The sequence below is a fragment of the Phaseolus vulgaris genome, chromosome 2 (assembly GCF_000499845.2).
Source record: "Phaseolus vulgaris cultivar G19833 chromosome 2, P. vulgaris v2.0, whole genome shotgun sequence".
NCBI lineage: Eukaryota > Viridiplantae > Streptophyta > Magnoliopsida > Fabales > Fabaceae > Phaseolus > Phaseolus vulgaris.
In genome coordinates this window covers 46,031,978-46,098,299 of record NC_023758.2, presented here as the reverse complement: position 1 = coordinate 46,098,299, position 66,322 = coordinate 46,031,978, and the positions used below count along the sequence as shown (strand labels likewise).

Below are 66,322 nucleotides of genomic sequence, written 5' to 3'. Positions count from 1 at the left end.
GGAACTTTCTTTTTTCTTTTTCTTCTTTTACACCAATATCTAAACTCGGTTGTTAACTGATTTTAGTGGCTTTTCCTTTAATAATGGAATCACCAACACCGCACTTAAAAACCACACGAAATGATAGTTGTTTTTTCAACCTACCTCACCCAACAATTTATCATTAGTGCTACTAACTCATGCTTTAATTGATTTGTATCTTTAATGACCCCTCTTCCTCCTATAATACATGTTTCATGGCACCAAACCAAACCCTAAACCCTTTCACATTTCCCTCACTCGAAGGACCACAAAAGAAACCTATTCCAAACAACTAGCTGTCGTACATCATTATAAGCCCACTACAAAACTAGGTTCATGACTCTATACATAGGCCCATTACAAGAGAAATATTACATACCTTTATTTAACACGCTTCCTACTATTTGTTAAAATTTATAGAAATTCATAAATTTTAGTCGACTCATTAACTTATTAATGATTTTTTAATTTTTAATAAATTTGACAACAATAGATGTGTGTTACAAAATTAAGTTGGAAAACACATCGAGTGAGTTTGTTTGAAGTTATTTATTTAATGAAATAAAAATAAAAAATATTTGTCTAATATGTGGTTTTTAAAACTAGTAGTTCTCCATCCATTTTAATAAGTAAATACTATCTACTTTTTAAATAAGTAATTATATAGAACAAATTTATTACAAGTTTAAAATAAACTACATCATTCTTGTGATCAAAAGTTGAAAATACTTAAAGTTAAGAATGACAAATAAATTTTGTATGGATATTGTTTGAATAAGTTTTAATTTTGAGAAAGAATCCTACCTTTATCATTTATGGGTACGAGTAATATCTAATTTTTTAAATTGAGTACAAGAACATGTATATTTATTACCTCTTAACTTCATCTATTTTGATTTTTAACTTTTTTTCATCAGAATTTTATATTTGTTTTTTCTCTCATCAAAGTCTTAATTATATATATATATATATATATATATATATATATATATATATATATTCTCAAATGATATATTGAATTTTCAAGTATCATAAACTCCAAATTCATTTAATCAAATAGTTTATAAGACACATATTTAATTATTTATACTCTATTTATATATTTTTATTTATTATTTACACAATAATGTTTGAGTCAATTTCCAGTGTTCAATTACATAAAATAAAATCTTAAATTAGTGGGTATATACATAACTTAGCTTATTTATTCACTTTCACTCTTAATTTAGTTTCATTTAAATAAGTTTTGTTTCATTACAACATTTTGTATTCTCTCTCAACTTCATTTAATATCTACCAAGTTTAATTGATTTCCAAGTATTTTTTCTCCCATCACAAACTTTACTACACATTTTCTTCTATATATGATTTTTATGTGTCTTGCATTTCAAAAATACAATTCTCAATTTCATCAAATCAAATATTTTTAGGAAACACATTTGATTTTTTTAATATCAATATTTTCTTTGTTTATTTTTATTATGTAAGAATGTATGACTCTTAATTTTTACTTAATTTTTAAAAGAATAAAATTGAATTATTGATGATTCTATACTACTCATATTGGAACTGTTTCGATCTTCTAATATAATTATTGTTTCTTCCATTCAACCTGTGTTTGTATTTTGCAAAGTTTGATAATTTTAATTTTTTTCCTAATCCTTTTTATAAGTCTAATCTTATCACCGCAATTTTATAAAGATATTTCATTTACTTTATAATAATTTATTATCATGAATTATTTTTATCAGCTTCAATTATAGATTATGGATTTAAGTTCAAAAGATGAAAGATACATCTAAATTATAATTATTATTAGTTTAATTTTTTTCTATGTGCAATTATGTTAAGATGATTTACTATAATATTTTAGTATAAAGAAGAGTAAGGAAATATATATAAATAAAAGTACAAAAACATTTGAAGAAGGTGAGACAAAACTTCATACTCAATATAAAGTTACTAATAATTAATTAATGAGAATGTTATTAGTCTCCCCTATTTTAGTGGTATACTTTCTATATTAATGTTTATGGACCACTTTGTTGGAGATCATGCTCCTCTTCTTCAGCACCACTCATTTATAGATCTTAATCAATAATTCACTCTTGTTTTATTTAGTTTAAGAAAATTGTGAGAGGATATATGATTTTTTATTTAATTTTAGATTTTGTGGTAGGGGGGAGCACACTGGTAGAAATTCAGACAGTTATTTTCATTTAACAATATAGTATAATCTATTAATTTATTAACTATACACTTTAATATAAAATTAAGATATTATTATAAATTTTATTAATTATACTGCAATATAAAATTAATATATTATTATTAATTATTATCACATTGAACTATATTATTTAAGATGTCATTTATTAAATAATAACGATATACGTTATTAATTGTTTTCATATTTAAAATATAATATAATAAATTATTAATTATATACTTTAACATAAATTAAATTTTATTAATAAATGTATTGCTATATTTAGGTGTATTTTTTTAAAAAATCATTAATTGAGATAAGAACATATACCTTTATGATATTACTGATTGACATGAGCTTAAATAATGTTAACAAATATATTTATTCTAAAATAATATATTAATCTAATATACACTATTAATCTAATAATGTAATAATATTGACTAGTATATATATTTATTTAACAATATATTAATAACATATAGTTAGCACTATGATTACTTTAATATTAAATAAGTTATTGATATTATAAAATTTAAATTAATAATAGAAGTATTCATTATTGATTCCACTTTCTCATGTATTCGTGTTCGATATTCTCTCCTATCCATTCAGGACTTTCTCTTATAAACCCTCGTATCAAATTAATTATATTGAACTTTAAAAAATTCAAATCATTTTAAGAATTAAATGTAATTTTTTAAAATAAATAAAATATGCAGTATTAAAGGTAATATTTTATTGCCATACTTAATTATTTGTTTTTTATAGAAAATTCTTTTACGCATAAATTATTGCCAAACAAACATACATATAGACATATTACCTACTAGTTTGGACAGGTGTGTTGGATGGATAGTATAACCCAATCATATACACTATAAGAAAATCATAGAATAGAAATCAATTTTAGAGATAAAAAAAATAGTTACTATAATGACTAAATTAGATATCTTTTATAGACTAAAAAAATTTTAGTTTCCAAATTAGTTTTTATAACAACTAGTTATTTTTTTTTTTAAATTGATTTTTAGTCAATGATTTTCTTACCGTGATAGGTGTCTTCATATCAATGAGAGCAGTAATTGAGGTTTTAAGATAATATAGTATTAAATATAACAAAACTATCATACTTTTTAAATAATCCATCAAGAATAAAACATGATCTTCATTGGAAAAACTATTTTAATAGTAGCAAGAGTATCAACATACTTTTTGATGTCTAACAAATACTAATAATGATTTTGTCTCTCTTTGGTGAGCGCAATTGAATCTTGAGTTTTGATTCTTGATCTATTTTAATATACACAATATAATAAGTATAGTCTAAATATGAGTTAAAAGTACTCATTGTATTGTTGTGTCTATTTGTCAATTGTTTTCTTTCCCTTATATAGGATAGTGTTCTCCCCCTTCTCCTTATATTTGATCTTATTATTGGCTTAATTTAGTAATAAATGTTGTCTCCTCCTATTTAAGTTTGATTATCCATGATCCCTGGATTGATTTGCACTGATACAACATTAATGTCCTTAAATATGAATAACATTAGACGACTTGTTCATATGCAATATTGGGCTTGACCCATGATGCTACAATATATCTCTACAAAATTGAAGGTTTGAAGTCATATCTCTACAAAATTGAAATTGGTGTATGGTTGTGAAGATCATAGAAATAGTAAGCACAAGCAAAATTCATATTAGTTGTATAAAGGGATAAATGAGTAAACATCCTAAAGCCAACCCTCTTTCTTCTTATTTCTTGAGAAAACTAAGGGGTGTTCATTCTCCCTTCTCTTTCTTACATTTTCCTTGCAAAAACATAGATCCAAACATGAACAATGTCATACCTTTCTCCACCTTCATTTTTTCGTCTAGACTACATATGAGGAAGTTAAAACATATATAGGTATGACCTAACAAGTGGGTGCGTATATAATTGTAATGGATTTGATTGTGTACATAACCACAAACATTAAACATAATCTTCTACTATCAATACTGGTCATAATTAAATGCCCAACTTCATAAAAAAACATAACATTCTCCTTCTTCAATCGTGTAAGGATCAAGACGAGATAAGATTGAAGTAACAAAACTATCATACTCTTCATATGATCTATCAAGAATAGTTTCAACATGATCTTCATTTGAAAAGGCTACTCCAATAACAACAAGAGTATCAACACACTTTTTGATCTCTTCAGATTCTATCTTTCTTTGGTGAGCACAGTTTAATCATGACTTTCTTGATTCTTGCTCTATTTTGAGACGCATAATACACCCTTAACTTTGGACCATATTGGGAAGGAAGAATTGATATCAATAATCTTTGTAAGAATGAGAGTAGACATTGAAGCAATGTGTCATGCAATAAGAAGTTGATCTTATTGCTCGTACTGAAGAAATTTCGAATTCACAATGATTTTCACATCTCCTGTATACGTGTATTTGAGAAGAGGATCGTGATTGTACAAGAATTATGTGAACTTGAGACTATTGACAATAATAAAAACTTGTTTTCATATACGAGAAAATTATCATTGTGCAACTCTATATATATAAGAGGGTTAAAAGTATAAAAAAAAAGAAAAAAAGTTCAAAGCACATAAAAAGAATAAATCAGAGGAAAACCATGACCAAATCTTAATAAACTCTATATACTAATTTACAAAACAAAAAGAATAGAAAAAAAATTATATTATCATAATTCTCAAAACATAGAAAAAAAAAAACTAATATATAAGCATACAAATACTATATTGATATAACAATAATTATTTATTACTAACAGTTACACTATATTCATAGGAGTTGATCTCATCTATTGACAGTAATTTATGTGTAAATTTAGAATCTTTGCAATGAACATAATTAACTTCTAACTAAGATTGAAATTGCATTACACTGTCTTAACACAACCATAACAAAAATATATCAAAACTTTTTTATTTTTGAATATTTTAAAATAATATTTAATTTAATCAATATAATAATTAATTATTTTTGTTTTTAAAATTAATTTTTATTTAATAATTTTTTTAGTGTTATATACATGTGTTTATATATAAGGAATAAAAAAAGATGGCTTTTAATAAAACTAAACGTAAGAATTTTTATAAAACTTGAAGTGAATAAATGAATTTGAGTACATTAAAAGTTAATTTATTTTACAATTTCTTCCTATAATATTTCTTAAAAGGTTTATTGAAACAAAAACTTGTAACCGTTGTTAGAGAGCCATCTGACATGAAAATCCAGATAGAAGTTGGAACTAATTATAACTTTTGCATCTTCGAGCATTGTTAATTAAAACAGAAAATGTAGTATACACACCAGATTTATCATGGCATAATAAGATCGAGTAATGAAGGAAATTAAATAAAGACGAGTGCAGAAAGGGTATCGATGATGAAGCTTTAAAACAAGTTGCAGTGATTAAAGAGCATGCATGATGCATCTGGTCTTAAAAAACCCTAGCTAGTGCCTCCTACACTGTTGTAAAGATATCATTTTAATGGCGAAAAAGAAGGGGCACCGTTGAACCAATCATAAAACAGATATATCATAAAGCAACCAATTCTTATTGGCACCAGAAGTTGTACATCTTCCATGAAGTGAACAAGGGACCACACAACCCTTCCAAATTATCTTTGATATTTTTCCACCTCTTCTTCTTCTTAGCATCCAACCCAAAATCATTTATTGTCCTTTTACAATATTCCTTTATTTTCGTCAATAAACTACAAATATCCAAAAATTCATTTATTTTCCATCAACAAAAACACCTTCATAAAAACAACTAAAAAACTACATTCACAACATTAATCAAGCATATACATAATCTTGAATCAACCAGTTGAAGATTCAAATTCCAAAATAGAGGAGGCATGCTCGTGATCAATGCCTGTTCAAAGTTTACATTATCTAACTACAAGTGTAGTGTAGCTGAAATTCTATATATATATAATTAACTATGTACTATATATATATAAAAGCTAGTTAATTAACTAAAGATGAACACTAATCCTTCTACTTTAAACTAATTTCACAAATACTACTAGCATATACTTAGTTACGTGAGATCTAAATCCACGTCCTCCATGATTGAATTGAGAGTATATAATTTGATTAATGATGATATCATACCAAATCATGGAGCAATTGTGTCCCCATGAGATTCCTATACGGCATGTTTTGTCCTTCGCCGTCCAAAAGAGAGTACTGAACTGTTTGACACTCTTCTATCTGGTCCCGTGCGTAGAACATCGAGCTCTGAGTCGCTGGCGGGAACGCTAAACTCACCACACTTTCACCCTGCTGCTGTAACCCTAGCGTCAACGACACGCCCCCACCAACCACGCCGGAGGAGTGCTGCGCGTACGACGAAAAGTCAAGCTCCACCGACCCGAACGCCTCCGCGGGATGGCTGCTGTCGTTCAATTGGTTGTCGTTTTGGAGGCCTTTGCCGCTTTTCGTGTCGTTTTTGTGGTCCGTGCTGGTGACCATGGACGACACGCTCTCCGAGTCAATTCGGAGGAGCCGAGCCTGCGTCGGCTTCTGATCCTCGCGTGGCGCGTTTTGATCCCCCTCGGGATTGGCGCCTCCTCCCTCCGACGATGCTACGTCGTTTTGGTGTTCCTTCTCTTCTTCCAAGTACATCTCCTCCACCATGGGCTTCCACAGCCTCACCCTGGCGTTAATAAACCAATTCGAAACCTGCTCCCAAATTCCACGCGTGTCGGTGTCACCAAACCATATTAATTAATTGATCTATTCATTTTCAACTTTCAACTTGCGTGCATGTAACAGCAACGATTAATTTAGTTACGTTAACGTTAATATTCAAATGCAAATGAATGAAGATATATGTACACGTGCCTGACTTCTGGAGAGACCAGTTTGGCGGGCTAGGATGTGTTTATCGACATCACTTGGGTACCTGCAAAGGTTTTTCACCCAAACCATTAATTAACACTACATGTGACCTTCGATGGCACGTAGGAGTTACTAATTGATTAATGATTAGAGATAACTGTGGTGGGGCAAACCGGGCCCTACGTAGTGGTTGAGAGAAAGAGGCAATTCGAAACATTGTGATTATAATTTAATGTACAAAACAAAAATAAAAATCGTTCAAAATAAACTGACAAAATACCACAACATGGAATCTCAATGGTGATGCACAGAAGCTACCAAATTTAATTTCAATTCACGTGGTTTTTTACTCGGGCACGAATCATTCATTCAGATTCTACACTGTGCCACCATCAACTGCCAATGGCTGTTCTCGTCTATTGATTTGGAGAGAACATTGATTCCTTTGCAAAATCTATTCTGTAGCTTACTTTTTATACTCAGTTTCCTCATATATGCACAGCAATGAAGTGAATAAAATAAGAAGAGGATAATAGTAGAGTATAGAGGAATTACGGATGAAGAAAGTGCTCGAAAAGCCAAGCCCGAAGAACTGAAACGGATCGTTCGGGAAGGCCACGTTGGGGTCTCCAGGGATGAGTTTCCATCATGCTAATTTGTTGAAAGGCCCTTTGTTGTCTGAGTGATCGGTCAATTATTTTAAGCCTTGGTGTTTCGCCCCTTGTTGTGCCTGGTGCAACGGGATCCTTCTCTCCCATAGCTTTTCTGGTGGCTTGAATTTGGTCCATGATTCCATCTTTCAGACACCTAAAATGTCTAGACATGGCTCTCAAAGCCAAAGCCGAGTAAACTGTGGCTGCCCCGTTACCCGCCACTGCTTCAAAGGAGGAGACCACACCCTTCATTTGGTTACAGTAATGTTTGTATCTTCTATCAACCTTCACAACAAAAAGCGTGAGCAAGTGAAAGAAAAGTAATATATAAATTTCACTTTGAAAGTTACAGCCACCTCGGAATTGAATGAATCTTTGCAAGATTTTCATTAAAGTAACACAAACAAAATGAAAGCGAAGTTGCTAAGAAAAGGTAAAAGGCAAAACATTAGGGGGTTTGGTTGTGAGGATAAATAAAAAGGCTGAATTGTCACGAGTTTGCATTGACGAAAAGGCCCGCACCAGCTGCTTAATTAGTTCACGAATCAAAGTGGAAAGACCCCAATCCCATCAACCACACCAACGAAAAGTTAAGAACATGGATTGTGACGGGTAATTGAATTGAAGTAAATGCATGGTTTTTACTCACTTTTTCCATGTTATGTGGAACAATTACTCAAAAGATATTTCCTTGCCAAGTACAAACTCATCTCTTAAATGAAGCCAAACAAAAATAAGAATATTTGAAACATATGTACCTCTTCCAGCATCGAGAGCAGCCTTGTCTTTCTCTTCTGCAGTTCCACGAACTCTAGAGAGCTAAGAGAATGGTTCTTTGAGGAACCGCCACCGTTGTTACCCTCTTCCCACTTGTTCTTTTGAGAGTGCTTCTGCTTTTGCACATCATTTTCCTTTGTTCCGAGACTACAAAACTCGTTCAGAAGGAGCTGTGCAGGCACCAAGAACTTGGAGTTCTTGATTAGAAAATGCCCCTGATAAATATTTGCAGCTTTGTTAGGACTCATATACCCGTCTTGCAACATTTGTTGTTGCTGTTGAGCATTGATTGATTTTCCAAAATACCCCTCTCTTGAAACAAAATCAGAAAGATGCTGATGATGGTTTGTTTGTCGTAGCTCAAAAGATTGCAACCCAATACTCGAAGGGTTGGTTGAACTAAGCGAGAGTGAAAGGCCTTGACTAGGCCTTTCGTTGCCTTCACAAGGGAACACGCACCTTAAGGAAGAATCATCAAGCATTAACCTGTTCTCTTGCCACGGGGCAGAATCATGGGCACCACCGACTATTAAATTTTCGCTGCTTGTTTCAGAAATCCCTGATGTGAAGTCTTGCTTATTACTATACTCATGCTGGTTATAAAAATTGCAAGAAGAGTCGTTCATAGTTTTGGAAGAGGAAGGACCCGCGTGTTGACTTGATTTGCCGAAGAAACTTTTCCACATGACCCCGTTGCTTTCACTGTGTGGATGGAGGTTCTTGGAAAACCCTATCATCTCCATGCCAGTGGTGAGGTTGAACATCTCTGGGTCGGTCACAAAGCCTTGGATGTGGTTCATCAGATGGGGTTGGAGAGTTGGGCTGTTTGATGACACATCTGAGTAGAACAACCCAGTTGATGAACCCATGTCCTTGGATTTGTCTTCACACAATTGCCGAGCCATGAAATTAAACTCAAATACTGTTTTCACTTCTTCTTATAATCTATGTCCCCAGCAACACCTTCCGTTTATAAGGGATGTGATTATCCTACAATAAAACAAAGAAATAGAACCCCTCCAATATAGTTAGAAAGCAAAAAAATGAAATTTTATGTGTGTATGTGTATGGCTCATGACTTGTGAGTATATATATTTTGCTTGTTTGAAAGTGAAACAATTGAAAAAGTGGAAGATCTTACCTTAATGGAAGATAAGTGAAATAGGAGGATTAGGGTAGGTGGTTATTGGATGAGAGTGGTGGTGAAGGTGGTGGTGATGTTGATGGTGAAGCTGTGGATGAGAATTGATGAAGAGGGTAAATTAGAGGGGAAGTGGAAGGTGTTTTTCCTCAGTGTTGTGCTTTAACAAGGCAACATGAGGGTACCATGAAAACCAACCTAGGAAGAAAGATGAGATATACTTCCTCAGAAATAGAAGATCAGATAGGGGTGATGATGACCTCCTTGCTATGATCATCATTGATATGCCTGCTGCTGCTCCAGTGCTCCCCCCTCTCCCTCTCTCTCTCTCTCTCTATACCTATGAAGAGAAGTGGGTCAATGCAGAAAGATATATTAATACACAGCCCAAACAGTCTTCATTTAAATGCAAAAAATATCAAGGAAATTTCCTCAATTATTTCTTCCTAATTATAAAAAAAAAATCCACAATCACTTAAATTAGTCATATTAAAAATTCATCTTAAATTGAATACAATATTTTAATCTTCTATAAATATTAATAAATGAAAGCTTTTCATTTCATAATTACTTATGCATTGCTATAATACTTAATGACTTATATAATTTAGTTGTATAAATTAATATATCTCACTTTATATAACAATAATGTATATAGGCTAAATTCTAGAATAATTCAGTTTGAATGAAAAAGAAATTAACCTCAAAGTACACGTAACATGGACCAGCAGCAACAACATAATAAAGTAAGATCGTCCTTTGCCACATATATGAAACTAACTGTGTACAAGCCGCCGCATGAGTTGTTCTTTCATTTGCTAACACATGATTTTTCACAATAATATACAATACACATATTTTTTTACAAAACTCCTAATTTTACTGAAAATCTTTTTTTAATTTGTCCTTTTATGTTTTTTTATTCTTAAAAATTGTAAAAGATAATAATTAATTATATATATAAATAAGTGCGCCCGCGCTGCAATACCAAATTAACAATAATGATTTGTTATTGTAGGCTCCGTCGAATTGTGGAAAGCAATTATTTTTAAAACATTTATAAAGGAGAAAAATAAAATAACTTTTTCTGTAAGTGGAAACTATTTTCTTATCTTAACTTTGTTCTGTAAATAAACTTAATTTGCAATGTTTAAATTTGAAAGTGTATTATTTAAAAAATGGGAAAAGGAAAAGGGAAATCTTTGTAGGGAACGAATCCCTAGATTGAAGTCATTCCTAAGTAAAGTGTTATACAGGCTTTTTCAGATGGGTTTCAGTGAGAAGGGTAGGGTTGTGTTGGATGAGTTTGGTGGGTCCTTATATGTTGTTGTTGTCTTCCTAAACAAAAGCTACCTTACTTATTCTCTTCTGTTATATGTCAACACAGATAAATAGCTTCAAGCTCCTCTGCTGTACTATCCATAACTCTATACCTCATACACATCAACTATCAAATATTTTATCATTCATCTTTTTACTTTCTTCCCAACACAAAAATACACTTTATTATTCACAATTTTAACTCACCATTCCATGATAATACAAATGGTCAGATTCAATACAGAAACTGTATATGTATGTATGTGCTTGGATTTTAGTACAGTATGTTTCTCTAAACGGAAAATGGTTGCTCATCACTGCTGTTTAATTACACTCATCAGGAAAACAAGAGAGACAAATAAATATATAATAACATAAATTATATATCTGTTAAGTACTACAACAATCATTTTATTAACTATATTGAACATATATTTTATATTTTTGGATATGTCTAAAATCAATTTATAAAATAGTTTTAAGTAATAATTTAGATTTTTAAATTAATAGGGCATTCTAACCTGTTGGAAAGATGTTTCAGTCTAGTCTATTTCATTTAAACAAGGTGTATATTATTTGTTTAAGCAAGAAGAAGATAAAAAATCTGAAAATATGTAATATTGGAGATCTCGAGGTCAATCTACAAAATATATAATTGAGGATAATTCTAATCTTTGAAATCAGAATTGAATTTAAACTCAGTTTTTAATAATAAGTTTTTTAAACACAATTTATTTAATTATATAATTTAACATTTTTACATAATTCTTTTAAGTACAATTTATTTAATTATAGTTTAACCCTTTACATGGTTGTATTGGAAATGTTTTATTAATAAATGCCAGCCATTTAGAATATGGGTTTCAACATTAGTTATAGGGTGTAATTGATATAAAATGGGACATTTTTTTAAAATATTATTTTCTTTAATTTTTTCACACAAAAAATAATCATATTATAAATTTTGGTAGGTGAGTAAACAACAATAATAACAATAACTTAATTTCTCAAATTTATAAAAAAAACAAATAAAAATATTCAAATCTCAAAACTTAAAATATAATATGCAAATCCACCTGAAAGTCGTTCAGGGAGGGGTGTTGGTCATGGAAAGGAAGGAAAAACTTTTAAATTAAGATTTAATTGATAACACAAAATGCTTTTAAAACTTAGAATTTAGAAGAAAAAAACACTCAAATACAAAATGTTAGGTTAATTTTAATTAGACATCATTAAACTCTTAAAACTATACAATTGATTATTTGCAAAGGAGTTGAGTTTCCAATCAATTGACTTAGGTTTAATCACTTTAGATACTAAAATTTCAATAATGAAGTGAATCGACATGTAATTTGAATATAACTTATAAATTTGACTTGTACGAGGTTTCATGACTTGTACAAACTAAAATATGCATATCTATCAACTCTTCAACAATTTGTATAGAATTTTATTTTTTTATTTTAATTGAAGCAAATACATATAACTTATTCCCATAAACATGTAAATTTGATACACTTGCTAAAATACTTAATAATGTTTGAAAAAACATAAATCTTATGCTAGATTTGATCTTAAGGGTGAGATGAGATTAAGGACGAAAATGGTAAAGCATTATATGCTTATAAAAGCTTACTTAAGTAGTACTTTCTTAATGTTAAATAAAAATATCTCGTATTAAGTGATGTTTTATTTTAAATAAGTAAAAATACAAATTGAGATCAAACAATTATTTATTATATAATAGGAAAAAGAAAGTTTGTGCCAATATAAGTAGTGTGAAAAAATATATAAAACTTTCAAGTGAAACTCGAAAAACAATTTTTAAAAGCCTTTATCACATATTTAATTCACTTTCAAAATATTGCTTCCCTAAAAATTGTTAGATCAATAATCACTCATTATATTAAAAATTAAATATAAAATCTAACTCAATCTCAAAAAACTAATTTTTTTACCCTCATTTATATATTACATAATTTATAAAATATTTTATTTTTAGTCGATAAAAATCTTCAACACATTATAAGTTCGGATGTTTTTAAATCCATTCATACAACTTTTTTTAGTTTTAATCTAATTTTTTGTTTAGTTATATTATTTTGTATTTTTTATGCTTGTATGACCACTTTTTATTTTTATCTTTTAAATTTATAGAATATGATATAAACACTTAACTTTAATTATTAGGGAATTATTAGACATCTTTAATTCTTTAATTTACAAAGTTTATTTTGGAATTTGAGAAAAAATAGTATTACAATAAATTAATTTATGAACATTTACTTGAAAAAATAAATTTAAATAATTGAGTGGATTAATAATATACATTGAGTATTAAATGAATTAATAATTTATATATTACATGAGAGGTGATTTAATAAGTTTCAACTCTAATTTCACATTCATATTTACCTACACACTTTACATGTTTATTGTTTAATAAAATCACAAACAAGTTATATTATTTTCCCTTTAATTTTATTTTACTTGAATTATAAAAAAAAACTATTTTTTCACTACTTGAATTAATATGTAAAAATGTATATATAGTACGTTGATTTATTTTAGGATTGATACTTGAATCTATGTCTATTTTAGTACTTATTAACATGGCACGCTTTGTTGTTAAAATCTTTAATTGTTAGTGGCTTTTCACAGTTGATGTTGGAAATGAAGAAGGGAATCAAACGACGAAAGAAACAGATAAAGAGATATGTAAGTTTGTTTTCTCGAGAAGGACTTTAATGTCAATTCAATTTTATTTTTTTTAAAAAAACTACTTATGTTTATATATATAAAAAAACAGTAATACTTATAATATAAGATAAAAAAAATATTATCAGTAGCATTAGGACAAAGTCCATATAGGAAAATCCATTTAATTTTATACTTATTATTTTAAGAAAATATCCATGTTCAAATTTTTATTCTTGCACTTTTACACGTTAAATATTTAATAATATTCTCTTCGATTAATTTAAATATAATCTCTCATTGTACCTTTCCTTAACAGATTAAGAAAAATACATGAATATTAAATTAAAAGCAAAATGCATAATTTAAACGAAGAACATGTTCAAAACAATAGTAATCTTTATTTATAAAAAATACAAATAAAATTGCGAATAAAGTTTAATAATATATAGCATCGATACCAATATGAGGAAGTTTTGATTGATAATTATTGATATTAAAGAGAAAGTCGTTTGAAAAATAAATAGTGAAAAGAGAATTTAGAAGCATAGGTAATAAAGGCAGTAATGTTGGGAGGTGCATTGTTTGGATGATAAGTTAAGATGAGGTGATGGTATCTTTGGGCATCTAAATCTTAAATTAATTGATGAATTAAAGTAGTCCACCCATTGTTCTCTCTCCATTTTGCATGGGAGGGACCGCATCCTTTATCTTTATTATTCTTCATCCAAACATGCCCCTCCACGCGCATCTACTTTCGCACCCAGTACTCCACATAATTCTCAATTAATGCTACCTAAGTACAATTATTAATCAATCATCATCATCATTATTCACATTTAAAAACCCCTTTTTTTCTTAATTCCATCAAAGTTTACTCAACATTATCACTGCTACTAATTCCCTTCTTCCAATTCAAGCCAATTCCAACAAATAATTATGTAGAGCACACTTAAGATGGTGTCTTACTTATTATAAGAATCATACATGAAGACACTCTTTCTACATTCAATACTTTCATTTTTTGCTTATTTCTAAGCTATCCTTATGTTCAACTCTAATTTTGCATTTCGTCATTTTCAATAAAAAAATTTTAGAACTCAACCAACGTTTTAATTTAAGTTTATTGAGATAAACAATTTTATTGAACATTCCAAAAGAGATCCAACCATTGAAATTAAATAACAACGTTAATATTTTAATTTCAAATCCGTTCAAATAATAATTTTATTATTATAAAACATATCGATAAGTTAAATATATATATATTTAAAGTGTTATTAGTCTTGATTTTTAAATAATATAAAAATATTACATGTATTGAAAAAAAAATCTTATTTTACATCAAATCAATTTTATAATTTTTTGTCACTGTAATAAAAAAATAAAAAATAAAAATTTCGTCACAAAACAAAATCTCTTGGTTGATTTCCTTTTCAACAACGTTTATAAATATAATCAGGTATAATCAAGCTCATCTTCCTGAAATTGCATTAAAAAATAAGATAAATAGTTATTTATTGTTTTGACCTTCAATGTAAAATTAAAATTAATGGTAAAATATTTATTATAATTAAATATTTTTATGTGTATTTTTATACAAAATTAATTTTTATTTATAGTGCAGATTTTAGTTCTCTTACTTTCTTACAAGTAAGAAAATTATTGAATTAACTTATTATATGAACTAAGAAGTTAAAATATTTTATGTGACTCATTTTTAACATGGATATTATAATATAATTTATATTGAAAATTTATTTGTTAAGTAAAAAAATTATTAAAAGTTTATTCGAATATTCAAGAATAATTTTTTTATTATAAGTAAATAAAAAAATTTAAAGTTTAAAATATTTAAAAAATAATAATTTAATATTATAGTACATACGAAAGACATATTTAACTTAAATCATCATTATAATTTAATAAGGCAACAATATATATTTGTATGAAAATTTATAAAATAAACTTAATTTAATCTTGTTTAGATAAATAAAGAGAGACGTTGAGTAAAATAATTTACTCTTCAAAAATTGTAACATTGATTTTTATTTTTAAAAAATTAGTGAAAACCATTTCTATGTATTTAAAAATACCAACTTTATTTTTGTAGACCTTACTGAAGTAAAATATAATATTAAATCTAAATAATACTTTTCTTGACTAGAAGAAAAATCATTTTCCTCTCTGAAAGAACAAAATATTAGTTTTTATGTTCTAAAAGAAATCAAATTTAAAGTTAAACTTAGTTTTTCATGAATTAAAGAGATTTGGATGGAAGAAATATACAATTTGGAGCATGGTGATAAAATGGATCAAACACTATTTTTTAAAGTTAATTAATGCGTAAAAATTTGTTTGTGTACGTGCTTTAATAATATAAGGGTATGAATTAATTTAAAAGTGATATTTAAATTTTGTTTATGCTTAATCTTTAATTGAGTTAATTGTGCGTTTAATGTATATAAGGTATGTAGTTAAAGGGTGAAAATAAATTTGATAGTGAGTTAGACGTAGTTGAAGGGTGAAAATAAATTTGGGCTAAAACAGATGATTAAAAGAATAAATAATTTATCATCCTAATTTTTTATATAACTACATTATAATTCTAAATATTATAATTTTAATATTGTTTATACATTTAATTATAATTTATGTTTTATAAATAAGTAAGATGAGAGAGATGAAAAGAGACGCGCAAAAGAAGAGAGTGAGTGATAAAAAGGGTGGTTGGTTGGTGTTTGTGGTCCTTTTGTTTTGTGTTTTGTGTCTTGAACGTTGGGTTGGGGCAGCTTTCTCCGCCGCTTGCCAAATTTCTCTTCTTCCAACCCAACCATGACATCACACACTCACTTCTCTCTGCACACTGCACACTGCGCATGCTTTCTTCCACTCCATCAAATATTAATTCTTTCTTTTTTTCTAATCATACTACTAATTAAGGACTTAATAAATACTTTTATCAAAATTTATCAGTAACAATAAATATATATCTGCTTTTACTATATTTACTCTTCAATTTCTTTATTATTATAAAATAAAAAAAATAATTTAGGAATATTTTAATCGTAACATTTATCAGGTATTTATTATACCACTTGCTTATTTATAGATGATATAATAATTCTTTGTGAACATCTCTTATCATGGGTCCTTTCCGCAATGTTAATATTATTTATTTCTGAAGTTTCCATCATATATGTTTGTGGTCTTAATACATATGAAAGAATATAGTTAGTTAATGTTAACAAATTGGTGGAGGGAGTTGCATAATTCTTCCACACACAACTGTCTCTGGATTTTAGTGCTTCTCTTTTAAACCTACAAACCTACTAAAAATAATATATATGAATAATATCTTATTTTTTAAAATTGGTATGGAGATACCAATCTAATATTTAGTTTAAATTATTTTTAATATTCTCTTTTTTTTTTATCTTATTTCATTTAAATAATTATTTTTTTACTAAGCAATATTTTTTTCTTCATCAAATTCACTTAGACTATGAAAATGCTTTCTCTCTCAACACAATCTTAATTAGATATTTTCTTTTTTATTTATGTAATTTCTTTTAAATAATGTATGGAAACATAAATTTCGATATTATTAAATTAATTTTTTTATAGGACACATGTTTAATTATTTTTACTCACTTTAAATATTTTATTTATTATTTATTTTTTGACAAATTTTGATATAAATTCTTAGTTTTTAGATAAATTTAAAAAGCTTAACTTTTTTTTTCTCCTTTTTTCTTCGTTTATTTGAAAAAAAAATCTTCTTTCAGTATATAATTTTTCATTCTCACATTCATAAAATTTAAATTATTTACCATTGTTTAAATTTGTTCACAATTACATAACATTATGCAATTGTTATTTAACATTCTATTTTGATTTATACAATTATATTTTAATTAAAAAAATATGTGTTTTTTTCATATTTAATCCTTAATGGCATCATATATTTTTAGTATAATTTTTATTTTTGTAAAAAAATTATTTAATTAAAAGTGAGTTAAGATAATGTTTTCTTTTTCTCAACAATAAATAAGTTAAATTAAAGAGAAACACTTGTCTCATTCTTATACGTAAAAATTAATAAATTAAGAGTGAGTTAAAATAATATAAAGTGTGGATATGAGTGTACTTACTACTTGATGAGGATAAGAAGGATGAGAATCAAAATTTATATAAATTTTGACTTTAAGAACAAGAATTAGTATATTCAAATTTACAATCGTCCCATTATCTTCTAATCTAATAACTTACGGAAAATCAATTGTCTCCAACCTTTCAATCAGAGTATCTCAAAAGTATGAGTAAATAGGTATAAAATATTGATATATTAGTCCTCAACAGTCTTAACTATAACTGTACTTGAAAAAAAATATGCCATCTCTCTTTTTAAACACAAACCATTTGTCATATTTTTTTTACCCAAAAAAATTCTAAATCTAATTGGTTGTTGATTAATACACAATATATAGTTTTCCATAGTTCTATAACCATCCTTGCTAGATCGGTGTTACAGGAATCATTGGGCTTTTAGAGATACACAACGTCTCAATTTTGAGTCATATTAAGAAAATGAGATTTAAATATTAAAACATAAATAATGATGCTTGAATGAGTATAATCACCAATTTATAGACACTAAAACCATCTCAAAACTTAGGAAGGTACAAATACAAATATATTTAACTAATGTTTAAAAATAATGTTAAAACTAGACTAAACAAACCATGATATAGGACTACGTGATAATACATTTTGGTTTTTTCGATAAAACATAAAAGATAAAATCAAAGTGATATCGTATTAAGAGGTGGGTTTAACTCAAACTTATTCTCACAAAATCGATATGTACATCTCATGCGTGGAATTAGATCTTTATGGGTGGTCTGATAACGACTCGATAGCGAATAACACGATAAATTTATTAAACCTCACTAGCATAAAGCCTAATATCATATTAAAAAGTGAGTGTAAGTTTAATTCATCCTCAATTTATAAGGTAGGAAGTTTGAAGATCGTTTCAATTGGGAGGTTGGAAATGGGAGAGATATTTTGTTTTGGACAGACAGTTGGGTAGTCTCAGGAGTCTTGAAAAGTAGATTTTTTAGGTTATTTTATTTGTTTGTTCTTAAGGACACAAATCTATGTGATTGTTGAATATGGGTTAATGGAGTCTGGGAGTGGAACTTAAGGTGGAGAAGGGGTCTTTTTGCTTGGAAGGAGGGTCGAGTAAGCCAGCTCTTAAAGATGATTTCCAATAAGAGGTCCGAGTTGGAGACACGGACATATGAGTTTGGAAGGATAGTGAGATAACAACGTTTTTAGTTAAGTCTGCTTATGGGTTATTAAGGGGAGAGGGAGGCGAGGAAGATTCGAGAATGTAAAATTTTTTTCTAAAGGATTAAGGCGTTTCCTTTAGATCATGTCACAGTTTGGAGGGTAATTGAAAACAATGTTGCTTCTAAGGTAAATCTGGAGAGACGAGGAATATGGGTCGAGAACAATCTTTGCTGCTTGTGCAGAGTGTCAGAGGAGTCAACAAATAATTTGTTTTTCGGTTGCAGATTTGCTAAGCTAATTTGAAATCTATGTTACGGCTAGTTAGGAGTGAGTTTGATTGATCTTATTGTTCCTGGGTCACATTTCGAACATTTCAAAAGTTTGGATGTGTCTACTTCAATTAATCTTATTATGGGTAATGTTTGGATCGCGTTGGTTAGCGAGCTTTGGAGACACAAGAATAATTGTTTATTTAAAGGTAGAGTGGTTGATCATATTGAAGTTTTTTCCCTGGCATAGGTTAAGGTTTGGTCTTGGATCTCTTCAAAGATATCGTCAATGAGTTTTTCATTCTCTGACTGGTGCCTAGAATGTATCCATTCGATTTAATGTCACTATAAGGGTTGATCATTGATCTTTCTGTTTTTTCTTTAATTGATAGTGTTGGGGTAGGCAGTAGGAGGTTTTATTTTGATTTTTGATGTGGTTGTGGTTGTGGAAGGTACTCTTTAACCTCTCTTATTCTGTATGAGGGTTAGACCACTCTTTAAGTTGACCTATTTAATTTAATTGTTTCTTGCTAATAAAAAAAGGTGAGAATTTCTCACTCATATATTGTAAATTAGTTTTATATGTGGAGTCAATGTGAGATCTCCAATATATTCTCTTCACTCCAAGTTATGTACATCTTGTACAGGAGACTATATATTAATAATGGATGATATGATAAATTTATCAAACCTCGTTAGGACAAACTCTAATACCATATCAAGAAATGAGTTTAAGTGTAATTCTTTCTTACAAAATTGATTTGTAAAGTAATGATTGCACCCACTTGTATACTACAATTTAGTTTTATAGTCAAATCTCGGTTGATGTCTCAATGTGAAATTTTTAGCAATTACGAATTTAAAAATATTTAACTATTTTTATTTGCATGCTTTAATTTTCTTTTTATTTTAAAAAGCACGCAACTTAACTTTTTGTACTTTTTTTTCCAGTCTATCTGTCTTATTCACATAACTACTATACGTTCAAGAGATTTATATGTGATTAATGGTTCTGTCTTCCGTTCAAGAGACACAAAAGAGAAGAAATATTTACCCTCTTTTAACAAGAAATATTCCCATACACAATATTCTGTTAGCTAGTACAATCTTTTGAGAGTATTGGTAAAATGAATCAATAAATAAATAACTCTCATTGAGGATTAATTATATTAAGAGTGAATCAATAACACTTTTGCTTACTTTTTTTGAAAGTATATTTTCAAATACATACAGGCTCCAAGGATGTCTTATGTAAAAATGTATATTTTGAATTTTTGATCAGAAAATGTAGATGTTAAAAGAAGAGATTGATTAGTTATAATTTAATCACATGTTTAATTTGTGAAGAGATATTTATAAAAAAAGAATAGGAGAGTGTTTAGAGTGGCTACTAAATGGGGAAGGTTGAGTTAGGGAGGTAGCAGTGTAGATGGAGAAGAGAGAAGAGTGTAATAAAGGGATGAAGAAGATGTGTGTGGCTATGGGAGAAAGAAGGGTCAATTGGGCAGTCCACAAATGGCGGGGGATTGTGTGAGTGAAACTGTGTTGAACTGAGAGTCATGATTTGTGGACATTTTGTAACAGGGTTTGAAACTTGTAACTAGATGCCTCAGAAGCAGGCTATAACCATTATAGGGTGGTCCATCTTCATATTCCTCTTTTGAGTCGTACATACAGGTATATTTGTGGTTCCTACTTAGGACCATCCTAATCCTACACACCACCTAGGGTTACTGCTTTTGCTCTGCTAGGGCACCTAGGCATGCAAGCCCTAAACACAAAAATCATGCAGCTTTTATTACATACACCATATCAACTGTGTCTCAGATTGAGACATGGTAGACAAAAAAAAACACCAACATCCCCAAACTATGCTCCTAGCTTCCATCATTAACCTAGACAATGAGATTAATTACATTCTATGGTCCCCATAATCAAATCATCAAGAACCTCCAACTTTTCCCACTCTAACCCATGTTTAACACCATCAATTTACTATTCATTCATTAGTCCAACCATGGTTTGACCTCATTTATTACCACTTCCTAATATCTCATTTTATAAGAACACAAATATTACTAATACTTTTCTTCCATTAGTCACTAGATTTGAGGAAAAATGTATTAAAAAAAATAGGTTGTTTTGATTAAGATAAATAGAATATAAGAAGAAAAGTGAGGTTATTTGGATTAAGATAAATTAGAATGAAAAATAAAAAGAAGTAAAGGAAAAATTTATGAAAATTTGTATGTGATATAATCACTAATAGAAAATCATTAAATAGAAACCAATTTTAGAGACTAAAACTAATTAGTTATTATATTGACTAAATTAAATATTATTTTAAAGATTAAAAAAATTATTGGTTTCTAAATTAGTTTCTATTATTGATAAATTTTTATAAATTGGTATCTAGTTAACTATTAATTTCTTAACTACCAATTATTTCGATTCTAAATTTGGTAACAAAATCTTGGTAATGAATGTGATTGAAAATTTAATTTTTTTAATTAATAAAAAAGTAAAATTACAATTTCACCTTTGTGTTAAAAAATAAAAAATAAAATTTAATTATTTATAATTTTAGTAGTTCATAATTAAAATATTATTAATACAAAATATTATTAAATATATTTATAACATAAATTTATATAATATTTAATATTTTTATTTTTATTTTCTAAATATTATTTATTTTTATTATATTATTTTATTTTATTTTATTTTATCATACTGTATTAATTGATTATATATAATATCATCCATTATATAAAAAAATTATAATTACTTTTTTATAATTTTGATTATACTTTTTTATGTTTGAGTTGTGATTTGATAATTTTAATTAAAGTTTGTTGTCATACGCATGTAAAGGGATAACATAATCGTATTTTGTCAAACGTGATTTTTGTAGTTATTTTTTATAACTTATTGAGAGTGTGAACAGTAACATGTCAAGCAATCACTTGTTTTCATTTTTCACTAAATTAGTGGATCCAAACATGTTTCCATTTTGTTTTTCTGTCGTCAACAACATTGCATCAGTTGAACCAAATAGAATATAAGAGAAGAGAATTGAGAGAAAAGAAAAAATTTATTATAAAAATAATCTATTAAAATAATTACCAATACAATTAGTGAATAACATATTCAAGTTTTTACTAAAGAGAGCTTATAGCTAGAACATGATACTAGATTATAATAGAAACTAATCCTAACCACTTCAGTTACACAACCTAACAATTGACTAATTGGACTCAGGTATAATTTTCACATTTTTTCAACTATTTTATGATTTTTTGAAAGACATATTTAGATAATTTTTTTATAAAATAAAAAATAAGCTTGTTCATTCATTAGTTTTATATGTAAATTAGAACTATTTTAAAATATTTTTTTTCTGTTATGAGTACTTTGAATTTCCTGCATATATGTTCCCAACTCCATATAAATTTCCTCTTAATTATTTTGATTTCATTCTACAATTTTGATGGCATGTTCAATAGAGAAAAATAGAATAAAAAAAGGTTGTAATAACAGATTTTATCAATATGATTCTGGCAACAAATAAATAATTTCCATTCCAGAAACTTGCTTTTCCTACCGACAAAACTAAATATGTCAATGGGATAGATTTTAATGCAATTAATCATAAAATGATAATCTTTCTATAATGTGTTCATCTACTCCAATTAATGCATTTTGTTAAAGTGATTTTGTGTCCTTCATATTTTTATACAGGAAAAAATAATATCATTCATAATTTTGATACGTCTCTTTTTCTTCCTATATATGTCATTTCCTCTGTCTTATTATAACTGTCGGTTCAAGAATAATAAACAATTATACCAGTTTTATAGAAATTAATTTTATTGTCATGAATTTATTTTTTTATTTCCTCTATTATCCATTATTATATTAAAGGGGAAAAAAAATACTATATTGAAAACTAAGACTTGTTTTAGTACATATATTTCTTAAATATACAACTAACTAGAGATGGAACGAAAATTTTAAGAGAGTTAAAAACTTGAAATAAAATTTTAAAAAGTAAAATATAATTTTATACATATACATATATAGTTAAAAAAAATTAGAAAAAAAAATTAGGAAACTCAACCTTTAAAAGATTCGCATGACAATGATTATGACATAAAATAAGTAGTCTAGAATAATTTTGAAATTTTATTATTTTTTTATAAGGGATAGAAGCCTTTCTAGGCTCCACCTATATTATTCTTTCTTGAAAAAACAATATTCAATCAAGCTCACTTTGTGAGGTATAGAATCACAAGCAAAATGTTTGGAGAAATCGTGGGATAAATCAAAATATAAATGACCTCTGAAACAAATATAAAAATACTTAATAAAAAAAACATTAATCAAACACTCCAAATTTAAAATGTTCCCTAAAAAAGTTATTAAGAAACAACTAAATTTAAAAATAAAAAATAATTAATTACTATATATGTATCAACTAAATTAAAAATTATTTTAAAAATTAAAAAATTATTAATATTTAAAATAATTTTTATTATTAATAAAAAATTTAAATTAATTTTTAAATTAAATCAAAGTTTTATATACTAATATTTTAGAATCTAAATTAATCTCTAAAAGATTAATAAAGATTAATTTAAAATATAAATAATTAATAGATAAAATTTTAGTATCGAATGATTAGATATCAATTTAAAAATTATTTTAAATTTTTATTATTGATAAAAATTACTTTAAATATTAATAATTTTTTTAATTTATAAAGTAAATTTTAATTTATTTAATATAATAACTAATTATAAAATAATCTATAAGTAATGTGAAACTTTCAATATATGATAATTATTTAATTAGTTAATATAATTCTTAATTCATAGCATATTTATTTTGGTGTTGGATCTTTATAAGAGATCATCTATAATATTTAAGATACATCTATCATATTATCATTCGGTTACGATTTACTAGCAGATTTTATATTATTGTGTAAAATTAATTTACATCTTATTATTATTTAATGTATTTTTAGCAGTTTGAATTCAAGAAGATTAGTAAATAAGTAATAAATGAATAATTTTTTTTTGACAATCCAACAGTGAAAAAAACATCACGTTACAACTGTTTTTAACTAATAAAAAAAGTGCATTGAAAAAATGTTTTAATTGCAGAGGTTTCGTCACACTTTTAGAAGCTTTATTAATGTGTATTTAGAAATACTTCGTTTAAGTTGCAGATGAGTTTCCAAGTTGAACCCACTTCCTTTGGACTTGTCCCTGGAATATTGCTTTAAAAAGTTTTTGCAGAAGACAAGTTTAATGAAAGCTACCCTTTATTTTTATTCCAATCAAATCGTTTTCTTCTTATTTTTTCTGCATTAAATTGCAACATGAAAGCTATTTTTTCTAGTTGGACGGTTGCTTCAGAAAACATCATATTTTTCATATTATCATATTAGTTTGTCGGGTAATAAAGTAAATAAGTTTGAAGAAAGAGATGGAAAAGCAAGTAATAATAAGAAGTAAAACAAAACAACCGTCAGTGTTCGATTTTTATTGTGTTCTCGCACGTTAATTAATCAAACACAGTCAATTTTCTGTATTTTAAGTGTGTCATTTAATTAACTTGTTTTAAATAAGATTTAATCAAAATTGATGTAATCAAATGTTTAAAAATAAAATAATCATTGAAGTCCAAAAAAGAAAGTATCTAGCTGGTGTCTAATGATAATGACAGAGGAGCAAGATAGGAAGGGGTAATTCTTCTGTAGACTCATTCAATTCTCATGTAGTTGCACATGTAATCAATGCTATTTATCATTAAAAACAAATATTTCAACAATAAAAGAAAAAAAAAATAGCATCACATAGTGCAACCCTTTTCAACAAATTGAAATTCTTGCAAATTAAAAAATACTTCAATAATCAACCAACAGAAAGAAACAACACTACGTGGGTGATGTATTTTCTTTTTAAAAGTTTTCACTCTAAAATTGTGATATGTAAGTTTTTTTTGTTTTTTTAATTTAATATGTAATTTTTTTTTTTAATTTGATGTATAAATTAGAAATATATTATTTTATTAAATGTAGGATGATAAACGATATGCATTTATATTATTTTTATTTAAATTCTATTATCTTTTTAGGCTTTCACGTATAGTATTAAAATTTATGCATTGGTATTTTGCATTTATGATTCATCCATGTGTGTGCTATTTTAACCTGTTTCTAACTTATTTATCAATATAAATTTGTTTTGGAGTTGAAGGAACAGTTGTTTGATTTTTAATATTTTAGTTGGGCCTATACTTTAAGTTTTGGACTTTAATAGAAAGCACTGAACCCAAATCACTTCTCTTTGTTTGGTTTATTGAATAAGACAAGTAAAGTAGACCAGTAATCACGCTTCATTTTGAAAAGGATTAGTGTGAGGAACCGTGTTAACACTTATAACATATATATAAACAGAATACTAAAAATATCTAACACTATAAAATATGGTAGATCACATTTTTTTAGATAAATATGATAAAGGTTAATAAATTTACATGGTCATTTCTAAATAAATGATATGGACAAAAGTAGGCTTACGAAGCATTATGTTGACCAACTAAAAAAGACAGTTTCTATGTCTGATTTATCAATTAATAAAACTTAGGAGATTGTTGTTGGTAATAAACTATTATAAAACTCAATAAATTTACTTGACAGTTTGCAATTAAATAGTGATTTGAAAATATTTTATGTTATTATCAGATGCAGACTTTTTCTTCAATGGGAAATTTGAATGTAGAGACAAATGACAATTTATAGTCATGATGAATTAAATATGCCAAGAACAGACTAAACACAACACTTATCAGGTCAGGCATACTGATGTTAAGTTTTTTTTTTTCATTTACTTAACGTGAAATATAACATTGTCGTTATTCTGGTTTTTTTTTTCCACCTTGCTTACAGTAGTTTGAAGAATTAAAAAAAAATCATGTTTCAGATCAAGCTTTTTTCTTGAAGTACAGCTATAATATTGTCCCTTTTCCCTTTTCTTTCATTGTTGGCAGAACGAATCAGACAGTGGCATCTTTCATTCTTAGCAAATAGCAACTAATTGGAGGGTCAACCTATTTGTTCAATTATCATGTCTCCATCGAGCATACATGTTTTTTGGTCGTTTGACCAGTATCATGGAAACTCCAACTTTGCAAAAGCTCTTTCTTTTCACTTCTCCATGATTGATTGGAAAGGGTGATTCTTTCCTTTTTGGTGAAAAGCATGGATGATTATATTGCCTGTACCATGGCTAATTTCTATAGCCATTTCACAAAAGTTTCATAAATAAGCTAACACACTAAATATCCCCACATACCAAATGTCCCACAAGCCAAGTTCCTTATTCAAGCAAGATACAAAAACCCAAGAACGGTTAAGCTTTCGAATCTCTCTAAACTTTTGTTGAAAAGCAAGAAATAGAAATAGAAAAAGAATCCACAATCCTCAGTAAAGAAACAAATTATATTCCCAGAGTTTAACCTCCATCGAAGTTATTCCCATATATAATACAACCGATTGAATATATTCAATGCTCAATACCATTCAATAATCAACTTAACCTAATTTGCAAGAAAGATGTTCAAGTATATATCTCTGTCCTCGTCATCATCATCATCTTTCTTGTATTCAAAGCTATTTGATGCTCTACCACAAAAGAAATTATCCTCGTGTTGAACCTTCCATGAACCCAACCTGCCACGAGTTGCTGAACTCGATAAATTTGGCTCATCTTAGGAACTTGGAAAATTGAAGGCCAACCATTCTTTCACAGCATTCAACTACCTTGAACTCTTGCCAGGGAGCTTGCATTGAACGATCAGAAACTTATAATTCGTCAATCAAACTACAGAGAGATAAATAACACGAAGATTGGATTATTTTCCAGGAAAATATAATTTATTTATGTTCGGGAGCAATTACGAGATATTTCCTGAAGAAAACGTGCATTTTCTAAGGAATAAATTTACGTAAAATTGCTCTGACAAATATAAGTTGAATAATTTAGGAATATGTCAATCAAAAGCACAAATATGACCGTGGATATAAAGACCAACGAATCAGACAACTGACTGACTAAGACGAAGTTTACCTGCATAAGAGAATAATGCAGCATATATAACAAATAAGATATCTTCATAGCCAAAAGGGATGATGATAGTATTGGCCAGCATGTTCATACACTTCACACTCAAGAAATAAACAAAAGAATCCCACGCTTATAAGAATATTTAAGCAGACTGACTTCAAAGAGCAAAAATCAAGCATCTAAACTTATTACTGTGCGGCCACCACAAGATAGATAGTGTATCAAAATATTCACTGACAAGTTAACACTTAAACAGCATCCAGGCATCAGAAAATAGAAATGAAACCCTTGCCACCACCCGTTATTTTTAGAAGAAAATCTAATGTTTAGTCAACCAGATGAATTTTATTTTATACTTCACTTGGACAAGTCAATTTTTATCAGAAAAAAGTATTTTGGAACCTAAAAAATTAAAAATTACAAACAAAGCTAGGCATGTCTTTGCCACTACACTACATGTGTACGAGGAAGTTGGAGCTGTGTCATTGATAAAATAACAGACTGATTTTGTCTTAGGTACACTACATAACCACTTTTGTCAGTCCTTCTTTGGGCATGTCATCCATTCTATAGACAAGAGCAAAATTACTGATGACCTAAGTGTAAATCATACAACAGATATGAAGTGATAAAAGGAAAGAGGTTGCAAGTACCCACTCAAATTACACGACCAATTTCACCCTTTGATTATTTCCAACAAATTAGGAGGTGAAGATAAACAGTGCTAACTTGTAGCCAGAGCATGAATATCAAGTCTAACTACATATTTCACACCATTGAATTTGCAGGTCGTAGATGAATCAAATAGACATGATCACAAAAAGCACAAAAGGTGACGTACCCAATAATTTACTGCCAATTCTCCCATAGTGGAACAATCTGTCTTCAAGGGTTCTCAACTGATGTAGTTGTAATTCGTAATTGTCTTGTCCGTTCTTGCTCTCCATTCCGCTTCCAGAAAGCCCTTCTCCACCAAACTTCAAACCCTCTTTGAATATTTGGGCAATCTTCACCGGAATTCAAGAAACGATCAAACCAAGCAAGCAAAATATCCTGTTGCCAGGAGAGTGGCAGAGTAAGAATCGTGTTACTAAGACCATCCTCAATTAGGTGCCTATCAAGCCCCTTGGATGCCCTCCTCATCCAACCAAAGTCATCATAAAAGGGCACCAGCCATGTTTTTAGAAGCAAACACCGAACATCTTTAGAAGCCAACAACTGTCCTTTCCCAATCCCAACAAACAACCTTGCTGTAACTCTGCTAATCTCAAACCTGTGAACTGCTGGCACTTTAGAATGAGCTTCAGCTAAATCTGCTTGAGAGGCCCATGTCTTCAGGAAATCTTCAGCAATTTGTCTGTCAACTAAAATATCCAAAATCCAATGCAAATTATCTGCTTGTCTTGCAATTTGACTCACATCCTGCAAGTTCGAACCCGCAGCCTGCAAAAAATGGTGACGAAGTAACTGCAGACAATCATCACATGCTAAGTACAACGACTCCTTTCGAAGATCATTCTGAGAAGAATTTTCATGAAGCATCTTCGACACTAACCCTTTCATCTCACGCCTGGCCTTCTCATCCTTGCCTTCAAGAACCACACGAATAAGCTTAAGAAGAACCTCCTCATTATCACTCCCCTCTTCATTTCCATTGGCAGCAGCATCGGTTGAAACCCTCTTCAAAACCTCCCCTGCGCCAACCGCTTCAAGACGAAGCTCAGAAAGGAGAGACGCCACCTTCTCTTCCTCATCCTCCGCCCAAGGCGCCGCTTCCAAGTACTCCAAACAAGACAAAACCCCAGCATCAAACCCAATGGCGGCTGAAACCTAAGAAAAAACCACACAAAAAACAACCGGTTCAGTCCCACAAAACCCTAAACCAGGCAAATTCTAAACACGCACAAAACAAAACGGCAAGGGACGAGAAAAGGAATGCACTGGCGTAATAAATAGCCAAACCCATAACCTAATAACAGAATTTTCATCCTCTAACTGTTCACATCCGAAATTCAAATTTTTCCTATTGCCTAAACCTAACCCCACACCTTCATTTAATTATCATTCCCTATCCATTCAATAAAACAGACCAACCACCAAACTATTCCATCCCAAAAAAATAATCCATATTGTTTAGAAATTGAGATTAAAAGTAGTTCAGACAGAACTCTTGCCCAAAAGCAGACACACTTTAAGAACAAATTTCAGATGGCGTTATCCTAACAATGCAGCCAAATTCATGTCTGAATAAAATAACAAAACCCCCCAAAAACGGCCTTACCTTCAAGATACCGAGAACTCTGGAGACATCCTCCCTCATTAGCTTCTTCCTAAGATCCTTGCAATACATCAACCTCAAGGTCTCAATGTAAACCTCCACATCGTCGCAATCGGCGATTTCAACTTCGTAGGGAACCGGCGAGCGCTGCTGCTGCTGCTTGGTCCAGCGATCGGAGAGCTTCACCGAGAAGAACCTACTATGCGCGACGAGGATTTGGCGATGCACGTTCATGGAGACACTGATTCCGTCTTTGGAGCTGAGCGTGAGCTTAATGTCGCTGGAAACGCCATCGTTGAACTGGTTCCCGGGGCTCCGTGACCCTAACAGGTCCGAAATCCGCTGCATCATGAGGGCGTGGCGATCGAGAATTTGGGGTTTGTGGAGCGAGGACGCAGCAGCGGCGGCGGTGACGGCAGTGGGAGGGATGTGGGTGGTGGGCCTGTGGTGGACATCGGGCTCGCTGGCCATCATTTCGAAGAGCGTTGGGCTGGATCGGGTCTTGTCGGGCGGGGGGGACATTGGGTTCAAAAGGCCCGCGGTGAGGGCGGAGTTAAACTTGGAGAAGCTGGAAGGGAAGTCATGGGGCTGGGGCTGGGCCTGGGCCTGGGACGGATGGTGGCCGTTAGCGGTAGGGGAGGAGTGGGCGAAGTCCATTATCGGGGAGAAGCGGCCCGGGGAGAAGCGGATCCTGTGGGTGGAGGGAGATTCGGGCAATGCAGGTTGTTGAGGGGATTGAGGTGTTGGACGATGAGGGGGTGTTTGGGTGTGGTTTGGAGAAGGAGAAGGAGAAGCCGCAGCGGAGATTGTAGTTTCTCGATATTTGCGTCGTTTGGGCTTGGTGGGCTGGTTTTGAAGTTTGAGGAAAGTTGTTGTAGTTGTCGCTGCCATATTATTGTATTCTTGTTGTGCTAATCACTAATCACAAATCACAGTGCTACTGCTACTCCTATTCCTATTCCTAATACAATTCTGTGTTCCTCTTGTCCTTTTGCGCATCGCAGCAAGAGCAACACAGAGAGAGGGGCGTAGTGTTTAATAAATGGCGGTCGATACGAGACGTGTAAGGTCCGAGTGGGATAAATAAGACACACTAACAGCCACACAGACCCATTAATACCTGAAAGAGATATCACCATCTTCTTTTTTTTATTTTTCTATTTTTCTTTTCCAACTGTAATTCAACATTTTCTTTTTCTTTTTCTTTTCCTTTTCCTTCCCTTCTCTAACATTCACACATGCCCAACACACTTTCAAATATCAACCAACACAACATCTCTCTCTCTCTATATATATATTTCTGTTTTAAACACTCTAATTTCATTAATCTCATCAAAATTAATATTTAACTTTTATTATTTTTTACTTTTTGCCAGATACACACCACTTCGCTTCCATCATTAATTATTTTAATACCGAATTTACACCTGAGCCATCTTATTTTATCACTACTCTTCTTCAACTACGCCTCCACTTCTCACATTCTTGTCAGACTTCATTTATCACTCCTGCCTTTAATTTTAACTCCTTCTTGGTTTCGTTTATTATTATTATTATTATTTTATTTAAGATATGCAGTGCTTTAAATTTAAAAATTATAAATTCTATGGGAAAAATAATAATTTTCTTAATTTCCGAGAGAATTTTTTAAGATGAAAACAATTTTAATATTGTTCTGGTTCAAAATCGGTCCGAGTATGAATGAGCTCTTCTCGGATTCTTTTTTGTGGTCGGTCGGCTAGTGGATGAGGTGCTTAGGAATGGCCTCCAGGTTTCAGTAAACCGATCTTCTGAGGATGAGGGGTTCACCTTCGATATTCAAGTCAATAAGAACACAAAATATAATGTGTATGGTAAAATATACTACAAGATGAGATACTCCCTGTAGGTGTTGTCTATTTATAAGCATCCATGGTCTTGGATTTCTGATCCTGATCTTTCCAGGTATTAATGTATCAGTTCACAATAACTTTCTATAAAATATGGATATAAAGTATATAAAACGGGATAGTTAAACAACGTAATCAGAGGGATACTAAGGATAATATTTATTACACTATCGAAAATATGATATTTATATTTATTGCACTATCGGGAATATGATATTTATATTTATTACGCTATCGGAAATATGTGTGTAGGAAAAACGTTATACTTTTTTTAGTGAAATTTGTCCCTTGTTGGCGTTGCGCGATACTGAGCTAAGGCCAAAATAGGTAGTGTTTTTGGGCTTGTTAGGTCAGTTCACGGTCCATGCTAAGCTCTCACGCTGTCACCTCCCCCAGATGGACCCTTAGTGAGTTCGGTCAAATACCTACCCGATTCAGGATAGTACAAATATTATTAAAAAATTGAGAATTTATTATTTCTAAATAAAATGAATTTTTGTATGATTGCAACTTAAAATTAAAGAATAAAAAAAATACTTATCATACAAAAATTTCACCCGACGTTTAAAAGAAGAAATAAATTATGTAACAAGATCACGGTGATGTATAAATTGATTTTAATTTATTTTTTATATATAAAATAAATTCGCTGAAGCGAATCTTGGAGTAAAAATGGAAAATGCTTTTAAAATTTGCAGATTTGCTTGCGTTTAGTGTGATGTTCCATAGAGTTGAAGTGATGATGGTGTCGATAGTTGGCAGAGAAGTAATAAGTCTGTTTTTTAAGGAGGGGTTTTCTTTTCGTGAAAGGAAAACAAAAACACAAAAGTTGTTGTTTTTCATCATCACAAATTATCATTTTAATTCCACAAACAATTTGTATCATTTTCTTTCTACATTTTAAGGCACGTTTGAATCATAGTAAGAGGATCGTCTCCCACCTCCTCACAATATTATAGATGTCTTTTTCAACTTACAATACACTTAAAAAGATGCTTACGTGTATCTTCCCTTTGCCTCACTAAACAAGTGGGATAAAAAAGTTTCAACCCCTAAATCCCCCTGGGTTAGGATGTGGGTTAAAGTGGGTTACAAAACTTAAATTAACTTTTAAATCTTTTAAATTGCAAATTGATCTTTAAATGTTTTTTATTAATTATAAACTAGTCTTTAATTAAATTTTATTATTTGTAATTTACTTGAAAGGTTAAAATTCAACCCAACTTGATGAATTGAGCCGATTCAATCCAACATTGTTCGATCTTGGTCAACCATATATTTTCTTGACTTAATTAGTTATGATTTAAATTTGACATAACATAGATCTGATCAAATTCGAGTTAGTACGAAGTACATTCCACTCGACTTTATCTAATATGGATCAGAATTAAGTCAACCCGAAGTAGGCCTAACTCGGCTCGCTCTAAAATGGACTTAACTTAACTTGATCCAATGTGACTTAATTCGACTTTGTCCAATATGACCTAATTACACACAACTAGACCTAATATAGGTTGACTCGACTCAATCCGATGTGGATCCGACTCAATCTCGATGTAGGTTTAACTCAACTCGACCCAACATAGGCCTTACTCAACTCAATAAGACGAGGGATGGACTCTTCTCAACCTTACATGAACCCACCTTTACATTGCTCGATGTGAACTTAACTTCATTCAACCCAATATGAGTCTCACATGACTCATCCTTACACGACTCAACCTTACATGAGTCTAACTCAATTTGATCCAATATAAATTTAACTTGACTCGACCCAACTTAATTAAGTTTGACTTGAGTCTGAGTTAACACAAATTGATTTAGACCCAACTCAACTTTATCCAATATAGATTTAACCCAACCCAACCCAAGATAAAGTCAACTTGACTCACCTCAATCCAACTCACTTTAATTCTCCATGAGTTTAACTCTATTCGGCCAAACTTAATTCGGTTAAACATTAATTAATTATTAAACTAAATAAATGAAGTGGCATTTTTCTTCCAAAACCACCTATTGAATAATTTATACTCTATTGTGGTTGTCATCTCCTATCATATATGAGCATGTATATGAATTTAACTCTGTATGTCTCATATATGTCTGCTTTCTATATCCAGCATTCTATTATTTCATATACTCTTACATATAATATAAATTATAGGAGTTTGTGTATCTATTACCAATTTTCCCTCCAGCTAAATTTCCGCTCTTTCTTATGACTATCATTCCATTTTCTAATTGTGTTTCTTTTATTAAATTTTTCTTTTAATGTGAAGTCAGACGTCCATTTAGCAAATTTTGTTTTGTTTTTTTTTATCACAAACTTTCCTCTTTATATGATTTCTTCACCAATTTTTCTATCTTCATAAATCGCGTATTTTACCTAAATTTTTACACCTAATGAAACCTTTATTAAATAAGTCGTTTTCTTCCCTTCATCATATGTTAACTTGTGACTATGTTTTTATAATTCAGCATCAATCACTTTAAACAACACACTTGCTTAAACTAAATAAATAAGTTTGATATAAATTTCAAATAAAATGCATTAGATCGTGATTTCCGTTTTTTGCTTTAATGTTAAATGGATTGACTTAACCAAATTTTTTCCACAATTTCCTTATGTGATCGAGCTATTCACGTTTTCATAACAATGTATATATAATACGTAAAACACTTTATTTTTTATAATGTTGTTTGTGCTGTTTTAAATTTGATCAATCAAATAACATTAATTAGTACTTTCCTGTGATTTGTTTTATGGTCTCAATCTCATTTAACTAGAAAATAATATCGATCGTGACAGTGTAACTATGGCGGACTTAAAGTGAGTTTTCACACATACATAATTGTTCTTCAAAACGTGTGAGGTCTAATTTATTTTATTTAATTTGATTATCAATTTCTATTAAAAAATAATTTTAATCCTAACTCAACCTTATAAAATCGATTTAAAAGATAAATTTTTCACCCACTTACAAATGAAATATTATAATCTTTAGTCTATGTGCAATATCCAACATATCCCTCACGCCGAGGGTACCAACTCGTGCATAAAAATATATGTTATAGATGGTCCAATAAGTTCAATAAACTATTGATAGGACAAACTTTAAATAACTTTGATACTATCACTACAAGAAAATCATGAAATAGAAATGAATTTTTAGAGATTAAAATAATTAGTTACAATAGGAACTAAAATAAAAACCATTTTATAAACTAAAAAAATTGGTTTTTAAATTAGTTTGTATTATTGTTAAATTTAAATAGTTTCTAAATTGGTATCTAATTAGCAACTAAGGTTTTAACTACCAATTATTTAGTTTATAAATTTGGTAGCAAAAACATTGATGACTAATTAAATATAAATTTAAAAATTATTTAACAATAATATAAACTAATTTAGAAATCAAATTTCTTTTTAGTTTCTAAAATGATCTCTAATTTAGCTACTATTACAACTAATTATTTTTATTTCTATAAATTGGTTTCTATTTCATGATTTTTTTTTTGTGTATATTGAAAAATAAATTTTAAACCAATTTTATAAGGTTAACTTACAGTTAAAATCCACTTTTAAACATTATTAATAATAAGGATTTACCAATTAAGCAAAGTACTATTGTCCCGCTCTTACTTTAGCTGTCACGTCTGTTCTTCTGCATAGATACTTTAAGTTCTTAGCTTTGTTAGGATCTTGTTAATGTCAAAAGCCCACAAATTAAATTATCCAAACACCACTTTTTGAAAAAGTTTATTCTTGTAACGAAGTTCTCATGTCCACTTCTGTGATATCTTCATATAAATTAAAATGACATATTCCAACAAAGTGTTTTTAACATATTTCTATACGTATACCTAATTTTACATTGGTTTAAATATATATATATATATATATATATATATATATATATTTTAAATTGATTTTTATCAGCTCAAACTTTAAATACCTTAATTTATAGTAAAAATACATCAGACATCCTTGTACTGAAACTAAAAAAAAAATATCCCAATAATTTTTTCTGCAAATATTTAATAAATTTAAAATTTGAACTAAAAACAAAAATTAATTTCAAATAAAAATACGGAGACGAAAAATATTTTTAATCCTTTTACAACTTATCAATTTAACTATTAGGTTTTATCATAGACATTTTTTATCGAACAATTTACAATCATATATTTTAATTTTCAAACATTTTGTGAATATATCAAATGATGATGTATAAAATGAAATAATTTTATTATAATATTCTTTTAAAACAACATCTATTTTCTAGAAGCAAGTTGTATTCCTTTGTGAACCACTGATTTGGTTTCTTCTCTGGATATTACGACGCCTGTCTCCTTCTGCTTTTACCCTTTTTTACGGTGTCTCAAATTTCAAAATACTCAATAATGGGCTATGGCCCACATCCGTAACAATTCTGGCCCAATAATTCAATTGACAGGGCTCTTTTTTTTAACATGTTTTTAAAGTAGAGAAAACCACTTAGATATATCACTGGCCCAATAATTCAATTTTCCATCCCTCTTCTATTTTTTCTTTTTCATTTTTAACTTTATACTACGAGGAACAGCCATTTATTTTTTAATATATTTTTCTGTCTACAAATTTGATATATATTTGGATTTGTGAGCCTTTAAAGGGTCAATTGAAGTTTTTATTTTCAAATGTGAAGATTAAAAACAAAACAAAAAGTATAACTAAAATAGAAGTGTTATAGTTTCAAAAATATATTAACATGTTAAGTTATTTTAGAATGAAGCTTATGCAAGTTTGTACCATCTCCGTAACTCTCTCAAATAAAATAATATAACAAGACAATTTAGGGAAAAGATACATTATTTTGACTAGACATATTGATTTACACTGTCATATTATTTTAAGAGAATTGAAGAGGAAAAAGATAGAAGGTAGTCATTTTGTAAATAAAAGCTTCCCACTATATAAAATATATGGAGGCATACCATGTTGCATAAGAAAATAAAAGGGCAGGCAACAATACCACCAAAACACCATCTTATTTTTTAGAGGATAATAATAAAATAATAGTATGTTTAGGTGATTCTTTTTTTAAAATAATTATTACTTTTATAGGAATTTTGAAATATTTTTTAGAATAAAATATGTTATTTCAATAATATTTTTTAGAAAGTGATACACTAAACCTAGTCCAGAATAAGATTAGTAAAACTTACTGGGCCATAGAACGTCCCTTTGTTGAGAAGGAGCAATCACGCAAGCATGGAAGATAGCAATGTATACTTGCCACTATTATGATGTTAGGTGGTACTGCAAACTCTTCTTAAATTCATTATCATCCACATTTATTTACTTCTTCTATTAACCACACATATATGATTAATTCAATTTCTTTTATCAAATTGAAAGTGTTTATGCATAACATAATGCTCATATTCCTAATACTAGATAGAAATAGAATCGATGTTTAAATGGGATGACAAACGCTTTGATTTATTTCCAAATTGCAAGCTGATTCAAACAACATCGCATTTGTTTACCTTACATTCAAGAAAGCTCTCAAAACTTTCTGTGGACCGTACAGAAAAGGAAAAAAAAAATCATTCAATTTTCATGGCTTTTGTAACACCTTAAAGATTAACTAACACTTCAACAAAACCATGAAATAGTAGAAATCAAAATAATTAGTTGCAATAATAATTAAATTAGAGATCATTTTAGAAACTAAAAAGAAATTTGGTTTCTAAATTAGTTTATATTATTGTTAAATAGTTTCTAAATTTGTATCTAATTAGCAACCAAAGTTTTTGCTACCAAATTTAGAAACTAAATAATTGGTAGTTAAAACTTTAGTTGTTACTTAGATACCAATTTAAAAACCATTTAAAAATAATAGAAACTAATTTTTTTTTTTAGTTTCTAAAATGGTCTTTATTTTAGTTCCTATTGTAACTAATTATTTTGGTCTCTAAAAATTGGTTTCTATTCCATGATTTTCTTGTAGTGTACATAGGGTACTATAAACCTATCACATGCGGTTACACAAATTTATAATAATTCACACATATATACTTGAACATACCCAATATAAACTTAAACATAAGGATAGGGTATTGAAATGCATTTTTAACATAAGAAAAAAATATATAAAAGAAGACATTTTAATTAACAAATCGTGACAATTCAATTTCTTCAAATACCAACACACAAAATCATATATACCATACATGAAGAATCAATAAGTAGAATATTTGTTGACGCTTTCCACAATACTCATATTAAGTATGTCTTAAAAGGGATTAACATTTGATTCAAATCAATATTTAGTTTTGCAAGCGAACTTAAGAATAATAAATCAAGATAAGTTTAGTACAACTAAGGTATAAACATTTGGAAAAAAATATATGTTATTTTGCTGATACGTTAAAATAAACCTTTGAAATTTAACGAAGGTTTAAAAATTTTCGTTATTTTGCTGAAGTTTTAAAATAAATCTTTGAAACTTAATGAAGATTAAAAAGACCTCAATGTTCAATTTTTATAATAACCTTTAAATCTTAACAAGATTAATTTTTTTTATTAATTAAATCAATTCCTATAATTAAATTAAACTCTATTAAATAATCTTTTGTTACAATTTTTTTCTTCTAGTGCTACCCACAATATAATATCATACATTTTTATATTATTTGAAAATTATCTCTCACCAATTGTGAATTATGAATTAGTGTCCACTCACAATTAGACACCACTCAATGAGAAACAATTTTTTAATAAATAAATGTAGATAATAATGAGTTATAAAGAAGAAAAAAGTATCCTCATAATCCCTTTTCAATTACAAAATTATAGTTATAAAGTGATTTTGAATGTGGATACATCACTATTCTAATAATAATAATATATACACACAGATATATAACTAGAAGGCGTACGGTAGAAGGTACAAGCAGTTTATGAAAGAATCTAAGACACGAAGAAAGTGAAGAAACAGGTATCTGAATTTGTACATGCCACTTTGTACCTAGGCTGTCCAGATGCTGAACATAACATAATATTAGTAAAACTAAAGCACATGGGTTATTCTTCTTTTTATTTTAATCCTGTTATGGTACAATACAGATAATCGATTCACTTAACCCAATTCAATACTCCTGCAAGCTGTAAAAACACACACAACATAGCTTGCTTAGCTCTTCTTTCTAGCCATGCCATGCCATGCCAATGTCAGAACTTCAGTTTTTTATATTTTTTATTTCTTTGTGTTCTGTGCGTGTCGCTAAAGTCACAGAGATCAACAAAACAAACCGTATCAGTACCATATGTACATAGTTTTTTCAGCACCATTTATAGCTATAACTTTTTTTGAGGTTAATAGGTTTAGGTTGTTATTTTCCACTCCATCAAGCATTATAGTATTAGAGTTAGTTAATGAATTGATTGGTTCTTTTCCTGAAGGATGCAACAACTATATGACGGCTCCAGTTTGCAACCAAATAAAAGGGCTATGAGATGGATCATGGAACAATGATTAGTGTTGCAATATCCAAATATAGAAGAAAAAAAAGCATAACACACTTACTTAAATGTTTATTTAAAGGTAGATTATTTTATTTAAAACATAAAGTAAATGAATGTGAAATATTAAACTTATATATTAAGTGTAATTTTTACAACAAAGAAAAAAGAGAGAATAAAGGGCATACATATGAGAATTTGTTTTCTGGCTTCCATATTGTTTTGCCTGTCTTTATTTTAAAAATATTTTGTTCTTAATGAAGTTGTAGACATTTTGTGTCAACATCTCCAATGATGAACGTGGTCTCACGTGTGAAATTGAAGAGTTGATAATAGGGGTGCATAGAACCATTTTGCACATGCAAATATGTGTAGTTGTTGCAGATTATCTTTGTCAACTCTTATTTTGAAGGGTTTGTCGATTGTGATGAGGCAAAGACAGTATCTGACAAGCATATTGTAAGGCACCGGTGTGCTGAAGTTTTAGGTTTTACTTTTAACCTAATGGCAGGCAACTTCTGATACCAGGCAATTTAAATTAATAACACTTCTGTTAGTACTAATAGTGGGACGAAGAAGATATTAAACACTGCAATTACTCCTAATTCCAGTTAATCATTGTTGGATTTAGTTGGCCTAATGATCTGTTAATCTTATCTCCAAATGTTGTAGATTTAAGTGATAAGTTTTGTGATTGGAGTTACATTGGGTTGGGTATAAAGTCAAGACCAATTGGGTTGGGTTGACTAGACACCATATTTAGTGAGTGTGCTTAATGATTGAACACAGTTGAAGCGCATGTGAACATTGTTCCGTGGTTTCAAGTGAGAGATTGTTGGTATGAAGCTAGAACTAATTGGGTTGGGCTGGCTAAACACCATATTTAGTGAGTGGGCTTAATCACTGTGTCTCTTTTATAATCTCTATTTAAAAATATCATTATACTTGTAATTGGTGTGCAACAGGACAGAATGAAAACCTAATAGTTGCTCTTGTGAATGTAGGTTGGAGTTGACGACTGAATCACGTTAAATATTGTATCGTTTATTTTTCTGCAGTTGATTCATGATTGTGTGTGTTGCATCACGATGAAGAAGATATTAAACGCAATTACTCCTAATTCCAGTTAATCATTGTTGGATTTAGTTGGCCTAATGATCTGTTAATCTTATCCCCAAATGTTGTAGATTTAAGTGATGAGTTTGGTGAGTGGAGTTACATTGGTATTTGTGAAAAAGGAGTATTGTAGAGTGAATTTTGGAAGTGGACCAATGTCTGTCTTGGGTGCATTAGAAGGGAAGTGGTGGTGCATGGTGGTTGGTGGCCTAACACAATGCAGGTTATGGAACCCTCCTCTGCTATAGTGTGGCCCCGTATTCAAAATATTCCCGCCCATTTTATACCCTTATAACACAATAATTCCTCCTCAAATTACCACGAAAAACATATTTAATACATTAATTTAAATAATGAAAAATAAAATAAAAATTGATTTTTTTAATAAAAACATGATACTTATTTTTTTTCACTATAAAATAAACTAGAGTTTGGTAATATAATTTATGCTTCAAGTCATAATTCCAGTTTCATTATAAGTTTTATTTGAATTAACATAAGTTATTCTTTAAGTAACATAATAAGCTATCCTTTAAATTACAAAACACATTTTTTTCTTCTTCTTAAACGTCGTTTCGAAGGAAGACTCCTGTTTCACGTTCTTACTTATTTATTTATTCAATTTACGTTTATTATTAATAAAAAAAAGTTAACAGTGACCACTTTCTATCGCTTTGGTAAGATTATTGAATAAATAAATAATTGACATTTTTAATTGACAGAAAAATTACATTGTTGCATTTTAAGAAAAGGGAGAGATTTAAAATAACCATACAATTGCTTTCTTCTTGAAGTTAAGAAACTTTATGGTAGATGAACTAAAATGAATAATAGAAAAAAAGTTAATTTAAACTTTTTAAATTTTATTCCCTCTTCATAGTGATTGCAAATTGATAATGAGAGAGAAAGAGAAGTTGCCAGCAGAAATTCAAGAGGGTATATATATATATATGCATTCTAGAGAGTAAAAAAATAAGATATACCAGTAGGATATTATCAATTCTATTATAACGAGTGTTTGTTGGGTTTATCAGGTTATTCATTATCGGACCGTTATCGGATCACTCATAATATCTTATCTCATGTACGAATTGTCACTCTCGACGTGAGAGGTGTGTTAGAGATCTCACATCGACTGAAAATTATGATATTTCATTGTATATAAATGGGTGTAAATCTTACTTCATGAGTTGATTTTATAAGGTTCACTTATAGTTAAAAGTTTACTTTATAATAGTATACTTTATAATAGTAGTAAATATTGTTGATGTACTTTTATAAAGTATAGGATGAATAAAATTGGTAGGAAACATTTTTCTTAGTAAGAACGAACAGGATGTTGTTAAAACAATTAGAAAACATAAATGTCCTAAAAATAAGAAAGATCAATTAAAGAAAAAATAATTAGTGTTGGTCTGGATTTTTTTTTGGTTCTATAGTTTTTTTTTCTAATTGATTTTTACCTTTTTTTTTCTAATTGATTTTTACCTTGTTTTTTCTTTTCTTTTTTTATTTTGGCATAGTTTCTGATACTTGTTTGATATTTTTTTTTCTTTTTAATAATATTTTTTTATAATGTGATGAGATGATTGTTTGATATGTAATTTTTATGCAAGAATTGAGGGAAATGAGTGTAATTTTTCCTTAATTATTATATATTTTTATAGAAATATTTTTTATTTTATTTCATCCAATAGTATGTGAAACAAAATTCTTTGAACTTTTGATAGGTATTTAATAGATAATGTTTCGTCCGAGGATAACTATTATACCTTTTTTTCAAGAATTAGAATTTTTTTGTTAATTAAGGTGCGTTCTTGGCCACTCTCACCGATCGTAGTTAATTCATATAAATATTTATAAATATTTAGTTATGTTCTCAAATGGGTGTTGTGGTCTAAAGAATGATTGTTCTTCTACTTCCTTCGGTCGGTCGCTAGTAACTTTGTGCTTCTCCTTCCTTCTCTCGGTCATCTGGTCTCACAGGCTGAAATAGTGACGTGCCTGATTCTTGGAATCTGTATTATTTATATTACCTTAATGGGTCTTCGTTGGTGGGTCGGATTAGGAGGTTGGTTCGTGTTTAGGATTGTGCTAAACAACCCTTAATCATGAATTAACCTTGCTGACTTGATCAACCCATGGTTCGTCGTCATGGATCGGTTGATCATGTGTCGTCGCGTGACCCTCTCATTGTGGTCGAGTGGTTGAATGATCGAGTTCCTAACCTACTCACTTAGTGTTTTGATCTTACTAGTACAAGTTATATTTTCAAACTAAGAAAATTTAATATTATTTTTAATTTATATAAAAAGTCAAATAAACAATACCATTTTTTGCGACATCAAATAAACAATACTTTACGAAAAAAAAAAACAATTTTCAAAACAAAATGTTTGCACATCAGTTCCACGGATTCTTTTTGAAAAAAAAAATCCACAATGAAAATTCTTCCTTCTTTAGTTTGTTGTTTGAAATTTAAATTTAAAAAAACATGCATTAACACATCCTTAATCTCAATCAACATGTGAAGACAAGTTTGATTAAGCATGTGACCCATCGAACGACCAAAGATGTTACCACTTTTACGGATTTTACCTTTAACTCATAATTGGTGTTCCCACCATCAAATGTTTTGCTTTCGCTATTTTCGGTTTTGAAACATGCTTTAACTCTTATGCAAACCAAAACCAGATTCAACTTCTGGGGGACCCTTCTTCCTTAGCTACCTTCAATTATTCATTCCATTACTACTATAATAATAACAACACTTCAAGAATTTATGTCAATTTTATTACAAATAACAAATTCAAATTATCAGAAAATATATTTTTATACATTTCAATAACTTTTAAATTTCGTTTTCAGTATCTTAACACACTGATTAACATTTGTTTCAGCAAAGTATCACTATCATTTTCTAGTTTTTAACGATATAGCTTTAAAAAATTTACTAGTACTTGCAGTTTAAAAAACTAAATTTAGTTTTTTATAAAATGAACAATTATTTGACTGAAAATACAGAGGTGAACCCTTATTTATTCTTGAAAATTGAAGGAGAGGAAGGAGACATGATGTGATTCAGGAAGTACTGAATCAAAATGATTTATATTAGACTTATTGTAAAGAAATCATGATACATATTTGATATCCAACAATTAAAGTAGACACCAAATTAAAGAATGTGGTAACATAGAAAATCTGCACCTCATTATACAAATTTTATAAAGGAACAAAACCTATCATAATTTTTTTACTCTGAACCGTGTAAAAAACATGTGATGTACCTTTTCATTTTAAGGTCGGAAACGTTTAAGAGTTCAGAATGAATATATAATTTTTCTAATCGAGTTTTTATTGTAATTAGTGATCATATTCTTAAGAATTTATTTAAACATTTTTGTGTTTTGATGATATAAGTATTGGGGAGTCATTTTCAAGTAGACTTTCCCTCTTATCGAAGACCACTTTATGGAAAAAAAACGCACGCGAAAGCAATACACATAATCATAAATTAATGCAAGAAAATAAATAACACAAAATTTAATATGGTTTGGTCGTCAACTGTCATCTACACCCACATTAGCAACTATTAGGTTTTTATTCTATCATTTGTACACCAATTATAAGTACAATGATCTTTTTAATTAAAAATGATAAAGAAAACACAATAATTAAATTCACTCACTAAACATGTATCTAGTTAGTCAAACCCAATTGATTTGACTTCATATCCAACAAAAAAAATTAATTAAAAAATAGTTATTTAAGAACCATCCAATACTTATGAAGTTGCACTCTCGAGTTTATTTATAATAGAAACAATTAAGAAAAAAAAATAAAACAAAGAAAGATAGAAATGATAATCCACACTACTTGGATTCTTCATAAAAACCCTAAACCTCCAAACGGCATTTTAGCATATATTTTTATAAGTTATTTTTGGCAGAGCTATAATAGGTTGATGTAGTTACGAATAACATTGTTTTGTTTTGTTCTAAAATTGTTAGCGGTGTCTTTTTGAAAAACGAAAAATATGAAATAATTTTCTTAATAATTTTAGAAAAATGTTAAATAAAGCGTATGAATAATTTAGAATTGAAATTTTTACTACAGTAGTTAAAAAGAGTGGATTTGTGTTGTGTCTCCTGGTGAGGTGAAAGGCACGTTATAGAAAGAGAAAGAAAAGGATAAAAATGTGGAAACATGATAGGTGATAAGAATGAAGGGTAGCTCAAAAATATGTTCGTAATGCACGCCAATCGATATGGGACAGGAACTCCGTGAATGGTGATGTGTTAATAAAACCCACCATCTTTCATTTTCTTCCTGTTTTATGCCTGCCTTCCATCACTTACTCACTTTACTATCTTCTTTCACTCACTCACAAAATAGTCACAAATTTATTATCTTAAAAAATCCTTACCCACCCAACAAATTTGCCTACCAAATTAAACTTAGAAACAATAACTTGATTATTATTAAAAACAAAATTAGGCCAACTCAACTGAATTCAATAGGCGGATTAAGCAAGTTCACCTTTACTCCATCCCATTTTAATACTTAGTACAACAACCTCTACTTTAGCAAAAGCAAAAATAAGGCTAGAAATATGTTGAATACATAAACAATGTTGTTAAACAAATCTACTTAGGTTTTACATCCCACATCAACTAGAGATTATGACATTTTATTGTATATAATTGAGTGCAAACCTCATTCTATGAGTTTGTTTTATAGAGTTGAGTTAAACTTTAAAATCTATTTTATAATACTTCATACCTTTTTTTTATCAATTAAATTTATTTTTGTTGATAAAATGTTTATTATTATACTTATTTTTTTTAAGTTTAGAAAATTGAATCATCAAATCTCATACCAACTAGAAACATAAAAATATTTTATAATATGTTAAGAAGTAAACTTTAAGTCTAACTCAATCTGGTAAAATGAATTTATAAAATAAAATTTGCACAAACTTATAAAGAATGAAATATTTTAATCTCTAGTTGACGTGGGATCTCCAATATAATCTCTTCACATCGAGATTATCAAATCTCACACCAACTACAAATAAAAATATTTTATAACATATAAATTAGATTCAAACCTTATCTTATTTTATAAATTAATTTTATAATTTTGAGTTATTTTCAAAGTATATTTCCGAGTACTATCTTTACTTACGAAGACTAATTATTGAGACTAGAAACCAAACAGGTGCAATTGAAGAAGCCATTGACTTGTTGCACTCAATATGAAATGGTCATAGTACAAAATGTAACACTTTGCCTAATTAAAGGGACGGTTCAGGAGTATTATTAATCACATAATTTATGTGATTTTGCTTTATTGATTTCCTCAATACTTTAGTGAGGTAACCTTCATTTGTTACACTTTTCACGCATGCAAAAGATTCAACACAGATAATGAAGGAGTTTCCTATGAAAATCTCTCCATCATCATCATCTTTGAATAAGGTTATCTTAGGTGAGTTTCTTAACATTGTTGAAAGCACTGTCTTTCTTCTCACTGTCACTTGAACTCTCAGTTACAACAACTTTTATCGGAAAATCTGTCTACGTGTTTTTAAGATAAAGAAAAAAAATATCAAAACTAAAAATAACTATAAAATCCTTTTAAGCGTATTTATTACCATATATTAATGATTTTTTTATTACATTAAATACGCCCATTAAAAATAAAATATTACTTGTGATTTCTTGCTCTCACCATATTATTTTTATTTCTCGTATTTTATTACATAATTTTTTTATCACTTATTTTTCTATCCATAATTCAATAATATTTTCTTTTAAAGAAAACTAAATAAAAAAACTCCCCAATAGACTCAATCGGCAAATGTTTACCCAAATATACTCTTTTTACTATTTATAGTCCAAATTCGTCCTCCGCATCCCGAATTCACATCACGCTTATCTTATTATTATTATTTTTATTGATTTTAAATGCCATTAATCAACTCCTAGGACAAAATTTCTATGCAAGTTTCTTTATTTTTTAGAAAATATTTAAAATATTTTTTTATGCTATTTTACTTCTGTTTTATTAAATATGTAATTAATAATTAATCTGTTTAATACAATTAAAAAAAAATTATTTAAATTTAATCATTGATAAAACAATTTAATATAAATTTATACTACTTAAAGTGGTCTATATTTCAAATAAATATTATTTAATTTTAATTATGATTATTCTCAATTAGTATTTCTTTTAAGATTATTCAGAAATATGTATTTTTTTTCGTTAATATTCATAATATTGATAATTAATGTCAATGTAAAATTAATTTAATATTTTTTTTAAAATTTAAAAAATTGTGATTTATGATTTCTTAATATTCACTTATTCTTTCAAGTTTTATAAGTAATTTGGTTTATATAAAAATGACATTTTAGTTACATTCAAGCCAAATTAATTATTTTAAAATTGGTTTTTAATACAATTTAGTCCAACAAAAATCAAATTCTAATTCTAATTTATTTTTTAAAATATTTAAATAGAAATTAATATTAAGTGGCGGTGTTAAATTTCGTTTTGAATAATCTTATTATTAATAAGGATTCATGTAAAATTTAATTTAATATTAAAAAGTGTGGTTTTTATTATATCTGTTTGAGAGAGAGAAAAAAGTATCCTTTATAAGGTTCCATTGTTGCCATTCCAACCTCAAACTCTTCTTCATCTATCTATTTAACATAACACACTTTCTGAGTTATTCACTTCACTCTCTCTCTTTCTCTCTCTCTCAATCGCCATTTTTTCTCTTCTGAAACAATACCAAGAAACTCAAATCTCATGGGTTTCCCAGTGGGCTACTCGGAGCTTCTCTTCCCGAAGCTTCTCTTCCAACTCCTCTCCCTCTTGGGCTTCCTCCGGAGGCTCATCAGCACCCTCCTCCGCTTCATGGGCCTCCACGATTTCCTCGAGCCCGACATTGCTTGGCCCGAAGCCCACACCCGAATGCCGGAATTCGAATCTGTCTCCGCCACGCTTATCCGGGAAATCCTCCCAGTAGTGAAGTTCCGCGACCTCCTTGACCCACCCGAAACCTGCGCCGTCTGTCTCACGGAGTTCGAGAAAAACGATGAGATCAGACGGCTAGCCAATTGTCGACACATATTCCACCGAGGATGTTTGGACCGTTGGATGGGGTACGATCAGAGAACGTGCCCTCTTTGCAGAACACCCTTTATACCTGACGATATGCAAGGTACCTTCATTGAAAGACTCTGGGCTGCGTCTGGGATCTCTGAACATCCCCTTGTTCCTGCTTCCTAGCTTCGTTAATGGTATTTCAAATAATGTTGCCTTATTTACTCTTTTGGGGAAGAAGAATCACAAGAGGATGTTCTGTTTTTCATTCTTTCTTCTTCTATTTTTGATTTTTTTTTATGTATGTGTATATATACAAAGGTCAGAGAAAGATTGAGACTTTAATTGTATATCATTTTCTCATTTACATGAATTTTGTAGATTTGGGATCTGATTCATGGAGCTTCTACTATTTTGACCTGGGAAACATAATTATATTTAAATTAAATTTAGGTATAAATGTTCGTTTAAATGTGGAGAATGGAAACTAAATGGTGAAAAAAAAAAAATTGCATTTTTTTTACCTTTGATTTGGTTGTTTACAAATACCAATTTTGGGTGTAAAACTATGGAGGTTCATCATGAACGACAGAGAGCACGCGACCAGCAAAACAATTATTCGATTTGAAAGGTTACAGTAACATGGTTTAGGGTTTTGGTGACCTTAAAGAAAATAATAAAATTTATTCTATTAAAACCATTTCAAAAATGAATTCAGTTGTGGTAAAAAAAACATATTAATAATATTTTCTTAATAAAAAATTCATTCCTAATTGGTTGGCTCTATGATTTAGCAAATTGGTGGGATTTATTAATTATTGTTCCCTTCCTTATTTGCAACTTGGAAGCAAGGTTTTAGTTTTAGAGTGTTGGGATTTTAGAGCATGGATTGGGAAGTGAAGGAATTGAGTGGAGGGCATGGCATCAGTTTTGGACAAATTTTGGTCATAAAAAGACAGGGAATCTTTTTGTTTTGTTTCGAACGTTTGCAACTTAGGAGCATGGTAATGGTAGTTTACCAGCATAGGAAAATCAGAAAAAGAAAAAAAGAAAAAGAAAGAAAGAAAGAAAGAGAAAGTTGTGTTGGAGAGCTTTTTCGTCGTTTAATAAAACTAACATTAAACGTATTATAAGTTGACAAAATATGCCATTTACTATTTTCCTATAAAAATTGCACTATTATTTAATTATAAATTCTCATTTTATAATGATTATTTTAATTTTATCCATAGTATAGTTGACCTTATAAGATTGTTTTATATTATCAACACAACCCTTCAACTCTTGTCAATAGGTTGTGAATAATCTAAAAACTCACACTCCAAAATTAATTTTATTCATTTTAAAACCTTAAGTCTTGGTTTTTTCTAAAGATTAATTTTATCAAAAAGATAACAATAACCATTATTGTAAAGTTAAAATAAATAAATAAATGCTAATAGTACATTCTTTAAGATGTTTGCATCCACTTGTGTTCATTAGGTTTTATCATGAATTACAATTTTGTTAAACTCATTTACTATTATTCAACGAATCTATCATTATTTTCACGAATAATCGTATAGTGTGGATTATAATGTTAATACTTAATAATCAAATTGAATTAATTAGCATCATCAAATATAAAAAAACATGGTAATATTGTATAATTTGAGGTTTTTTTATTATTTACTATATATTGTTAATTTTTTTTCTTATTTTATTAACAAAGTAGGGTACAAATGATCACATTTGTAAATCATATATTTAGGAATCCAAATAATAGTGTTTTATATGGATACTGCTCTCATGTTTTATGTCTTTCTCTTTCGTCCAATGCACTAATAGGTTAAAAGATAATACATCATTAATTCTTATAATTATTGTTAAGATACAAAAGGTTATAAGGCATCTTCAATACACAAATCAAATGCAGGATTTTAATTTATTTGTTAATTAGGATTCCTTTCTAAATATGAAACTTTTTATGTTTTCTCTTCCATTAATTTTATAAGAGTCTATTTAATGAAACATAATTTATGTTTTAATATAACATTATTTATTTCCTATTTTTAATATTATACTCCCCCCCCCCCATTTTAAAGAACATATTTAATGATATATTATTTATATTTTAATGTAAAAGGTTTTTTTTTTAAAATATCAGTTATTGTGAATGATTTCTTTTGTTTGTTAGTATTAGATATGTTTAACATAAGTGTTGTTTTTAAAGTGAAAATAATAATTTTTCATTTTTATGATTTAGTGTTTTATTTAAATTTTAAATTTATTATCATGTCAACATACTCTAATAAAAGGGTTTTATAATTCCAAGATAACATATAAAAAAAATATTTTCTTATGAAATTGTGTATTCCTTAAAAGTAACTTATAATAATCCCATTTGAGTATTGAATGATTTTTTTTTTTAATAATCCCATTTGAGTATTGAATGAAAATTTAAATGTAAAATATTTATTAATGTTAACAAGGATAGTGATATTATTTATTGATAATCACATTTGAGTATGAAAATTCAAATGCAAAATATTTATTAATGTTATTGTTTTTCCTAAATGCATGTATTTATGGGTTATTGAATAAGGAATATTTTGAGAAAAGATATTTTTTGGTTACATCCATCGTATTACCTTTACTAAATGCATGTATTTATTGTTCATTGGACAATGAGACTTAAGTGAATATATTTTGTGGTTGCATTCTTTTGGATTTATTAGATTAAATTGGTGTGTGCTGAATAGCTGGATTTAATTTTACTATCTAAAATGGTTGAATATTATTTATTTGAAAAGGCTGAAGAGTGAGTTGATAAATGGAGCAATTATTATTGTGTTGTGGATTTATTTTATGAATATATTGGATGTTCAAATCCTAACAAACCATATAGCATGGTATAGGAGAAGAAATTTCTTATGAAAAATTAAACATAATACATAATTAAACCTAAAACATTTTAAAAATAATAATAATAATTGATAAACTATATAAGTATATAGAAAGTAACTAAATACTATCTTAAGAAAAAGAAAAAAAATTTAAAAATATTAATTAATATAATTAAATCAGGAAGTTGACAGTGTCTTCATATATTTTAAAGACGATTTATATTGTAAAACCTATTTTTATTTTTCACCATAGAAAAAAAACTTTTCAAGTCGATCCATCAAATTTCATCTATATTTGATTTTTATGTCCGTAAAAATTTCTTAACAATTCATGTTTAATTTTTATAATATATAAAGTTTTATAAATAGTTATATAAGACGATCTAATTTAACCAGAAGATAGTATAAGAAACTAAAAAAAATAATGATTTTATATTATAATGGATCCATGCAAACAAACAATTATATGTAATTTGATTTTTAGTGTTATTCTAACCTAGGATACTTTTTTTTATCCAAGTTATCACTATTTATGGATGTAGCAAGTATAAATGAAGCAAACAAATTCAATTTTAATACATCCTATTTTCCTTTTTGTCTCTAGTCTTAAAAATCTTAGTATAAGTGTAGCTAAAACCTATCAAAGTCTATATTCAATTCTCAACATAAGTAAAAAATAATAAATATAATATCATAAGTTTTTTTTTTATTGAAAATGGTATCAAATTTATTTAAGTGATTGATATTTTTAATATAATAACAATAACAAGGTTTTTCATTACAAATATTTGTTTATTTATAATAAAATAATGGAGTTTGACACACTTAAGCACACACTCCTCCACCTCCTTCCACACCTTTACACACACTCTCCCATACCTACCTCCACATATTTCAAATATTTATTGACTTATAGTAAAATAATGAAGTTTGACACACTCACACCTTCACACACCTCACTCACACCTCCACACACTCCACCTACACCTTCACACACTCCAAATATTTGTTGACTTATAACAAAATAATGGAGTTTGAAACACACACTCTCACACTCACACCCTCGTCAACACCCACACTTCCACACACTCCCTACCCTCATCCACTCGAAATATTTGTTGACTTATACTAAAATAATGGAGTTTGACACACACACACTTCCTTGCCCACATCCACACACTTCCTTGCCCACATCCACACACACATACACATACACAGTCACACGCAGACACATACTAAGTAGGTAAATATTTAGATAGTTCAAAATAGTTCATTGAATTATAATGTTTGTAGGTCAAATTTAAGACTATTTGATAATGTTTAAAGTTAGATAATGAATATATTTGTTTTTATGGGTTAAGGTTATAGATTTTAAAATATAATTCAAAATATAAAATTTGAAATATATTTTGTGAGTTATAGAAATGAAATTTCAAAAAAAAAAAATTAATTAGATAAGTATTCTAAAAAATAAAATCTAAATATCTATTATACAAATTTAAATCTAAAATATTTTAAAATACAAATCCGGAAGAGGAGGGAGAGTAAAGAGAAACCGAAAATTTAGTTGTAAATTAGTATCCTTATAGGGAAAAAGATTATTTGACAATGTGCTTACGTTCAGGTGACAAAAGGTTAATTACATATTCAAAGTCTTTTTTTACCCTTCAATAAATTTATCCACTTCATCTTATCAGAAATAATGTTTGTTATTGTAATAGATATGAGCAAAACATTATAAAATGATGAAATGAATCAAAGTTTTTAAATAAAGAAATTTCATATATTTTATTTTTTAAATTATAATTTTTTTATTTAAAAAAAAATATTTGCTTGACAACCGTGATGTTAATTTTTTTTTATAAAGAATTACAAATTTTGAAAATTATTCTTATGAGATTTTTAAAATTTTGTTTTGATAACTTTCTTTTCTAATTTTTCATAATGTTTATTTTCAACTAATAGAAAACCTTTTGATCTCACATTATACATAATATTTTTATTTTTATTTTAACTTTTAGATGAACTTCTTATAATTTGCAGTTGTTGTTGAGTGTGGTTTCGATATTTTGGCTGTACGACATGGTTAGAATTTATTTAGAAGTTAATTTTAAAGCACTTATTCTGAAACATAAAAATTTCAGATGACAAACTAAGAAAGCTTCTGAATGATTATATTAAGACGAGTTAAGGTTTGGTTTGGGTAACCTTTCCTTAAGCATTATTTAAGAAATTAGTAAGTAATATTCAACTTAACTACATTACTACAATCAATGGTGCCTTCATCCATTTTTGTGCCTACTATGACATCTAATTTACGTTAGATTCAAATTAAACTAAATTATTTTAGAAGGCCCAGTCTTTTAGTAAAGATTATTAAAACTAAAATGTTAGCTATTAAGTCATTGAAACATAAATAAAAAAAATTGTTATGATTGCTTTATTAATAGCATTGCATTAAAAAATTTATAGTATACTAAATCTTAGATTTATTTATCGTTTTAAAATTAAGTATATTGACTTGCTTGGCAAATAAATTATTATTTAAAGCTGTTATTCTCAAATATGTTTTCATATAATTTAGAGTAAACATCAAATTAAATCCTTAAAATTTTAATATTATATTATCTTATAATGCTTAACATTTATTTCCAACTTACATTATTAAATTATAACCGAGTAAACCCTTCAGCACACCTTTTCTAAGAAAAATAAGAATACTACAATACAACTTAATACGCAATTCATTTATTAAAATAAAGATGTTGACTTCTTGAAAAGTTTTTTAAATAAAAAATGGAGCTTTAAATAAAGTTTATTAAATTTGACAAACTCACACGTTTGATAGATAATATATATAATTATTATTATTAACAATAATAGATTTTATAATAGAATTAATAATGTAATTGACATTTTAAGAGTGTTAACGTATGAAATTATAGTGACCAATAGCCATTGACCCATTTCCATCCTTATTTATAAGTAAACAAAGTATTTTATTCAATATAAATATCATGATTGTATAGCCCAAGAAAAAAAGAGTACAATTATTAAAATAAAATGAGATAAAGAAACAAATATAAGTTACATGATTAGTTTTATAATCTTAAGACAATTATTATACAAATAATAAATTTATTATATACAATAAGTTATATATAAAATAAAAATATTTCTATTATTAGTACACACTTTATTTTTTAATCAAGTTTTTAAATTATATTTTTAATTTTTAAAACTCAAATTTAAACTATTTCTGATAATTTCAAATTTTATTTTATTTGAATTTAGTTGTTACATGTTTATTTAAATAAATAAGATGTTTCATAAGATTAAATTGTTATTTTTGAGAGAGGAAGTAATTATATCCAGTAACTAATAGCATTTTGTTTCAAATCTGACTGATTTTTTTTTTTTAAAAAAATTATTGTTTGCTTAGTTTTGCTTTAGAAATTCCCATTTTTTTTATCGTGACAAGATGAGAATCCATATACATTTGTATTCATTTTTATATAATAAGTAATTGTTTACTGAAATTTTCTTATCTTTCAATATTAATAATTAGAAAATCAGAAGTAATTTATGTAATAAACAACACCCATTAACCCTTGTACTCATCGTTCTGGTTAAAGTCTTGTTTATAAATATATCTACAAAACATTACAGATATAATTTCAAGTCTTCGAATCGGACTTTAAAACAGTTAACCTAAAGAATTGAAAAGGACTATAATAAATAAATAGGTGAAACTAATAATATAAGTTTCCTCAACCTGAATCCTTTGTGTTTTCCTCAACCTGAATCCTTTGTGTTTATCCTATATATAACACAGATACTAACACTAAATCCTTTGTGTTTATCCTATATTTAACACAGATACTAACACTAACACGAATACAAACACAAAAATATGTATAATCTTTAAAATTAGGACAGGGAACACGAATCTATATTTTATATAATTTTGAATTATATAAACTGAAAATAAATATTTATGTGCAAAAGTATGTTACAAATTCTTTTGGATGCAAAAAGATATGGAAAAGATATTTTTCCATGTCTGATTCAAAAGAATTTCTTTCTTATTTTCATAATCATAATAAAAATTTATGAATAAATTTGAGTTTTTAAAAGATTAAAATTTATGAATAAATTTAAGTTTTTAAAAGATTATTGTATTTATACATTTTAAAATTGTGTTAGAACTGTGATAGAATTTTCAAAAATCTAACAAATATTTTTTAAATTGAACACTTCATCAATAAGTGTCCTACGAGTGTCGATACCGATATGGGTATCCGACACAGATACGCCATTTAAGAGAAGTAACCGACTCACAAGTAACTATTATCACCAAAATCATATTAGCCACAAGGTACTGAAAACTAATTGACGAAAGCGCAGTGAATCCTTCCTCACGGGCCTATCATGTTAAGAGCCCAGAGTCCATTATATTTAATCACGAATTGTTTAAAAAAAATATTTGGAACAGTGCATTATTCAGGGATATTGCACATAACAAGCTAAAGTGAACTATTTATGAACACCAATGAGAACAATATACAAATAGAAGTCTAAGTATGAGACTGGACATCACGACAGGAATTATAATGTGTCAAGTCACAAAACTTGTCAGTGGAAATGCAAAATAATTAACAAATGGAACTACTGCATTTCACCACAAATATGCGCGATTGTTTTATGAACCAATCAATTGGCGCTGTAGAGAAAACAATGCATGCTAAAGTAATCACTTAGGGTAGCCAGATGGGGGGTACCCTGGTGGAGGATAGGACGAAGGGGGATAAGCAGCTGGGGGGTATCCAGGAGCTGGATATCCTTGAGAGGGTGGTGCGGCAGGTGGATAACCATAGGGCTGTCCGTAAGCCGGTTGTGGTGCATATCCCGGTTGTGGTGCATATCCAGGTTGTGGTGCGTACCCAACAGAAGGAGGAACTTGTTGATCAATGCGTGACATCTGCTGAACAGGGGGCACTGCCATTGCTGGTTGGGGTCCAAATTTCCCATCTCGCTTGTCCATTTCAATCTTGTGCTGAGTCTGCAAACAAAATTTGCTCTCAAGTGACAATTTTCATGCGTACGACATTGTGATTCACCATTTCAGAGATAATCAACGCACTTACCTGCATGCATGCGCAGACCCTACAAATAAAAAGAAAAATATATTTAGTACAAAACTGCTTCCGATATGATGTGCACAACTAATAGAAACTTCTGAGAGAAGAGGAAGCCTTACGTGCAGTACACAAAGTCAGCCAAACAAGATAGCAACTGAGAAGCCTCTTGAATTTCCTCACTTCCAACAATCATGGCAACAATAGAGAATATACATGCAATTTGTTGAAGGCAAAACATGAAACCCTAAATAGAAGAAGATATACATGTAATTAACTGACTATATTGAAAAAAAAATATTTGCATGTATCTGGCTGTGAATGCAAGAGAAAAGTAGGGAGAGAGAGAGAGAGGGAGAATACAATAATGCAATTATCACATTGCGTAGTTTGAATGTTAAATTCATCTTGCAATAGAAAGCGAGTTGAGGCAACTGAGTTTCCAAAGCAGAGGAAAACCTGAAACAACGATACATATATCAATAAATATAGCTTGCTATATGAAACAATCACAAAATTCAAGACCCAAACTCCAAAGTAATCCTGCACGACATTTATTTAATTGCAAATAACAATTTATAATTGTTCAAAATGCTATTTTTTAACACCCATTATTTAAATAAAGCAGTTATCTTTTGCTCTAAATCTAGTTTCAGTACATTTTCAATTTTTTCAACTACACACTAACTTAACAACTTACAATGAAAGGAACAGTTACAAATACATGAATTTTTGTTTAACTTAATAAAAGGAATCAACAGCTTACTTAGTATACCAACCCTTACGTAAGTTCTTTTTGACGATAACAAAGGCTTCAGTTCACCATTAACAAAGACAAACTGGTGAAGACACACACCACTGGGTCCACATTTTCCATTTTGAAGAAGGGCATTGCTATCTTGAACCATGTTAAGAAATTGAGCTGCTTTTTTATTTGATCATAACCATTTTCAAAATCAGAGCTTCCTTATTTTACTATCTTGGTTAAATTTTGAGAATAAGATCTCCATATTACAAGTTTGGAACTGAGTCCCTAGAGTTTCAAAAATTTCTAATTGGATAATTACCAGTAAGTAGACACTATTAAGTAAGGTCCACTTAGAAATTTTGGAAATTTCAATGGATCCTCAAATTTAAAAAGTTTAATTTAAAAATCCTGATTAGTATAGGGGCATTTACACTAATTCAACCTTAATATTCAACTACCTTTATTGCTACTAAAGCTGCATCTAAAATCTGCATAGTGCCTAGCTTCACCACATACCAAGGAGAGATCAACGGATTTTCCTTTGATGGTATCCTTTTTACCCTTCACCATGAAGAGTTAATCATTTTTATCAAATATCACATTCATGATTCCAAACGCAAGATAACAGTAGTAACAAGGCTACTCTCAAAAGTTGGAAACAATTTATTAGCCTAACCATAAAATCCTGCAATGCTCTTTATTTTTATATTAATTCATACCTAAATCATATTCCAAGTCTTCAACAATTATTATACGTGATATTCCATTATATGTTGTAAACTTGGACTAATATCATGCAATGGTTAAGGCATCACAGCCAAACTAACTGATAGAGAGAGATGACATGCTGCCACCATACCAGGTAGATATAAAAGTAAGGAAACAGGTTCACATTTCTATACCTCAGTGCAAAGGCAAAATTCAGGACATTTACTTTCTCCACACCTACCACTACAGGGCATGTAACCAGCGCAGCATGTGTATCTGGAAAAAATAATACCACAGATATATCACACAAACAGACCATGTAAAATTATTTTGGAATGTTGGAAAAACAGAAATAGTATCAATCAATTACCTTGACATGTCATCATAAAGAGCTCGTTTACGAAGAAGGTAAGACACACAAGGTGCACTGTGATGGGACAAAAGAAAATTAGATTAATTACTGAAGAAAATAAATTCACTTCATGCCTAAAATGTAGACCAGTTCAAATTGTGATTCAACTAAGAGTCCATTGTTGTAGATTTAAAAAAAAATCATGAATCCGGTCATTAAATAACAAACACACAAATAAGAGATCAAGTTTAGGGACAGGTTATACAAGCTAATCATAGATAAATTTTAAGTACGAACTCATACTAGCAAATGGAAACCAGCTTAAAGTACACGCCAGACCATACAACACAGTTACATCATGGCCTGCTCTCTGATAAAAAATGAATATGAATCTAACATGAGGAACGTGTTTACTTATTAAAACCTTAATAACTGTACTCATGAGTCATGAGGAAGTTTAAAGGCAAAAAATCTACATAAATTATATTATGATCCAATCCAACTAAAAAAACTCAAAGAGACGACCGACTTCATTGAGAGCACAGTACAATAAAAAAACCAGTGAGACATTTATCAACTGGCTAGTGGCTACAGAGACACAACAGATCCTAGACGGTAACAAAGTTTCATCAGGGATACAAACTAGTGTGCAATAATACACAACCAAAATAAAGATCTCAACATCTATCAATCGAGGCAGTATGACATATTTCCCGTAACACTTTATTCAATACCATCACACTCTGTTATAACCTGTTAGATTAATTGAATTCTCATATAACCCCTCCTCTGTTGTGGAGGTTTGGCAAATAAGAACATTAATGCCAAGGACCCCACCAGACTCCTGCCATCATCCAGGATATTATTGTACCCAAAAGCCGGAGTCTGAGCACCCGCTCCCCTATAGTCATTTTAAATGCACCAACTCTTTTGACAGTTCATTACAATCTTAAACCACTAGGAATAAGCATAGTCTATGTCCTACAACAAGAATACGAATGCATTTCATGTTTTCTTCATCAGATTCACATATATTTAAAAGTACATAGTTAAACAAATAATAACACAGAGCGGAAACTATTTTAAGTACAATCTAAACTACTTTGTCAGTCAATGCAAGTCAACGTCAATCCAAGATCTACAAGTCGAATACGATAAACAGCGAAACTGAAAATGAAATAATCGCTTCCGCGTCCAATCGAGGAAAAAAACAGAGCAAAAAGAACAATCATTAGATCTAGAGAACAAGATTTGACAAAAAACATCGATTAGGTAAAAGAAAGTTCCAGATCACATACCACCACAAGGAGAAGCAACAATCTGCGCAAAATCAAGAGTCGGACACGACATCAGTCTAAAGATAAAAAGCGAAATTAGAAAAGTGTGTGTGTGTGTGTGTGAGAGAGAGAGAGAGAGAGAGAGAGAGAGAGAGAGAGAGAGAGAGGGAGAGAGTCCTTACAAGGAGTATCGGCCTGAATGGTACTCATGAGATTGCTGTGCCATAGATTCCGGAAATTCTGCCGTGCCTGCATCTTTTCGATTTGCTGCTGCGACGCCATGACGAGTGGTTTCTTCTTGACGAGCACAGTGGCAAGAACCCTAGATCAAATACTTGGGGAAATGTGTAGACGAAATATATAACAGCGAGGAGGAAATTTGGTTGCGTTTGAGGGCAAAAAGAAGGAAATGAAAGTGATATTACGTAAGAGGGAGAAGAGAAGATTGGGAGCGTTCAAGCTTCAAGCAACCAAACTTCAATTGGTCTATGGACTCGTTGCTTGCTTCATTCGTCTATCATACCTGTAGCTGACCCCGCATAAGCCAACTAAGCCTGTAACTACAAAGCCCCAAAAGCCACTAATTAATACTATTTTTTATGCTTATACTTATACACTACTTCTATACTTTTACTTTCTAACTATTCTCTACATTTATATTCTTATTTAATTATTGATTTTGTATCAATACAATTTTGTTTTTTTAATATCTTCTCGTTGATGGTCTCTTTCTAAATAGAATGGGGTGTAAAATATGTTCTAATATTCAAGTTTTTTTAATTAAAAATGATAAATACTATTAAAATTATTTATCCGTAGACTTTGTTAATTCATTTATAAAATTATGTTAACTCTATGTATTGATGGAGATGTAGTTGTTGTTAATCCATTTATAAAGTTATGTTTATAAATATGTGGATTGGTGGAGATGAATTAATATAATTAAGATAGTTAATTGTATTAGTATAACAGTAAGTATATTATAATTAGTGTACCGGTAGATAATATGACATGTCTCGGTCTTTATATTTGAGATGACCGAGACACACGCTAACGTGTCTCAATCTACCCGGTCGAGCTGATCGATATACACAGCCATACCGACTGACACGTATAACAATTAACGCTTAAACTAAGGTTAGTGAAGTTAAACTATCATTAAGAATTAGGTAATACAATCCTAAGTGTGATCCATTCCACTAATCAGGCCCAGTAAGGTAAGTCCATTAAAATAATATAAATAACACACTTTCTAAGGAGAAAGGTACGTTATTTATTACTGTGCACCTATCCAAGTGTTGATTACCCGCTTTACTGAGCGTCGGAGTGCCTTCTGCAGGTACCTCTCCCATTTGGCATTCACTCGAGATTGAGAGACGAAGAAAAAACACGAAGGCGAGAAGGATCAGTAAAGCCTAACAACGTGCCCGATCAAAAAAGGAAGACGAAAACTTCAATAATTATCTAGGTCCGTCCTTTTAATCTTATTATTAAACAAGTATGTATCGAAATTTTAATATCTATTCCACCGTATTTTTTATATTGTTATGTAATATAAAGATGGTATAGTTGTGTAGAGTGCAAATATAAATCATACTTTTTTTTATAATAATAATTAATATATAATTTAATAAATGTAATTGATTCTGACGTACGCAGTAAAATTGTTTTATTCGTTATTTGCACGCACGTATTCTTTCTTTACTAGTTATTTGCACTTACCTTTTTTAACTATACTTTATGTAACAGTCTCAAGAATCAGATAGATATAGAAAAAAAAAAGACGAAAGTGTAACCAAGAGCATTTTTAATAGACAGCACCAAATAATGAAAAGTTATAGCGAATACGATTTAGAAAAAAATATGATATTGATAATTATTAATTATATTTCAATTTAATTATTAGATAATAATTTTGAAAAAATATACTTTTAAGGAATATATTAAAAGTGTTAATTATTTAATATTATTATCTAATTATAAATATTAAGAGTGTTTAAAAATTGTTTTGAATTGTTTATTTAATAAAGAGTTGTGTAATTAAAAAATAGAATGAAAATATGACACAATCTTTTGAAAGAACGAACATCGTACACTCTTCTCATTCCATTAAACACGATTTCCTTTTATTCTGTCCTTTTTTATTCTGCGATTAAACACCTTTTTTTTATTAAAGATTAAATGCAGTTTAATTGAATTGGATGGTTCAGTTTTGTATGAACCATTGATATGTAATATAATTTAGAAACGTATGAAAATGCCAAAAATCATTGAAAAATTATAGTGTGATACAAAAACTATAATACACAAATCAAAGGTAAATTTCAACTTTTGTAATGCACATGCTTTCTTCGAAGAAAATAATGGAGAATTTGATGTTGATAAGAATATAAATTTTAAAATACGGACTATTAAAAATACATGTATATAATTTTATTTTTACATTTATATTCCTTTTCTTAGTTATTAAAAACTATCTTTTGTTAAGTTTTTTTTATAAATAATAATAAGTTATGGGGAAATCTCAGTTTTGATTAAAGATCAATTTTAAATTAATAAAGAATATAAAATATATAAATTGAGGATAAATGTTTCTCTTTTATTTTTTGTAGCTCAGGTTCTCTAATTTCTTTTTAAGTTTTGAAATAAATTTGATTACTTTTGTGTTCTCAAATTATCTTTTGAAGAACTTCTAAAATAAAGATAACAATAGAAAAAATAATTTTGAATTTGGATGAACGATCTAATTGTTACTAAAGTGTATTTTATTTTCTTTTTCTATCTGGATGGTTTATAAAGAGAGATGTTGGAATATGGATTAACTTGGGAAGCTTTCTTACAATTTTTTGGATTTTTGAAAGTGGTATATGTTTTGAAATGGTATGAATTATACATGTAGTATGTCGTGAAGGATTAAATTAGAGGTTAAAATGGTGTATTTGACGAATTAGAATATAGGTTGATTAAGGTTTTTGTTGCTTTTTTTTCATTGAATTATGAGAATGAGAGTTTTTTTGGGTTTAATATTACTCAAGTAATGTCTCTCACGGAAGAAACATTCAAGTGGTAATTTAAGTAAAAGCTTGTAGATTGAGTACTGTTTTATTATATATGTTGTAGCTGTGTAGAGAAAGATGATAATAGTTGTAACTAGTTGTATAATTGTTGATGTATCGATTGCATTTTCGTTCATCACTTTAAGTCTCCTCTTTTAATTGTTGGTGTTCAGTCGGAATTGACCTAAAAAAGGTACTGTTACAATCAAGTAAGTATTATGTGTTAAAAGTGTATAGTGAAAACTGATTAAAGCGTACCTTACACCTTTGTAGATGGTTCATTTATAGTGTTTAGTCATGAGTCCTTGTTATGATGAACCAAATCTCTCAATTATCAATGTTAATTGATTTTTAGCATGATCCAGCATAATCCCTGATTCATAGGGAGGTATATTGGTATTGGTTATATTAGTATATTAGAATATATTTAATAGATTAATATCTTTCACTAAATCAATGTTAATTGGTTTATCAGAAATATCACTCGAATTCAATGAGACATGATCATGATTCGTAAAAAGTTTCCATAATTGTTATTAATGTCATTTATTGAGCGTATTTAATATATGTTAATGTGATAAATCAGTCACCGAGATACCAAATAACGTGACTTCCGGTATCTATAAAAAAAAGTAAAATATATATATATATATATATATATATTAAGTATTATAATTCCTTAAAGTTATCAAAATAAGTTTAATCCAATAATTCCTCTATAAAATGCATCAAGTTGAAAAAAACTGTGGCTTAAATTAATGCAAGGCAAAGTTAGTTGTATATATTAATTTAGTTTGCACTAATGAGCCTAGATTGAAATGATAAGTTTTTTAAAAATCATAATTTAAAAATAAATACAAATATTATTATTTCATTAAAATATATACATGTGTCAAATTTATATATTAAATTATTATATTTAAAAATTAAAATCAGTTTACTTAAACTTTAAAAAATACTTATATTTTAAAAAAATTAGTTTATAATTATTTTTTAAAATTCAATTCAAGAAAAGGTGACTTATTTTCCTAGTATAAAATTGCGTCAGACCATTTTTTCTTGACCAATTTAGAACAAGCACTGGACCAGAACTGTTTTTTTTTTTCACTTTATTTACTGAGTGTATCCTTTTTTATTTTCTAACCCTATTGTTATTTTATAATTACTAAAACAACATTAAACATAGTTTATTTTTTAGATAATTGTTAATAGATAAATAATTTTTTTAAAAAGTACTCGGTTAAATAATCCCATCTAATTTAATTATATTTGAGTTTGATTGAATTAAATTCTATATAAAAACATTAATTCCCTAGAAAAACTTATCTTGCATAGTTTTATTTTAACTTAAGAACATATTTAATCCACGTAAAGTTCGTGTTTTCAGTGTGCTAATTATTTGGTGGTGAACAGATGAATTTAAAAGGGTCCAACCAAAACCAATAGACCTTGGAGAATATAAAAAGAAAGAGAACTAAAGGTTTTCCATAAAAATGTTGTAGATTAGTTAAGTAAGGGTAAATACTAAACATTATCAAGAAAAAAAAGAAGGAGAAAGTTAGAGATTTGCAAGGTAGATTTGCTTTGAGAAAACCTTGATAAAACTAAGCCTCAAGCAATCTCTATCACAATTCTTTAAGAGGGTGATTCTTGTTAAAAGTGAGTTTCTTCAGCTTCAACCATTGGAGGCAAACTCGTTTTTAGCATCACATGCTCATTCATTTACACACCTGTGTTTACAGGGACAAAACTAGGTTGTAAGGTTTAGAGACAAAAAAAAAGTATATAAAATGTAAATAACCTATTTCACATGTCATTATATTTCATAATAAAGTTTGGTACATTTATTAAGGTTATCTTATAGAACAATAATTATCAACAAACATGAATAATTTTTTTTCAATTGAAAAAAAAATCATGTATTTAAAAGTGAATTGGAAATCTATTTCAGTCTTACAAAATTGATTATATGATATAATTTAGCTCATATAGAAGGTGAGATTATATTTATTAACATCTGTTACTAAACTTTTATGTTAGTATTACTTTACAATATTATAATTTATAAGCATGCAGTTTCTTTAACAATCATACGAAATTGTATAATTTTAAAAATCTGATAGGATAATCGTACAATTAATTTTTTACAATGACCAAAAATTGCGTATTCATGAGAGTATAACAACAAAGGTGAATTTAAATGTGTATAAAAAAAAGAAAGTGTAACAAGTGATATAATAAAAGTAAAGTAAAAAAAAAAATGTACCTCTCCCTACTATAAATATGAATGCACTACTATGAAACTCGCAACCTGTGGTGGTGGACAACTTCGTCAAAGAGAGAGAAACTTTGTCGTGTTGTTCAATGCCTTCTGTTTCATCTTTCAAAGCTACAAGTGCAATCTCAGAAACAGATACATAGACAAAACAGCAACAAAAGAAGAAGAAGAAGAAGAAGAAAATACTAATTCGATTTATCATTCTTTATGTTGTTTCACTAAAAAAATTCTCTTGTGTTTTGGGAGTTGATTCATAGGTTCAATTCTCCCACGAATTTCGCTCCTATGTCTTCTGATCTCTACTCTTATGAAACCACTTTCCACACACATTCAAACTCGGACTTTCTATCCTCTGATGGAGTTGGGGACCTTCCCTTTCTCTCCGACTCTTTTCCTTTCTTCCCCAATTCTCCCCCTAACGTAGCCCACCACAATTCCAACTCCAATTCTCTCCCTTCTCTCGACCCTTTTTCCCCTTCTTTTTTCTCTTTCTCCCCTCCAAGTTCCCACTTGGAAAGCCTCAGCCTTTACCATGCCAATCGCGTGCAGCCTCTGTCAAATGGAAAAAACTTGGCGAACCAGTTTGGAAGTTTCTCAGCTTTTGATGGGACTGAAGTGAAGACTGAGGAACGCCAATTGGGTATTGATTGTGTCTACGCTCAACAACTCCTTCCTCACAGTTACAGTGGTGCTGAAAATTTTTCCAAGTACATGCACAGAAGCTTCAGCAGCAACTCCTTTGAAGGAAAACCTGGTTTTCTGTCACAGCCTTACAGTGATACTCTTGTGGACTCTCCAAACTTTCAAAGGCATGACTTGAGTTCCCCAGAAGACACTCTCTTCACTGGACAAATGAGAAGGGTTTGCAGTACAGGAGATTTGCAGGTAAAAACAACAACATTAAGATTTTGTTCTCTTAGACAAATTCTATTCTTAACAATGATATATGATTGTCATTATTTTCATCTTATTTAATTTATTCCGTTTTTTTCCTCTTATAGTTGGTCTGATTGAGGTTGGTTTTATCTGCAGAACATGAAGGAAAATCGCATGTCTCCAACGGAGGCACCGTTGTTGGAGGAATCGAACTTCAAAGTAGGGCGTTACAGTGCGGAAGAGAGAAAAGAAAGAATCTCTAAATACAGAGCCAAGAGAAACCAGAGGAATTTCAACAAGACCATTAAGGTGGGGAAAGAGTAACAAACACTATTCTTTTAATAATTTCAACTTGCTTTACAGACACCATTGTTTTTTAACAAAAAGTTTGTGAAATGAAATTGCAGAGAGAATAAGGCATATTGTTGACACCACTGTAGTTCATAAGATGTTTAATATAATACAGAAACAAAATCTGATTTCTGCACACGACAAAAAATAAGTTTGTAATTGTGGCTCAATAATGTTCCAACGCATGAAGTGACTGCGTCATGCTTTTTTCTTGCAATTAAATATGTTTGATTAAGATAGTAATAGAAGGAGAAAAAGAAAGGTCTGAATTAATGCATCAGTGTTTGTTTTTATTATGTGGTAACAGTATGCATGCCGAAAGACACTAGCAGATAATCGACCACGCATACGTGGCAGATTCGCTCGCAACGACGAAGCAGTCGACACTCCCAAGGCTTCATGTTCAGCACGAGACGAAGATGATGTTGATTTCTGGGTAAATATTTGTAGCATTTTTGTTCTTTTCTCCACTTTTAACTTTCATCTAACCTCTCTAAAAGTTACGTATATATAAGTTAAATTTAATTTATACGAGAAAATGAACTCATTTTACTTCTTAACTTCTTTTTCTTTTAGAAACTATATCAATTTGTCGGAAATCTAACGTCAAATAGATCAGAGACTTTCAGTATATAAGTGGATCAAAACTTAATCCTATAAGTCGGTTTTATGAGATTAAATTAGGCTTAAGTACATTTTATAATACAATTAATTAGGATATTAGTATTACAATGACAATTAATGTTTGTATCGCGTAGATCGAAGAATTACGGTTGCATGAAGAACAAGACGATGCAACAGCGGGAGCAGAACAATATTTGAGAAGCTATGGAGGAACTCAGTTTCAGTATGGTGGCTTTTGAGATTTAGAACACTGAAAGAGGCATAGGAAAGTTCAGGCTCCGTTGTAATATTAAGTGCAGATAATATTTTGTTTTTGTCTTTTTTTTTATATTTAATTAAATAAAATTTATCAATAAGTCAGTGTTCATGGAATCTAAGATGACAAACATGAAATTGGGTTGTTGGACTTGGTTAGATTAGTTGTAGTTGCACACTTGCACCACTATATATATATATATATATATATATATATATATATATATATATATATATGCAAGTTATGATTTACCAATTGATTAGTGTAAGCGTGTGCGTTTAAAACAAATCTTATTCCATAATCATGACATGATTTTAAACAAAAGCAGTAATTATGCTTTTATACATTCAACCTTTTGAAAGTGTGGAAAGGAATTATACGATGGAGAGGCATAATTAAACATTTGACTAATCTTTTACTTTAGTATTATAAATCAAAAGTTAGCGAATTTAATTTTGATA

The 66,322-nt window shown here is 29.1% G+C and overlaps 5 protein-coding genes across 5 annotated transcripts; 2 read left to right on the top strand and 3 right to left on the bottom strand.

Annotated features, from left to right (window-relative positions):
• Positions 1 to 6,047: 6,047 nt before the first annotated feature.
• Positions 6,048 to 10,058, bottom strand: LOC137812668 (homeobox protein BEL1 homolog). Its single transcript, XM_068614816.1, has 5 exons — positions 9,682 to 10,058; positions 8,522 to 9,530; positions 7,666 to 8,048; positions 7,114 to 7,174; positions 6,048 to 6,951 (listed from the first exon to the last, which is right to left on the bottom strand). The coding sequence occupies exons 2-5, from the start codon at positions 9,443 to 9,445 to the stop codon at positions 6,376 to 6,378; spliced, it is 1,944 nt and encodes a 647-aa protein (XP_068470917.1). The 5' UTR covers positions 9,446 to 9,530; positions 9,682 to 10,058; the 3' UTR covers positions 6,048 to 6,375.
• A 16,703-nt stretch (positions 10,059 to 26,761) lies between these two features.
• On the bottom strand, positions 26,762 to 30,837 carry LOC137812665 (BTB/POZ domain-containing protein At1g63850). The gene is made up of 3 exons (XM_068614813.1): positions 29,682 to 30,837; positions 28,242 to 29,230; positions 26,762 to 27,157 (listed from the first exon to the last, which is right to left on the bottom strand). The coding sequence occupies exons 1-2, from the start codon at positions 30,567 to 30,569 to the stop codon at positions 28,286 to 28,288; spliced, it is 1,833 nt and encodes a 610-aa protein (XP_068470914.1). The 5' UTR covers positions 30,570 to 30,837; the 3' UTR covers positions 26,762 to 27,157; positions 28,242 to 28,285.
• Positions 30,838 to 46,894: 16,057 nt separating this feature from the next.
• Positions 46,895 to 47,706, top strand: LOC137812664 (brassinosteroid-responsive RING protein 1). The gene has a single exon (XM_068614812.1). It carries the CDS (start codon positions 47,016 to 47,018, stop codon positions 47,496 to 47,498), a length of 483 nt encoding a protein of 160 aa, XP_068470913.1. The 5' UTR covers positions 46,895 to 47,015; the 3' UTR covers positions 47,499 to 47,706.
• A 7,003-nt stretch (positions 47,707 to 54,709) lies between these two features.
• Positions 54,710 to 58,966, bottom strand: LOC137812663 (uncharacterized). Its single transcript, XM_068614811.1, has 8 exons — positions 58,603 to 58,966; positions 58,442 to 58,463; positions 57,162 to 57,218; positions 56,986 to 57,067; positions 55,699 to 55,794; positions 55,458 to 55,582; positions 55,345 to 55,363; positions 54,710 to 55,259 (listed from the first exon to the last, which is right to left on the bottom strand). The coding sequence occupies exons 1-8, from the start codon at positions 58,700 to 58,702 to the stop codon at positions 54,951 to 54,953; spliced, it is 810 nt and encodes a 269-aa protein (XP_068470912.1). The 5' UTR covers positions 58,703 to 58,966; the 3' UTR covers positions 54,710 to 54,950.
• A 4,816-nt stretch (positions 58,967 to 63,782) lies between these two features.
• Positions 63,783 to 66,019, top strand: LOC137812661 (zinc finger protein HD1). Its single transcript, XM_068614810.1, has 4 exons — positions 63,783 to 64,639; positions 64,787 to 64,939; positions 65,289 to 65,417; positions 65,740 to 66,019. The coding sequence occupies exons 1-4, from the start codon at positions 64,040 to 64,042 to the stop codon at positions 65,842 to 65,844; spliced, it is 987 nt and encodes a 328-aa protein (XP_068470911.1). The 5' UTR covers positions 63,783 to 64,039; the 3' UTR covers positions 65,845 to 66,019.
• Positions 66,020 to 66,322: the final 303 nt, after the last annotated feature.

Coding starts and splice junctions, on each gene's coding strand:
- LOC137812665 (XM_068614813.1), bottom strand. CDS start 30,569: ATGGCAGCGACAACTACAACAACTTTCCTCAAACTTCAAAACCAGCCC. Junction 29,231..29,681: donor GAGTTCTCGGTATCTTGAAG/GTAAGGCCGTTT, acceptor GTTTTTTCTTAG/GTTTCAGCCGCCATTGGGTT.
- LOC137812661 (XM_068614810.1), top strand. CDS start 64,040: ATGTCTTCTGATCTCTACTCTTATGAAACCACTTTCCACACACATTCA. Junction 64,640..64,786: donor GCAGTACAGGAGATTTGCAG/GTAAAAACAACA, acceptor TTTTATCTGCAG/AACATGAAGGAAAATCGCAT. Junction 65,418..65,739: donor AAGATGATGTTGATTTCTGG/GTAAATATTTGT, acceptor TGTATCGCGTAG/ATCGAAGAATTACGGTTGCA.
- LOC137812664 (XM_068614812.1), top strand. CDS start 47,016: ATGGGTTTCCCAGTGGGCTACTCGGAGCTTCTCTTCCCGAAGCTTCTC.
- LOC137812668 (XM_068614816.1), bottom strand. CDS start 9,445: ATGGCTCGGCAATTGTGTGAAGACAAATCCAAGGACATGGGTTCATCA. Junction 7,175..7,665: donor TTCGAGCACTTTCTTCATCC/GTAATTCCTCTA, acceptor AAACCTTTGCAG/GTACCCAAGTGATGTCGATA. Junction 6,952..7,113: donor CTGGTCTCTCCAGAAGTCAG/GCACGTGTACAT, acceptor ATTTGGGAGCAG/GTTTCGAATTGGTTTATTAA.
- LOC137812663 (XM_068614811.1), bottom strand. CDS start 58,702: ATGGCGTCGCAGCAGCAAATCGAAAAGATGCAGGCACGGCAGAATTTC. Junction 58,464..58,602: donor CATTCAGGCCGATACTCCTT/GTAAGGACTCTC, acceptor GATTTTGCGCAG/ATTGTTGCTTCTCCTTGTGG. Junction 55,795..56,985: donor AATTTTGCCTTTGCACTGAG/GTATAGAAATGT, acceptor TCGTTGTTTCAG/GTTTTCCTCTGCTTTGGAAA.